The sequence below is a fragment of the Pelodiscus sinensis genome, chromosome 1, assembly GCF_049634645.1.
Source record: "Pelodiscus sinensis isolate JC-2024 chromosome 1, ASM4963464v1, whole genome shotgun sequence".
Taxonomy (NCBI): domain Eukaryota; kingdom Metazoa; phylum Chordata; order Testudines; family Trionychidae; genus Pelodiscus; species Pelodiscus sinensis.
The window spans coordinates 330,602,684-330,672,252 of record NC_134711.1 but is presented as its reverse complement, the minus strand read 5'-3'; the positions used below and the strand labels follow the sequence as shown (position 1 = coordinate 330,672,252).

The following is a 69,569-nucleotide window of genomic DNA, read 5'->3' as shown; positions in this document are numbered from 1 at the left end:
CGCAATAACTCTTCCACAAAAGAGTTATTGCGCAAGAAGCTGCCAGTGTAGACGTAGCCTTACTGCTCTGGAGTCACTCTGGGTTCAGAAAGTCATGAACACAACACACTTACATTGAGAGTCCTCCTTTAGGGTCTGAGGCAGGGGTGGGCGTGAGGCTGCCAGTGGGCCAGATGTGGCCAACCACGTCCCCGGAACCGTCCTGCAGCTGCCTGACTGGGACCCTGAAGCCCAGCGCAGCTGCAGCCACTTTGAATGGGGCTGCTCTATTCTGGGAGCGCGGAGGGAGGCTTTGTGCTCTGTCCCGCCCCCACAGCAAAACCTCTCAGCTCCCATTGGCTATTTTTTGGCCAATAGCAGCTGAGATATTTTGCTGGTGGCAGGGGCAGCCAATGACGTCTCCTCCCTTTCTTCCCCCCCCCCCCCCCCCGCTTTCTCCAGCCTGCCCAGAGCAGAGCCACATGGAGCAGCTTGTGACTGCAGCCTTCAGATTCCTGCAGGGCTGCTGGCTGGGGGCTGCCTAGGTAAGCGCCTCCCAGCCAGAGCCTGCCTCTGGCACCCCAACCCCTCCTCCCCCATCTACCAGCCCTAGATCACCACCCAAACTCTCTGTACCCCTAATCCTCAGGTCACAGCTCCCTCCCAGAACCTGCACCACCTCCTGCACCCTTCCCGCAGGCCAGAATCCTCTCTGGCAACCCATGCCCCCTCCCTGACCCTGCACCCCATCCCTCTGCCCCAAGCCATCACCCAAACACTCTTTACCCCCTTCACCCAGCTCACAACTCCCTCTCCGACCCTGCACCCCTGTCTAGAGCCCCTCCCTCGGGCTGGAATGCTCTCCTGCACCCATACTCCCCCCCTGGACTCTGCACTCCAAACCTCTGTCCCAGATCACAGCCCTCATCTTCACCCAAACTCACTCTAAAACTCCACACCCCCTGCTGCACCCCAGGTCCCTACCCCAAGCTCCCTTCTGCTCCAAACCTCATCCCAAGCCCCAAATCCCCTTGGTAGAATTGCAGCCTGTGACCACTTGCCAAAATCTTGGAGTGGCTCCCAATTAAACACAATTGCCCACCCCTGGTCTGAGATCTTGACCCGACACTAGTAAATTAGAGTAAATTAGATCCCAGTGAACTGTTGCAGGAATTGTTAAATAAACGTGGGCCAGTTGCAAGTGTGGTGTATTGTGCATTTCACCCCTCTCCTGTGAGAATTACCTTGCTCTCGCGGGTGAAATATTCATGCCCCTGAATGACACTGTGACTCCGATGTCCCGTCCCCCCCCCCGGTGCCTGGTCACAGCCAGCGCCCCTCAGAATTCCAGCTGCAGGGGTTGAATGTCGGCCACAAAGCAGCCCTGAAACCCGGCTGCTTCTGGGCATTTTGGAGCATCACAGGTCTGCTGCCGGAAAGCAGGTTATTGCTCCCCAACAGCCCTGAGCCCCAGTGACTGACGGGCCGTGTCCCTGCGTGGAGCAGCGGGAGGGGGTGAGGGGATGGCAGGGCCAGAGGGGATCCCAAAGGAGGTTCCCTCTGACCAGCCCCGTTAGCCGAGAATGGCCCAGCCCAGCGCCGCTGAGCCCCACAGCCAGCGCCCCCCTGACTCCTGTGGGTGAGGGTCAGCGTCACCCGCACCTGTGGCCTGACACTGCCCCTCGGCGCTGGGCCAGGGGCGTTTGCTCAGGGCCAGGAGCTGCCGTGCTGCCCTGCAGTGCGAGGGAGGCAGCCCCATTCCAGCCAACCCCCCTTCCCACATTTCCTAGGGGCCAGGGGTTTCCAGCCGCCCCGGGGCAGATCCCTGCCCTGCCCAGGACTCACCAGGCTCCTGCCCCGGCCGGGATGAGCGATCGCTGCCTGGACACAGGGAGCTGCAGGGATGGGGAAGCTGCACTGCGCAGGGTGGAGGGACAGGGGTGTTTATACAGCAGCCCTGGGAATCCCAGCGGGGGCTTGGAGCCAGCAGGGAGCCCCCGGGACCTGGCTTCTGAGACTGGCTCAGGTGGAAAACAGCAGCAGAGAATTAACCCTTTCCCCTCCCTGGCTGTGTCTGAACCTCTCTCGTGTTGTGTGTTATTCAGAAAGGCTGTGGTGACACTGAGGCCCCGGCAAACGATTCTTTGCAAACTGCTCTCAGCTGAGACCAGACACACTCAGCGCACCACACACGAGGCTGATGGAATACTTTCCCAGGCGATGTCTCATGTAAGATGTGTGCAGACAGCTCCTATTATGATAAGATTCATAGCAATGGTGAACACAGGTCCCGGGGGTCGGTAAGGATTTGGCCAGCCAGGGATGCTCTGCCCAGCTTAGCTGCCCAGCCTGGCTCCAGCCCAAAGGCATCAGTGTAGACCCTCAGGGACAGCGGCATCCAGCCGGCCCCACTGGGAGGTCCCTACAGGAGCCTGACAGCAGAGACCCTGCCCTGCCTGACGGCGCAGACAAGAGGCCATGCCAGGGGCACGCAGAGAGGGGAGGGAACTCTCCATTCTGCCCACACCAGCCAATGTGGGTGCTATTCCCAGCTCTCCCCAGCGCCGTGGGTAGCAAGTGAAGACAGGACTGGCCTCCTTCCGGTTAGCCCTCTGCCAGATCTTCTAGTTTGTTCTGAGCCACTGAGAACCTTTCTGAGCCCCGCAGAGGCGATGCGAGTAGCTTTCTCACCAACAGACATTTTTCCAATCTGAAATATGACCTCCCCCGCCCTGTCTGTCTAGATGCACACAGGAGGTGGTGCTGGGAAGGTACATCGGGAGCTGCTCTTCGTCTCCTCACACAAGAACAACAAACAGGGGTAGAATGTAAATGTGCAAAGAAACACGAACAAAGGAAACATTTCCCCACGCTGTGCAAGAACGTAAGAAAATGAGTAGTGCTGTAGCACCTTACAGTATGTCTACACTACCACCCTAGTTCGAAGTAGGGTGGTTAATGTAGTCGTACGAACTTGCAAATGAAGCCCGGGTTTTGAATTTCCTGGGCTTCATTTGCATGTTGCCGGGCGCCGCCATTTTTAAATGTCCGCTAGTGCGGACTCCGTGCCAGCGGCTACACACGGCACGGACTAAATAGTTCAGATTAGGCTTCCTATTCCGAACTACCGTTATTCCTCATGGAACAAGGTGTACAGATCCTCTGGAAAAGGGCTTTTTTTCCGGAGGATCGGAGCCAGTGCAGACGCTCTTTTCCGGCTTTTCTAAAAGCCGGAAAAAAGCGGCAGACATTTTTATTTAAATGCCGCGGGGGATATTTAAATCCCCTGCTGATTTCCCTATTACGACCTGTGAAATTAACATGCCCCTTTCGGAAAAGGGGCCAGTGTAGACGAGCCCAGAGAATTGTATCCCTGGAACCAATCCTCCATTAATTTACCTAGCTCTTTTTTGAACCCTGTAATAATTTTGGCCTTCGCAACAGCTTCTGGCGAAGGATCCCACAGGCTGCCTTTGCGTTGTGTGAAGAAAAACTTCCTTTTGATTATTTTAAACCTGCTGCCTATTAATATCATTGGCCACCCCTAGTCCTTGTCTTATGGGAATGAGTAAATTTCACTTCCTTATTCAATTTCTTCACATTAGTCCTGATTTTGTATATCTGGGTTGTAGATCTGCTCAGTCAATTCTTTTCCAAGATGAAAAATCCCGGACTTATGAATCTCTCCTCTTATGGCAGCTGTTCCAAAGCCCACAAGTGATGTCATGCCTTTCTGAACCAAACAGGCCACAAACCAGTCCCACAGAGCGCTTCAGCTGCCTGCCTGAAGCCTCGTGAACGAAACCCCTCCGGCACCCCAGCAATATCCGGGCCCCAGATGGCCCCAGGCCTCATACACAGGTGAGGGGTCTAGAACCCAATCCCAGCTACCCTGAACACGTTCTGTCCGGTTCCAAAAAACCAGCCACAGATCCTTGGTCAATTTACCCTCTGGACCTTACCCACAAATCACGCTGGGCCAATCCTTTAGCATCTGACATCTAAAGGTTTATTGCTACCAGAAAGAAAAGCCTGAGAGTAAGGTTATTAAAGGATAATACTTTACATGCATCGAATCTCCCAGTTCTCGACGCAGGCTCTAGCAGAGATGTTACAGCTGCTGGCTTAAAAGTCCTTGTTGCGCATCCTAGGATCAGGATGGGTCCACAGTTCTTTCCGGCTCTTTGATCCCTGCAATGCTGCCTCTGGGATGAAGTGCTGAGCTGAGTACAAAATGGAGATGGCCACATGGCCAGTTTCTCTCTCCTTCCTGGTCTCTTCTTGGCTGCAGCAGGTCACCTGGCCAGCGGCCTATCCCTGCTGGTAGCTCTTCGGTGTCAGGCCCCATTCCCGAGGAGGCCCATTGAGTGCCATTGTCCCACAGAGCCTCACTAATAGCATGTCCATAGGCTGAGCTCTGCCCATTGCTCAGCCACACACAGAGGAACATTTGGTATTCATACAAAGTACAATCTTATACTTTCACACTCAGATATTAAACACATGAGCAGCATATATAGAATCAGCAGACAGTGAGCTTCTAGTCGACATCTCACATGGCCCCCTTTCTACCACTTTTGGGGCAAACACCCTCCTCCCCCAGGGGTGCAGCAGTGATCTGGCTGTTCCCCTCAAAATCCAGCAACGTGACACCCCCCTCTCTCCCACCTGCACTGCCCCCTGGCTCATCGCATGCCCCTCCCCTCTGCGGCTGCACATTGCGGTTCCCCTGAAGAGCTCAGCTCATATACAGCTTGCCCCAGAGGAGCAGCCCACACCATGTTCTCCCTCAGGGTGACTTTGCTTTTGTTCTTCCTTCCTTTCTTGTTTCCCTTCACCTTAGCAGAAGACTCTCTAGGCATGGCTGCCTTTTGTGGAAGTGAGCCGTGTCATTCTAGGCACGTCAGGGCCATGAAATAAGCTGCACAAGGGGATGAAAAAAATATCTTTTATTGCCTCAGCTTCCATTGGCTTTCACAGTAAGTTAAAATTCACAGTTACAACATCACAACTATCAGACGAGTAGCCGTGTTAGTCTGAGTCTGCAGAATCGGCGAGGAGTCCTGTGGCACCTTATAGACTAACCGGAGTGTTGGAGCATAAGCTTTCATGGGCAAAGACCTTAATTTTCAAGCCCCACTGCCTCCGTTAGCTCAGCACCGATAAAACACCTTAATCACACGTTTCAGGATCTCTTTTGTGGCCACCCCATAAATGACGGGGTTTAACATGGGGGGAAGGAGCACGTAGAGGTAGGTGAGTAGATTGAGAATATAACCTGGGATGATGCGCTCAAATCGGTATGCAAAATATGAGAAAACGGATGATGTGTGGAACATCAGGATGACACTGATGTGGGAGTTGCAGGTGCGCAGAGCCTTGTATTGGGCGCCCTTGGACGGGAACCGGAAGACGGCCCTGAGGATCAGCACGTAAGACACAGCAATGAGCACAGTGTCCAAGCCAACTGCTAAAATAGCCTGGGCGACGCCGTACCAGATGTTGACTGTGATATCATCACAGGCCAGCCGGGATATGGTCATGTACTCGCAATAACTGTGAGGCAGGAGGTTGGCTCTGCAGAACTTCAGCCGCATCACGAGAAAGACAACGGGGAAAATGAGACAGAAACTCCTTGTGAGAACCGCCAGCCCGATCTTCCCGATCACAGGCTTGGTGAGCAGGGTGGTGTATCTCAGGGGGTTGCAGATGGCAACGTACCGATCAAACGCCATGGCCAGCAGGATGCCCGACTCGGCGATAATACTGACATGGTTGAAGAACATCTGGGTGAGGCAGGCAGCAAAAGAAATTTCCCCGGCCCTGAACCAGAACACGGCCAGCATCTTGGGCACTGTACTTGTCGACAACAGCAGATCAACAGCAGCCAGCATGGAGAGGAAAAGGTACATGGGCTCATGGAGGCTTCGCTCTGTCGCTATGATGTAGAGGAGGAGAGAGTTCCCCAAAAGCGCTGCAACGTACATCAGACAGAAGGGGGTGGCGAGCCAGAATTGAGACTCCTCAGTACCGGGGATGCCGCTCAGGATGAAGGTTTCAGGTATAAAAACGCTGTGATTGTCGGCTGGCATCATGCACCGTCCCCTGCAGCTTCTATTCCATTTCCAGGAGCTAACACAGAAGAGAAAATCAGTGAGACCTGGAGGGGCAGCCGGGACTGGACTGTGTTTGGGGACAGAATCACAGACCCCAGCAAACCTCCCTGGTGTGAGCAGCCTGTCGGGTGGGACCCTGGACCAGACTCACTCTCCTGCTACGGAACATCCCCCCCACACACACAGGGGAGGTGGTTTGCACGGCTCTGGCCCTGGGTTTCACTGGGCTCCCTTCTCCTATTATGACTTTCCACAGTGGAACCGCTTCTCTGCATTTTTCCTACTTGTGCTCTCAGGCCCATAAGGGTGAGTTAAAGGAGCCACAGGACTGGCTCCACTTGCTCCTACTCAGTCTTCACACTTACTGCTCTGGAGTCACTCCGGGTTCATAATGTTATGAACGCAACACACTTTCGTTGAGAATCCTTCTGCTGGCTCCTTTAGGGTCTGAGGCAGGGGTGGGCCCGAGGCTGCCTGCGGGCCAGATGTGGCCCACCACGTCCCCTCGCTGGGACTCCGAAGCCGAGCGCAGCTGCAGCCACTTTGAATGGGGCTGCTCTATTCTGGGAGTGAGGAGGGAGGCTTTGTGCTCTGTCCCGCCCCCACAGCAAAACCTCTCCGCTCCCATTGGCTATTTTTCGGCCAATAGCAGCTGAGATATTTTGTCGGTGGCAGGGGCAGCCAATGACGTCTCCTTCCTTTCTCCCCCCCCCCCTGCCGGGAGCAAAGCCACATGGAGCAGCTTGTGGCTGCAGACTTCAGCTTCCTGCAGGGCTGCTGGCTGGGGGCTGCCTAGGTAAGCGCCTCCCAGCTAGAGCCTGCCTCTGGCACCCCAACCCCTCCTCCCCCATCTACCTGCCCCAGGCCACCACCCAAACTCTCTGTACCCCTATCCCTCAGGTCACAGCTCCCTGCACCCCTTCCTACACCCTTCTGCCAGGCCAGAATCCTCTCCAGCACCCGCACCCCCTCTCTGATCCTGCGTCTGTGTGTCTCGACTCCGGGTGTTTCACCCACTCAAAGAAACAGGCAGAGAATCTAGATCCAATTCAGATTTCAACACCGTTTGCCCCTTGGTTCTCTGGTGCCCTGGCAACACCTTTGCTGGCTGCCTGAGTTTAACCCCTCGGTCACCGGGTGCTGGTCAGCACATCCCCTGTCCAGCCGAGCCCGCAGTGGGTCCAGCCGTGACTCCAGGGGGCATCAGGCAGCTCTGTCAATGCAGCATTGAACTGGTAGAGCTGCCCGCAGCCCTGCGATGGAGAATTGCCACGGCAGACAAGGGCACGTCGGGCTCACCCAGCCCTGGTCATCGGTGACTCCTGGGCCCCACAGTGGGACAGTCCCAGCTCTGCCCCTTGGCCCCGCTGCACCCGCACTGGGCCCAGCCCTGAGCCCCAGTGATTGACGGGCCGTGTCCCTGCGTGGAGCCGCGGGAGGGGGTGAGGGGATGGCAGGGCCGGAGGGGATCCCAAAGGAGGTTCCCTCTGACCAGCCCCGTTAGCCAAGAATGGCCCAGCCCAGCGCCGCTAAGCCCCACAGCCAGCGCCCCCCTGACTGCCGTGGGCGAGGGTCAGTGTCACCCAGCACCTGTGACCTGACACTGCCCCTCGGCGCCGGGCCAGGGGCGTTTGCTCAGGGCCAGGGGCTGCCGTGCTGCCCTGCAGTGCGAGGGAGGCAGCCCTGTTCCAGCCAACCCCCCTTCCCACATTTCCTAGGGGCCAGGGGTTTCCAGCTACCCCGGGGCAGATCCCTGCCCTGCCCAGGACTCACCAGGCTCCTGCCCCGGCCGGGATGAGCGATCGCTGCCTGGGCACAGGGAGCTGCAGTGATGAGGAAGCCGCACTGCGCAGGGCGGAGGGACAGGGGTGTTTATACAGCAGCCCTGGGAATCCCAGCGGGGGCTCGGAGCCAGCAGGGAGCCCCCAGGACCTGACCTCTGAGACTGACTCAGGTGGAAAACAGCAGCCGAGAATTAACCCTTTCCCCTCCCTGGCTGTGTCGGAGCCTCTCTCCTGTTGTACATTGTTCAGAAAGGCCCTGGTGACACTGAGGCCCCAGCAAAGGATTCTTTGCAAACAGCTCTCAGTTGAGACCAGACACACTCAGCGCACCACACACGAGGCTGATGGAATATTTTCCCAGGCGATGTCTCATGTAAGGTGTGTGCAGACTGCTCCTATCTGGTAAGGTCCATCCCAATCGCTAATGCAGGCCCAGGGGTCGGTAAGGACCTGGACAGCCGGGGTTGCTCTGCCCAGCTCGGCTGCCCAGCCTGGCTCGGGCCCAAGGGCATCAGTGCACACCATCAGGGACAGCAGCAACCAGCCGGCCCCGCCGGGAGGTCCCTGCCGGAGACTGACAGCAGAAGCCCTGCCCTGCCGGCCGGCACAGACAAGAGGCCGTGCTGGGGCACACACAGGGAGAGGGAATTCTCCATTCTGCTCAAACCCGTCGATGTGGGTGTTATTCCCAGCTCTCCCCAGCGCCGAGGGCAGCAAGTGAAGACAGGACTGGCCTCCTTCTGGTTAGCCCTCTGCCAGGTCTTCTATTTCATTATGACCCACTGAGAACCTTTCTGAGCCCCGCAGAGGCGATGCGAGTAGCTTTCTCACCAATAGAAATTTTTCCAATCTGAAATATGACTTCCCCCGCCCTGTCTGTCTAGATGCACACAGGAGGTGGTGCTGGGAAGGTACATCGGGAGCTGCTCTTTGTCTCCTCACACAAGAACAGCAAACAGGGGTAGAATGTAAATGTGCAAATAAACACGAACAAAGGAAACATTTCCCCACGCTGCGCAAGAACGTAAGAAAACGACTAGTCCTGTAGCACCTGAAGGTCTTGGAGCACGTGACCTATGAGGACAGGCTGAAGGATTTGGGCTTATTTAGTCTGCAGAAGAGCAGAGTGAGGGGGGATTTGAGAACAGCCTGCAACTTCCTGAAAGGGGTTCCAAAGAGGCTGGAGAGAGGCTGTTCTCAGTGGTGGAAGAACAAGTTGCAGTGGGGCAGGTCTAGGTTGGATATTAGGAAAAACTCTTTCCCTAGGCGGGTGGGAAGCACTGGGCTGGGTTCCCTAGGGAGGTGGTACACTCCATCCCTAGAGGTTTATAAATCCCGGCTTGACAAAGCCCAGGCTGGGTTGATTGATTTGAGCACGTTCTCTGCTTCTGAGACGTTTCCTCTCCGGGGGGGGGGGGGGGAGGAGTAAAAGGAAGTACACGGCCCCTGCAACATTATGTGACATTGAAGCAGCTGCAAAACCCGTCAGAACCTTATCCTGAGTGGCAAGACATTGATTACAAGACATACATACAAGATGGGAAGCAACTGTCTAGGAAGGAGCATGGCGGAAAGGGATCTAGGGGTCATAGTGGACCACAAGTTGAATATGAGTCAACAGTGTGATGCTGTTGCAAAAAAAGCAAATATGATTCTAGGTTGTATCAACAGGTGTGTTGTAAGCAAAACTCGTGAAGTCATTCTGCCGCTCTACTCTGCACTAGTTAGGCCTCAGCTGGAGTACTGTGTCCAGTTCTGGGCGCCACATTTCAAGAAAGATGTGGAGAAATTGGAAAGGGTACAGAGAAGAGCGACAAGAATGATTAAAGGTCTAGAGAACATGACCTATGAAGCCAGGCTTCATGAACTGGGCTTGTTTAGTTTGGAAAAAAGAAGATTAAGGGGGGACATGATAGCGGCTTTCAAATATCTAAAAGGGTGTCACAAGGAGGAAGGAGAAAATTTGTTCCTCTTGGTTTCTGAGGACAGGACAAGGAGTAATGGGCTTAAAGTGCAGCAGGGGAGGTTTAGATTGGACATTAGGAAAAAATTCCTAACTGTCAGGGTGGTCAAATATTGGAATAAATTGCCAAGGGAGGTGGTGGAATCTCCCTCTCTGGAGATATTTAAGAACAGGTTAGATAGACATCTGTCAGGGATGGTGTAGACGGAGCTTGGTCCTGCCTTGAGGGCGGGGGGCTGGACTCGATGACCTCTCGAGGTCCCTTCCAGTCCTATAATTCTATGATTCTATGATTAGCACAGGTGCAAACGGAGCCTCCTCACAGCTGCTGCTACAGCCCCTCTCCCACGGTCGGGGGGGCCCGTGAGCCCCTCCCCTGCCATCACAGGCCATGGCACCCCTGGCCGCTCCCCAATCCCATTATCCCCCAGGGAGCTACCTGTGTGGGGCAGAGAGCGAGAGCAGCCTGGCTCAGCCGGGCCCAGCCCTGTGACAGGAGCCCTAAGGCAGCCACTGGCAGTGTCCAAGAGCCACAGGCCAGGGCTACGGAGCAGGGGGCTGAGCCCGGCCAGGCACTGAAGGATTTAGGAGTTTCCACAGCTCGGTGGCAGGTGCTTTGGCCACACACAGGGACTGGGCTCAGCACAGGGGAGACATTGCAGGGCCTGTGTCATTCAGCTCAAACCGGGGTCCCATCTGGCCTTAAACTCAATGAATCTCTGAGTTCAGTGAATCCAGAAACAACTGGCCAATAGCAATTGACGCCAGCCAGCCTCTGAGCTCCTATTGGCTGGAAACAAGCAGCCAATAGGAGCTGAGAGATTGGCCTGGGGGATGGGGCCAGTGCAAGTCTCTCCCCCCTCCCGGAGCTGAGAGCCATGTGGAGGGAGACGCCTGTAGTTTTCAGTGGTCTGGGGCTGCAGCAGGCAGGGAGCCCAGCCTGCTTTGGGGGTGCTGCAGGGCTGCTGGTTGGGAGATGCTTAGGAAGCACCTGCCAGCCAGAGCCAGCCTCTGGCACCCCTGCCCCTCCTGCACCCCAACTCCCTCCTGCAGGTCACCTTCCAAACCCTCTGCATTCTCCAGCCCCAAGTCACAGCTCCCTCCCAGACCTTGCACCCCTTCCTATAGCCCTTCCTCAGGCCAGAGTCCTCTCCTGCACCCACAGTCCCTCCCAGACCCTGTACCCTTTCCTATAGCCCTTCCTCAGGCCAGAGTCCTCTCCTGCACCCACACTCCCTCCCAGACCCTGCACCCCTTCCTATAGCCCTTCCTCAGGCCAGAGTCCTCTCCTGCACCCACACTCCCTCCCAGACCCTGCACCCCTTCCTATAGCCCTTCCTCAGGCCAGAGTCCTCTCCTGCACCCACACTCCCTCCCAGACCCTGTACCCTTTCCTATAGCCCTTCCTCAGGCCAGAGTCCTCTCCTGCACCCACACTCCCTCCCAGACCCTGCACCCCTTCCTATAGCCCTTCCTCAGGCCAGAGTCCTCTCCTGCACCCACACTCCCTCCCAAACCCTGTACCCTTTCCTATAGCCCTTCCTCAGGCCAGAGTCCTCTCCTGCACCCACACTCCCTCCCAGACCCTGCACCCTTTCCTATAGCCCTTCCTCAGGCCAGAGTCCTCTCCTGCACCCACACTCCCTCCCAGACCCTGCACCCCTTCCTATAGCCCTTCCTCAGGCCAGAGTCCTCTCCTGCACCCACACTCCCTCCCAGACCCTGCACCCCATTCCCCTGCCCCAAGTCACCACCCACACCTTCTGTAATCTGCACCCCATTTTCCCCTTCTCCCAGGTCACAGCTCTCTTCCAGACTTGCACACCCTCCTAGTGCCCCTCTCCCAGGTCAGAATCCTCTCCTGCACTCATGCCCCCTCCTTGACCCTACACCCCTATTCCCTGACCCAGATACAACCCTCCCCTTTGCCTAAATGTCCTCTCAGGCCTCACACCATCTCCTGCACCTCAATCCCTTACCCTGTGCACCTTTCTGCACCCACCCTCCATCCTAGGCCCCGCACCTCCTCCATAGAAATATACGGCCCCTGACTACTTTCCAAAATCTTGGAGTGGCCCCTCGACAAAAATGATTGCCCATTGCTGTCTTAGAAGAAGACTTTCTAGGTGTGGCTGCCTTTTGTGGAAGTGAGCCGTGTCATTCTAGGCACGTCAGGGCCATGAAATAAGCTGCACAATGGGGCTGAAGAAATACCTTTTCTGGGACCAACTTCCATTGGCGGGTGCGACAAACTTTCATGCTCACACAGTGAAAATCCAAACCGTTGCAATGAACACCTGACCTTAATTTACAAGCCCCAAGACATCTCCCACTGCCTCCGTTAGCTCAGCACCAGGCTTCTGTTCGAGCACCAACAAAACATCTCGATTACACGTTTCAGGATCTCTTTTGTGGCCACCCCATGAATGACGGAGTTTAACATGGGGGGAAGGAGCACGTAGAGGTAGGTGAGTAGATTGAGAATATAACCTGGGATGATGCGCTCAAATCGGTATGCAAAATATGAGAAAAAACTGGCATGTAACACATCAGGATGACACCGATGTGGGAGTTGCAGGTGCCTTGAGCCAAGTGCTCTTAGTCGGGAGCGGGAAGACAGCCCTGAGGATCAGCACGTAAGACACAGCAATGAGCACAGTGTCCAAGCCAACTGCTAAAATAGCCATGGCGACGCCGTACCAGAGGTTGACTGCGATGTTGTCACAGGCCAGCCGGGATATGGCCATGTGCTCGCAATAGGTGTGAGGCAGGAGGCTGGTTCCGCAGAAATTCAGCCGCATCACGAGAAAGACGACGGGGAAAATGAGACAGAAACTCCTTGTGAGAACCGCCAGCCCGATCTTCCCGATCACAGGCTTGGTGAGCAGGGTGGTGTATCTCAGAGGGTTGCAGATGGCAACGTACCGATCACACACCTTGACCAGCAAGAAGCCCGACTTGGCAATAACACTGACATAGACGAAGAACATCTGGGTGAGGCAGGCAGCAAAAGAGATTTTCTCCATTCCAAACCAGAATAGATCCAGCATCTATAGATCCAGAATAGTTCCTGTCTAGGAAGGAGCATGGCGGAAAGGGATCTAGGGGTCATAGTGGACCACAAGTTGAATATGAGTCAACAGTGTGATGCTGTTGCAAAAAAAGCAAATATGATTCTAGGTTGTATCAACAGGTGTGTTGTAAGCAAAACTCGTGAAGTCATTCTGCCGCTCTATTCTGCACTAGTTAGGCCTCAGCTGGAGTACTGTGTCCAGTTCTGGGCGCCACATTTCAAGAAAGATGTGGAGAAATTGGAAAGGGTACAGAGAAGAGCGACAAGAATGATTAAAGGTTTAGAGAACATGACCTATGAAGCCAGGCTTCATGAACTGGGCTTGTTTAGTTTGGAAAAAAGAAGATTAAGGGGGGACATGATAGCGGTTTTCAAATATCTAAAAGGGTGTCACAAGGAGGAAAGAGAAAATTTGTTCCTCTTGGTTTCTGAGGACAGGACAAGGAGTAATGGGCTTAAAGTGCAGCAGGGGAGGTTTAGATTGCACATTAGGAAAAAATTCCTAACTGTCAGGGTGGTCAAATATTGGAATAAATTGCCAAGGGAGGTGGTGGAATCTCCCTCTCTGGAGATATTTAAGAACAGGTTAGATAGACATCTGTCAGGGATGGTGTAGACAGAGCTTGATCCTGCCTTGAGGGCGGGGGGCTGGACTTGATGACCTCTCGAGGTCCCTTCCAGTCCTATGATTCTATGATTCTATGATCTTGGGCACTGTGGTGGTGGATAACAGCAGATCAGCTGTGGCCAGCATGGAGAGGAAAAGGTACATGGGCTCATGGAGGCTTCGCTCCCTTAGTATGATATACAGGAGGAGAGAGTTCCCAAGAAGAGCTGCAAAGTACATGAGACGGAAGGGGATGGTGATCCAGACAGGAGACCCCTCTGTGCTAGGGATGCCGCTCAGGATGAAGGTGACAGAGCTAAAAACACTGTGATTGTTGGCTGGAATCCTGCACCGTCCCTTGGAGCTTCTCATTCCACTTCTAGGAGTTAAAAGCAAGAGAGAAAATCAGTGAGAACTGGAGGGGCAGCTAAGACTGGACTATGGGGACAGAACCAGAGACCCCAGCAAACCTTCCTGGTGTGACGGGCCAGAGGGGATCCCAAAGGAGGTTCCCTCCGAACAGGCCCGTTAGCCCCACAGCCAGCAGGGAGCCCCAGAGATCTGGACTCTAAGACTGACTCAGGAGGAAAGCAGCAGCCGAGAATTAACCCTTTCCCCTCCCTGGCTGTGCCTGAGCCTGTCTCCTGTTGTGTGTTATTTAGTCAGGTTGTTGCGATGCAGAGACCCCAGCAAAGAGTTCCCTGTTTTCTGACAGCAGCTACCATCTGAGACCTGACACACTCGCTGCACCACACACCTCTTCCAGAAAATGTGCCCGAAACGAGCAAGAAGCTTGGGATTAATTTCCAGGTGATAGTGAAACAAGAAAAGATGGACATTGACAATGGGATTATGGGACTGATGAAGTTAATCTCCAGGGCACAGTGTGTGGTGGAGACGGCCATTCCAGGAGTGCGTTCTCACCCTGCTTGGTTAGCCATCCTTCTCCCTGGGCCCTGATCTGCTGCTCTCCTTCCCTGAGAGCCTCCCTAGCTCCTTCTCCTGGACCTCCACTCCCAACCCATCCCTTTTCCCAACCGCCCCCCCCCCCCCCGCACCGCCTCGTCACCCCGTCTCCAGCTCACTCCTCTCTGCCCTTCTGTCATGTTACTGGATTTTGAGGGGAACAGCCAGATCACCGCTGCACCCACGGGTGGGTAGGGGTGTTGGCCCCAAAAGTGGCACAAAGGGGGCCATGTGAGGTGTCAAATAGAAGCCTATTTCCTTCTGATTCCATCTATGCTATTCATGTGATTGTATAATGTCGGTATGTGACGTTAGAAGCATGTATATGTGGTTGAACTATGGGCAAAGCAGCTCAGCCTATGAACATGCTAACGAGCAGACAGCAGCAGCGGCACAGGAGCCAGCAAACAGAGCTGTAAACAGGGGAGTTTGAGTGGGAGTTTGGATATTGGGACTTGTCTGGGGTTTGTTTTTGCTGTGGAGAGGGTGTTTCGGTCTGTTTTTGTGTTCACCGGACTAATAGGATTTTGGTGAGAAAGTAGATAAAACACAGAGGCATTAGTGGCCATGGCCCAAGTAGTGGAGAACACAAGCAGGGTGATTGGAAGTGGTAGCTGCCATGATTCTGGTACATGATTCTGGAGGGGGTACCTGAAAGGAGTTTTGTTTGCATGAAGTGCCACCTGATAGAGCTGATGGAAGAAAAGATCCGAGGACTGGAGATGCAGGTGGAAATTCTGGTCGAGTTTAGAAGGGGGTTTGAGCAGATGATGGAGCAAAGGCATGACGTGCCTGAAGGGGAAAGGTTAGATATGCAGATGGAAGCAGAATCAAGGGCCTCAGAGGGGGGACTGCTGGGCGAAGAAAATGGACAGTGGAAGCATGTGACTAAGAGAACCAGGCAGAGTTAAAAATGGGTCAGTGAAGGAAAAATAGAGCTCAAGAACAGGTATGTGGAGCTGAAGAATGAAGAAGGGGTACAGCAGGTAGATAATGAAGATGGAAGGGTGAGGAAGATGAGGAGAGTGCCTGGTCCCATAGACAAAGGGGAAGAGTTAATGAAGACAACACCAATAATGAGCATTAGGAGGATACAGGATGGGTTAAAGAGGATTACAAGGGAAAATAGGAATGGCAAGGACTTGCAGAAAGAGGAAGCAAGAGATAGCCCAGAGAATCGCACTGTCACCAGGAAAAGGCAGGTCTACATGATTGGGGACTCTTTATTGAGAAGAATAGATAGGCCTGTAACCAGACCTGATCCAGAGAATAGAAGGGTGTGCTGGCTGCCAGGTGCTAAGATACGGGATGTGGAACTGAGGTTGAAGAGCAGGAAGGAATCCATTGATCATCCTTCATGTAGGAACAAATGATAAGGCTAGATTCTTGCTGGAACGAATTAAGGGAGACTATGCTAGGCTGGGGAGGATGCTCAAGGAAATTGAGGACAGGTGATCTTTAGTGGGATTCTGCCTGTTCCTAGAGAAGGGCAAGTAAGATGGCTTAGGCAGTGGTGCTATAAGGAGGGCTTTGGGATATATGGTCACTGGGAGGCATTTATGGACAGAGGACTGTTCTCTCGGGATGGACTTCACCTAAGTAGGGAGGGAAATAGACTTCTAGGATGGAGGCTGGCTCAACTGATGAAGAGAGCTTTAAACTAGGAATTTGGGGGAGACAGTTGGGAGATGTCCAGGTAATCTCTATGCCAGATTTTAAAACTGAGAGGGAGGAAAACGAAGTAAGAAAGGATATAGCTGGGGGTAGGAGAATGAACATGAGGAAGGGTGGGGTGGATACTAGTCTAATAGGTCATATTGGAGGTACAACGTCTGTGCCAAATTGGGTAAAGAATGTGAGTGAGGCAAAACAGCAAAAATGAAGATGTTTGTACACCACTGTGAGGAGCTTAGGTAACAAAATGGAGGAACTACAGCGATTAGTCCAGGAAGTGAAAGCAGATATAGGAATAACAGAAACATGGTGGAATACTAGGCATGACTGGAGTACAGGTATTGAGGGGTATGTGCTGTTTAGGAAAAACAGAAATAAGGGTAAAGGTGGTGGAGTCACATTGTATATCAAAGATGAGGTAGATTGTAAAGAAATAAAAAGTGATAGAATGGAGAAGACAGAGTCCGTTTGGGCAAAAATCACATTGGGGAAGAAAACTATCAGATCCTCCCCTGGGATAGTGCTTGGGGTGTGTTATAGACCACCAGGATCCAATGTGGATCTGGATAGAGACCTCGTTAATGTTTTTAATGAAATAAATGCTCATGGAAACTGCATAATCATGGGAGATTTCAGCTTTCCAGATATAGACTGGAGAACAAGTGCTAGTAATAATAATAGGGCTCAGATTTTCCTAGATGTGGCAGTACAGAGCGATTGCACACCACAGTTCTGTTCTGTGTCTCCCATGGCTGGGACACCAGAGAGCATGTGCAAATGAACACAATAACAGCATCCCAGGACCTTTCTCCCAGCATTTCCCACCTTTGAAGACACCTGTGTAGGGAACAGAGTTAAATCAGCCTGGGTAAGCTGGGCTCATCCATGCAAATGGTATTGTTGGGCAGACAAATGAAATGTCTGGAAGATGCAAGCCATAGGCCTGGAATGAGGGTCTGACCTCTCAGTTTTAGCCATGCATACGTAGACCTCCTATTATCTTCCAGGACATAAGAACCAAGCCACAGCCTTAAAAAGGTGATTTTATTAACAAAACAAAGGATCTACTTGACAAAGCACACTAGGTTGCTAGCTGTTATAAAGCAACTGAGGAAAGAACAGATTAAAACACAGAGAATTGTATCCCTGGGATTCAGCTTTAAAGTTATAATGAGGCGAGGGGTCACATGAACGCAGCACAGAAGAGTTTAACCAAGCAACAAAACAAAGCATATAATCTGATCACATCTAAATAGACATTCCCTATGTACTCACATATCCACACTTCACGGTCCAGTCCGTTCCCATGCCCACTATGCTTTGCAGGCATGGTAGTCCTGCTTGGTTCAATTCATCTTCCTCCTCCAGCTCCTGGCTTAAACTCACACAAAGAAAATAGCAAGCGGGTTTCCTTTCAATTAAAATCTCAACACTTTCTTCTCATTGGCTCTCCTGGCTGCTTGCTAGCATATCCTAGCTACCGGAGTGTAACCCTTTAGTTCCTGAGGGCTGGGATGTTCAGAAAAGGCAGCACCCCTCCAATCCATCACACTGTATCCCGCTGCCTTTTGTGGAAGAGTGCAGTGTTCTCGTAGCCATATCTGTTCCCCATAGTTACAGCACCACTACATTTCAGATGAAAATCTGGCTTTAATTTCCAAGTCCCAAGGCGTTTCTGTTGCTTGCTTTACTTCAGCAGGAAGCCTCTGCTGCAGCATCTATAAAACACCTTCATCACCTGCTTGGGGATCTCTTTCATTGTCACCCCATAAATGATGGGGTTTAACATGGGGGGAATGAACACATAAAGGTTGGCTACCAGGTTGACAATGTAACCGGGGATGATGTGCTTTATCCGGTGGGCAAAAGAGGACAAAAAAGATGGCATGTAGAACATCAGGATGACACAGACGTGGGAGCCGCAGGTGCGCAGGGCCTTGAGCTGGGCTCCCTTGGACGGGAGCCGGAAAACGGCCCTGAGGATCAGCACGTAAGACACAGCAATGAGCACAGCGTCCAAGCCAATTGCTAAAATAGCCATGGCGACCCCATACCATAAGTTGGCTGTGATGTCGTCACAGGCCAGCCGGGATATGGTCATGTACTCGCAATAGGTGTGAGGCAGGACGTTGGTTCCGCAGAACTTCAGCCGCATCACGAGAAAGACGACAGGGAAAATGAGACAGAAACTCCTTGTGAGAACCGCCAGCCCGATCTTCCCAACCACAGGCTTGGTGAGCAGGGTGGTGTATCTCAGGGGGTTGCAGATGGCAACGTACCGATCAAACGCCATGGCCAGCAGGATGCCCGACTCAGCAATAAAACTGATGTGGATGAAAAGCATCTGGGTGAGGCAGGCAGCAAAAGAAATTTCCCCTGCTCTGAACCAGAACACGGCCAGCATCTTGGGCACTGTGGTGGTGGATAACAGCAGATCAACAGCAGCCAGCATGGAGAGGAAAAGGTACATGGGCTCATGGAGGTTTTGTTCTGTCGCTATGATGAAGAGGAGGAGAGAGTTCCCCAAAAGGGCTGAAATGTACATCAGACAGAAGGGGGTGGCGAGCCAGACTTGAGAATCCTCCGTACCCGGGAAGCCAGTCAGGATGTATGTTACAGGGGCATAAGAGGTGTGATTGTCGGCTGGCATCATGCACCATCCCTTGGAGCTTCTATTCAAATCCCAGAAACTACCAAAAAAAGGGAAAACGGTGAGAAATTGGTTCTCAACTAAAACTAAAATGCGTTTCCTGTCAGAGCCGCGTACGCCTTCCAAAAATTCCTTGTGTGACCTGTGGGACGGGAGCATAAACTCAGAAACTCTCCTGCTACGGAACATCTCCATTCCCACAGAACGAAGGTGATTTGGTTGGCACCGGCTCCCGGGTGAGCAAGGAGAACGCTCCCGGCATGCCTGTTTGCAAGAGAATCTCTGCTCCACGTGTGTGTTACAGTCACACTCAGAACATAAGAACGGCCGTACTGGTCAGACCAACAGTCCATCTAGCCCAGTGTCCTGTGGACTGACCGCGCCAAGGCCAGGTGCCCCAGAGAGGATGAACAGAACAGAGAATCAGCAAGTGGTCCCTCCCCTATAGCCCAAGTCCCAGCAACTAGCCAACAAGCCCAGGACACGATCCCTGACAATCCTTGCAAATAGCCATGGAGGGACCAATCCTCCATGAATGTACCTAGCTCTTTTTTGAACCCTGTAATAATTTTGGCCTTCGCAACAGCTTCTGGCGAAGGATCCCACAGGCTGCCTTTGCGTTGTGTGAAGAAAAACTTCCTTTTGATTATTTTAAACCTGCTGCCTATTAATATCATTGGCCACCCCTAGTCCTTGTCTTATGGGAATGAGTAAATTTCACTTCCTTATTCAATTTCTTCACATTAGTCCTGATTTTGTATATCTGGGTCTTCGATCTGCTCAGTCAATTCTTTTCCAAGATGAAAAATCCCGGACTTATGAATCTCTCCTCTTATGGCAGCTGTTCCAAAGCCCACAACTGTTGTCATGCCTTTCTGAACCTTTTCCAGTTCCAACATGTCTTTTTTTGAGTCTGATGACCACATCGGCAAGCAGCATTCATGATGAGCGGCGTATCCTGCATTTATATAGGGGTAACCTTGTGTTATTACCGATCCCTTTCTTAATCATTTTCCCAAATTGTCCTCGCTTGTTTCACTGCTGCTGCACAGTGAGGGTACGTCTAAACTACATGCCTCCGTCGACGGAGGCATGTAGATTAGCCAGATCGGCAGAGGGAAATGAAGCCACGATTAAAATAATCGCGGCTTCATTTAAATTTAAATGGCTGCCCCGCTCTGCCGATCAGCTGTTTGTCGGCAGATCGGGGCAGTCTGGACGCGCCGCGTTGACAAAGAAGCCTTTCTTGATCGGCACAGGTATGCCTCGTGAAACCAGGTTTACCTGTGCCGATCAAGAAAGGCTTCTTTGTCAACGTGGCGCATCCAGACTGCCCCGATCTGCTGACAAACAGCTGATCGGCAGATCGGGGCAGCCATTTAAATTTAAATGAAGCCGCGATTATTTTAATCGTGGCTTCATTTCCCTCTGCCGATCTGGCTAATCTACATGCCTCCGTTGACGGAGGCATGTAGTCTAGACACACCCTGAGTGAATGTTTCCAGACAACTCTTGACAGTGATTCTAAAGTCACTCCTCTGAGTGGTAACAGCTAATTTAGACCTCATCCACATGAGCCACTCTGGTCTTCAAAGCCCAGACATGTTCCCTGAGGCTATGTCTAGACAACAGGCTTCTTATAGAATCATAGAATAATAGGACTGGAAGGGACCTCAAGAGGTCATCGAGTCCAGCCACCCGCCCTCAAGGCAGGACCAAGCTCCGTCTACACCATCCCTGACAGATGTCTATCTAACCTGTTCTTAAATATCTCCAGAGAGGGAGATTCCACCACCTCCCTTGGCAATTTATTCCAATATTTGACCACCCTGACAGTTAGGAATTTTTTCCTAATGTGCAATCTAAACCTCCCCTGCTGCACTTTAAGCCCATTACTCCTTGTCCTGTCCTCAGAAACCAAGAGGAACAAATTTTCTCCTTCCTCCTTGTGACACCCTTTTAGATATTGGAAAACCGCTCTCATGTCCCCCCTTAATCTTCTTTTTTCCAAACTAAACAAGCCCAGTTCATGAAGCCTGGCTTCATAGCTCATGTTCTCTAGACCTTTAATCATTCTTGTCGCTCTTCTCTGTACCCTTTCCAATTTCTGCACATCTTTCTTGAAATGTGGCGCCCAGAACTGGACACAGTACTCCAGCTGAGGCCTAACTAGTGCAGAGTAGAGCGGCAGAATGACTTCACGAGTTTTGCTTACAACACACCTGTTGATACAACCTAGAATCATATTTGCTTTTTTTGCAACAGCATCACACTGTTGACTCATATTCAACTTGTGGTCCACTATGACCCCTAGATCCCTTTCCGCCATGATCCTTCCTAGACAGTCGCTTCCCATCTTGTATGCATGGAACTGATTGTTTCTTCCTAAGTGGAGCACTTTGCATTTCTCTTTATTAAACCTCTTTCCGAAGAAGCTTTTGTTGGAAGAGATCTTCCGAAAAAACTTCTTCCGAAAGAGAGCGTCCACACTGCAAATGCACATCGAAAAAGTGATCTGCTTAAGAACATAAGAATGGCCGTATTGAGTCAGACTAAAAGTCCATTTAGCCCAGTAGCCTGTCTGCCGACAGTGGTCAGCAGTGAGCATCGAGACTGAATGGACGCCGTCTCGAATATAAGCTGTGATTAATATGGCCACCATGAGAAAGAACTCCTTCTTCCCTGTCCACACAGACTTTTTTGCAAAAGAGCTCTTTTACAAAAAGGCTTCTACCTCATAGAATGAGGATTACCAATGCTGGAAAAACCCCTCTGTTCTTTCGATTTTCTTGTGGAAGAACGTGATTTCAGTATGGATGTGCCTCAAGTTTGTTGGAAAAACGGCCGTTTTTCTGACAAAACTCTGTAGTGTCGACATACCTTAAGGGACAGGGCTCCTTGCATCCAAAACAGCCACACACCACCTGCCCACAGGGCAGCTACTCTGACATGCTGCACTGGGTGCAAGAACATGGATAGACCCCCACTTCCCACCCCACTGCTGAGCCGATGCTGTATCATCTGCCCTCTGGGAGCTCCTGCCTTAGTGTTAGGATTGAAAGCCTTATTCTTATTAGGTTTAGTAATATAGTAATATAGCAATAATATAGCAATATAAGGTATATATATTAACATGCACATTATGTTAGTAAAGTTTAGTAAATGTTCTAAAGTAGTAAAACAGTTCTGGGTATTGTGTCTGTGTTAATAAGATTAGAGGAATTCTGCTAATGTTGAAGGACAAGCCTTGATTGTTTGATTGCTTGATCTACAATTGCAGATCTGTAACCTCAAGCGTTCTTGTAACATGGCTCCTGTGTGTGTGAGGAGTGTGAATGTGTTGCAAAGTTATATGGCTTAGAACCAATGGCCAAAGAAGGGGGGTGAGCGAGCGTGGGCAAGTCCAGAGGACGGGACAACCTGACTGCGGAGGAGCCATCTATAACCGTCCTACTCACAAGAAGATTGGATCATTGGCAGATTAACAACCTTAAAGTGGAGCAAGCACCCCGGAAGGACAACTGATCACAGGGGGTACGTCTAAACTACATGGCTCCGTCGACGGAGCCATGTAGATTTGTTGTTTTGGCAAAGGCAAATGAAGCCACGATTTAAATGATCGCGGCTTCGTTTAAATTTATATGGCTGCTGCGCTGAGCCGACAAACAGCTGATCAGCTGTTTGTCCGCTCAGCGTGCTAGTCTGGACGCTCCCCTGCCGACATCAAAGCCCTTTGTCGGCAGCCCCGGTAAACTTCATCCCACGAGGAATAATGGAGCTGCCGACAAAGGGCTTTGATTTCGGCAGGGGAGCGTCCAGACTAGCGCGCTGAGCGGACAAACAGTTGATCAGCTGTTTGTCGGCTCAGCACAGCAGCCATGTAAACGTAAATGAAGCCGCGATCATTTAAATCGCGGCTTCATTTGCCTTTGCCTATGTGTCTAATCTACATGCCTCTGACGACAGAGGCATGTAGTCTAGACACAGCCAGGATGAGCCTTGGAGAGCTGTTTTGGGAACACTCACATCAAAAAGATAACGTTCCGGTCACAAGCAGACAAAGCAGAATCCATGGATTTCAGCAAGAGAAACGGATTATAAAAAGCAGGATGCTTTGCTATAGAACTTGAGTTCGTCTGCCATCAAGGAGCATCGGATCGTGACCGACAAAGGTCCCGCTCTCCCCTGTGCTCGATCTAACTGGCCACTAGATTGACACAGACTCTGGACCGGTAACTATATCATCTGGCAGAACTGTGTGTGCATGATGTTTTGTGCGTGTGTGTGACTGAAAAGCAGATGCAACCGTTGTATTCTCAATAGAAGTGGCGTCCTGCCTTTTCCCCTATAAAAGATCTCGTGTGCTTCGTTCAAGCGTAACACTTGCTGTGTTTTTGCTGAGCTCACAGTGGGGCGTTAATACGACATCTAAAAATGTGTACAGACAGTGAAGTGCATCTAGCCCCCCCACTCCCAGTCTGAAACCCCTGAAAACTTCTGTTAGCCGCCTGCTCTTTGCGCTGGCAGGAGGGGAACATCGGGCACAGGGCAGCCCTGGCTCCGAGGTGACTGGGACAGACCCAGCTCTGCCCCTTGGCCCAGCTAATTTCTGCACCCGCACTGGGCCCAGCCCTGAGCCCCAGTGACTGACGGGCCGTGTCCCTGCGTGGAGCAGCGGGAGGGGGTGAGGGGATGGCAGGGCCGGAGGGGATCCCAAAGGAGGTTCCCTCTGACCAGCCCCGTTAGCCGAGAATGGCTCAGCCCAGCGCCGCTGAGCCCCACAGCCAGCGCCCCCCTGACTCCTGTGGGCGAGGGTCAGTGTCACCCGCACCCGCGGCCTGACACTGCCCCTCCGCGCCGGGCCAGGGGCATTTGCTCAGGGCCAGGGGCTGCCGTGCTGCCCTGCAGTGTGAGGGAGGCAGCCCCGTTCCAGCCAACCCCCCTTCCCACATTTCCTAGGGGCCAGGGGTTTCCAGCCGCCCCGGGGCAGATCCCTGCCCTGCCCAGGACTCACCAGGCTCCTGCCCCGGCCGGGATGAGCGATCGCTGCCTGGACACAGGGCGCTGCAGGGATGGGGAAGCCGCACTGCGCAGGGCTGAGGAACAGGGGTGTTTATACAGCAGCCCTGGGAATCCCAGCGGGGGCTCGGAGCCAGCAGGGAGCCCCCGGGACCTGGCCTCTGAGACTAATTTAGGTGGAAAACAACAGCCGAGAATTAACCCTTTCCCCTCCCTGGCTGTGTCTGAGCCTGTTTCCTGTTGTACGCTATTTAGAAAGGCCGTTCTAGGCTAAGTCCCGAGCAGATAGTACCTTGGTTTTTGGCCACCACTGCCATCTCCAAGCGGACAGCCTGACTACCACACACGCAGGTCTTATAGAATATTTGCCCACAAAGTGTAACATGTAAGTGTGACAGGTTTGGATCAGAGAAATCCCCTTGGGACTGTCACTTAATGTGCCAGCCATGCCACTAAAACCACCAACCTGCCCTCTAAAACTCCCCACTACCCGGTCCAGCTGTGCCAAGAGCTCTGGTCTCCCCCAGTGAAGTCAAAGATTTGTGGGAACAGCCCCCAGTAAAGTAAGAGACGCTGATCACTCAGCCCTGAGACAGCTCAGTTGCAGGGACTTCACTGCACCTAGGAGCATGGACCCAGTGGGATCAAAATCCCACGTGAATCCATCCTACTTAGGGCCAACGAAAGCTCATAGAATTCGCCCACTTTATCAGTGAAAGAGAGATATGCAAAGCTGTTGCCTCCTCCTTCCACCAGGTGTCAATTGTTTACACTGGGTTTGATTAGAATCCACACTTTTTAAATACAAAAATAGGATTTACATCTTGTCAATTGAAAACTGACAGATCCAATCAAGTTACTCATCTAAAATACACAAGACATGCCAGCTAAGCCTAAGACACTCAGAGAAATTGTTTCAAGTCGCATTTCTCACCCTGGTGCTTATTTCATGCAAAATCTGTCAAGTCAAATCTGATCTTGTCTCTGGCATAAGGATATAAGAATATAAGAACGGCCATATTAGGTCTGACTAAAGGACCCAGCCTTACGTCTTCTGACAGTGGCCAATGTCAGGTGTCCCAGAGAACAGGGAACCATCAGGTGATCCCTCCCCGTCACTGATTCCCGGCTTCTAGTAAACAGAACCTAGGGACACCATTCCTACCCATCTTGGCTAATAAGCATTGATGGACCTAAGCTCCATGAATTTATCCAGTTCTTTTTTGAACCCTGTTAAAATCCGGATCTTCACAACATCCTCTGGCAAGGAGTTCCACAGGTTGACTGTGCGCTGCATGAAGAAAAACTTCCTTTTGTTTGATTTATATCTGCTGTCTTTTAATTTAATTTGGGGTATGTCTAGACTACATGGCTCCGTCGACTAGTTTACCCGACATAGTCAGTCCCTGCTTCATTAAAATAAAAATGGCCGCTGCGCTGTGCTGACAATCAGCTGATCCGGCACAGCGTGGCAGTCTAGGCGCAGAACGGTCGACAAGGGAAGCCTTTATCGACAACTCCTGGAAACAGCACGGTGGCCATTTTTATTTTAATGAAGCGGGGATTATTTAAATCCCCGCTCCATTGACTAGTTTACATGGCTCTGTCAACGGAGCCGTGTAGTCTAGACATACCCTTGGTGACCCCTAGTTCTCATGTTATGGGAATAAGTAAAAAACTTTTCCTTATTCACTTTCTCCATACCAGGCATAATTTTATAGACCTCTATCATATCCCCCCTTAATCTCCCCTTTTCCATACTGTAAATTTCCAGTCTTTTGAATCTGTCTTCATATGGGAGCGGTTCCAAACCCCTAATCATTTTGTTACCCTTTTCTGAACTTTTTCCAATGCCAAGATACCTTTTTAAGATGAGGTGTTCACATCTGTACACAGTATGAAAGATTTATACTGAGTCAATAAATTATTCTCTGTCTTATTTTCTCTCTCTTAAAATGATTCCTCGCATTCTTTTTCCTTTTTTGACTGCCACTGCACATTGAGTGGATGTTTTCAGGGAACTATTCATAACGACTCCAAGATCTCTCTCTTTAGTGGTAATAGCCAGTTTAGTCCTCATCATTTTGTATGTATAATTGGGATTATGTTTTCCAATGAGCATTACTTTGCATTTATCAACATTAAAATTCATTTGCCAATTTGTTGCTCAGTCACCTAGTTTAGTGAGATACTTTTGAAGCTCTTCACAATCTGTTTTGGACTTAACTATCTTGAGCAGTTTAGTAGCAAATTTTAGTGCAAATTTTGCCACCTCACTGTTTACCCCTTTCTCCAAACCGTATATCAATATGTTGAATAGGATTGATCCTAGTACAGACTCCTATGGGACACTACTAGTTACCTGACTCCATTCTGAAAACTAACCATGTATTCCTACCTTTTGTATCTTATCTTTTAACCAGTTCTCAATCCAAGAAAGGACCTTCCCTCTTATCCAATGGCCATGTAAATTACACAAGAGCCTTTGGTGAGGGACCTTGTCAAAGACTTTCTGAAAATCTAAGTATACTCTACCCACTGGATCCCCCTTGTCCACATGTTTGTTGACCCCTCAAAGAACTCTAGCAGATTAGTAAGGCAGGATTTCCCTTTACAGAAACCATGTTGACTTTTCCCCAACAAATTATGTTCATTTGTGGCCTGGGTGTACAAGCTTCTCCCCTCGTAAGGGTTCTTTTTTCCCAGGTTTATTCATACGTACCCTTGTAGGGTGGGGAAGGAGTTACAAAAGCCAGTCAATGACATTCATAATTTGCTCCTTCTCCCTTAAATAGCATTTCCCCTTGATGAGACTCCTTTGTTCCATTCTCCCCATCCCCATGGAAAAATATCAAAATCAAGATGGATTCCAGCACCAGGTGTCTTGGTCACGTATCTTTGTAGAACCAACCATAATCAAGGCTTGCAGACAAAACAGCACCATTTTTGAGATCATCGTCTTGAGCTTGGGGCCATTAAGTTCCTTAACAATCGCTAATGGCTTTCACTAGGAGGCCTAGATTAATAAAAGAGGTTTCCGCTTAATATTTCTAAGTTCACATACAAGAATGACACATGCGCATAAATTGAATATACACTTTCAGTGTGGCACAGGCTGCTGAATGCTAGGTTACTTGCTTTGTTTTGCATAAAGCATATTTGAGTTATGCATATTCAAATTCAAAAGCATATTTCCACAAATACACGGGACCATATCTGAGAGCTTGTAATGCCTCAGGATTCCAGTCACTGCAGAAGACACATGCGGGTTAAGCATTACCATAGGGTTACTAACTGTGAGCTTCATGGACCTGGAGTAGAGATTAGTTACCAGGGCCCTGTGTGTTGTGGTGATGGTCACTCCAGGAGGGTGTTCTCACCCTGCTCTGGTTACCTGGGGATGTAACGCCAGGCTCAGCTGAGCAGCCTGACTCCATCACTGAACCGATCAATGGAAACCCCACAGTGAGAACAACCAGTCCACCCCGCTTGGAGATTAAGGTGGGAACCTGACAACAGAGAGAAACGCCAATTGTAGGGTAACACAAGGAAAGGACAGGCCCTGTGGAGGCACTGAGGATGCACCGCGGGATGTGAGGTGCGTTCATGTAAAATTGGAGCCTGGTTCCTTTGACTCCTCCAGACTGAACTTTGTGGGTGGGGAACTTGGGGTATGTCTACACTACAAAGTTAATTCGAACTAACAGCTGTTAGTTCGAATGAACTTTGATAGGTGCTACACAGGCAAACCGCTAGTTCGAACTTAATTGGAACTAGCCGAGCGCTTAATTCGAACTAGGTAAACCTCATTCCACGAGGACTAATGCCGAGTTCCAATTAAGTAGTTCGAATTAAGGTCTGTGTAGCCCCTTAATTCGAACTAGTGGGAGGCTAGCCCTCCCCAGCTTGCCCTGGTGGCCACTCTGGGCACCACCAGGGAAACTCTTCTGCCCCCCTGCCCACCGTGCCAGGTGCAAGCCTGCCAGCACCCAGCCAGCAGACCCTGCACCTGGCTCGGCACGAGCCAGCCACCCGCTGCCACCCAGCCCTCCCCCTCTTCCCAGGACCAGGCTGGCGGCTCCCAAGAGCCTGCCCGCGGCCGCAAGAGGCGGGCGCCCGCCTGGTCTAGTGCGGAGATCATGGACCTCATCGAGATTTGGGGGGAGGCCTCCAACGTCCACGACCTCCGCACTAGGCACAGGAAAGAGGCCGTCTAGGTCAGGAGAGCTGCCAGCCTGGCCACCCAGGAGCAGGTTTGCATGAAAATCAAGGTGGTCCACTGAGACCCCCGACCCTGAGCCCTGAGCTTAGAACATAAGAATGGCCATAGTGGGTCAGACCAAAGGTCCATCTAGCCAAGTAGCCTGTCTGCCGACAGCAGCCAACACTAGGTACCCTGGAGGGGATGGACCGAAGACAATGACCAAGCCATTTGTCTCGTGCCATCCATCTCCAGCCTTCTACAAACAGAGGCCAGGGACACCATTTCTACCCCCTGGCTAATACCACTCCATACACCCAACCTCCATGACTTTATCTAACTTCTCTTTAAACTCTGTTCTAGTTCTAGCCTTCACAGCCTCCTGCAGCAAGGAGTTCCACAGGTTGACTCTTTGCTTTGTGAAGAAGAACTTTCTGTTATTAGTTTGAAACCTGCTACCCATTCATTTCATTTGGTGTCCTCTAGTCCTTCTGTTATGGGAACTAATGAAGAACTTTTCTTTATGCTCCCTCTCCACACCACTCATGCTTGTATAGACCTCTATCATATCCCCCCTCAGTCTCCTCTTTTCTAAGCTGAAAAGTCCCAGTCTCTTTAGCCTCTCTTCATATGGGACCTGTTCCAAACCCCATAAAACTCCATTTTAGTTGCCCTTTTCTGAACCTTTTCCAAGGCCAAAATATCTTTTCTGGGGTGAGGAGATCACATCTGTACACAGTACTGAAGATATGGCGTACCATAGTTTGATACTTCCCTTCCTCCTTCTTCCCCTGGCTTCCCCTTTCCAGCTCCCTCCTCCCAGGTTTCCTCCTCCCCTCTCCCGCCCTCTCTCTTCCCCTCTCCCACCTCCTTTTCCCAGTCTCCCCAGAGGCTAATCCCCCCCCCCCAGTTTTGTTAAATAAAGAGAGTTTCTATTTTTGAACACACGTGTCCTTTATTTTGTACATGAGGAAGGGGGACTAGGGAGGGGTAAGTGGAAGGAGGTGAGGGAGGACTGGGGCACGAACCCCCGGTGGGGAGGACTGGGGTGGCTCTGCAGGCTCCTCGGGGTGGAAGCTCTCCTGCAGCCCCCCGATTGACCCCCCCAGATGACAGCCTGCGGCAAGTGCAGCCAGGCTGACGGCTGAGTGCTGTGATGTGCCCAGTGTGGGTACTCCGGGCACTCCAAGCCAGGACTGCTTTGCAAGCGGGGAACCCCTGAGAACTGTCTGTCCGGGGTGGGGGTCGGGTCCCTTTAAGCGCAGCCCTCGGCTAGCCTGAGACAGCAGCTCCACGCTCTAAGTCCTCCTCTGATGCCCTGTGCCCTCCCTGCCCTACCCATCCCCCTTCTCTCCCACCTCCGGCTGGGGGAATAGCAGTGCAACAAAGCATTGCTTGGAGGCCTTTCCCCCACGCTCCGATTGGCTGTAATTACAGCCTATGGGAGCAGTGAGGGGTCCCGGGGGGGGCAGGGGACACGGAGCCATGTACGTCCTTGGAGAGCTGTGCCAGCTAGTGACCCTCCCCCACTGCCCAGGTCCCAGACCCCCCTGTGCTCCTGCACACCCCCACCCAGTCCCCCACAGCCCCCCACTCTTGTACCCATGTCCTGCCCAGACCCCCCTCACTCTGTTCTGAACCATACCTCCTGTCCAGCCCTCCCCGCCCCCGCCACTCCTTCACACGACCTCCCGCCCAGCTCCCAGACATCTTGCCACTTCCCGGCAGTCTCTTCCCACACGCCCCACATTTTGGCCCCACCCCAGAGCAGCGGGCTCCCCAAAATCTACTAGCCTGGACCTCCCCTAGGATCTGGTGTGTGAGGGGAATGCGAGGAGTGTCTTTCTGCTTCTCAGTTGGGGTCTACATCAGTGAGGTGGGGTTCTCTGGGGCGAGCGGTGGTTGTTTCTCATTTTTTGCAGCCTCCAGTAGATTTTTCCATGGGTCAGCAACCTCCAGTTAAACAGAGGTCTCCCACCCTTGGCCCATTTCAAAGCATTAACAGGAGTATTGTGTCCAGTTCTGGGTACCAAATTTCAAGAAAGATGTGGAGAAATTGAAGAGGGTCCAGAGAAGAGCAAGAAAAATGATGAAAGGTCTAGAGATCATGACCTGTAAAGGAAGCCTGAAAGAATTGGGCTTGTTTAGTTTAGAAAAGAGAAGACTGAGAGGGGACATGAGAGCAGTTTTTAAGTATCTAAAAGGGTGTTACAAAGAGGCAGGAGAAACATTGTTCTCCTTGGCCTCTGATATCAAGAAGCAATGGGCTTAAACTGCAGCAAGGGAGGTTTAGGTTGGACATTAGGACAAATTTCCTACCTGTCAGGGTGGTTAAACACTGGAATAAATTGCCTAGGAAGATTGTGGAATCTCCATCACTGGCGATATTTCAGAGCAGGTTGGACAGACACCTGTCAGGGATGATCTAGACAGCGCTGGGTCCTGCCGTGAGGGCAGGGGACTGGACTTGATGACCTCTCAAGGTCCCTTCCAGTTCTAGTGCTCTGTGATTCTATGATTAACCTGGGTGGGTTCAGAGAAGGGCAGAAAGATGATTAAGGGAATAGAATGGTTCCATATGAGGAGAGACCTAAAAGACTCCGACAGTTCAGCTTAGAAATGAGACAGGTATGACAGAGGTCATGCAATCATGAAGGATGTGGAGAAACTGAAGGGAGAAATTTTGTCTGCTTTTTGACACACTACAAAACCAGGCGTTACATTACGTAATTAATAGGTAGCAGATTTAATACAAACAAGAGGATTTTTTTTAATGCAACACAGAGTTAATCTGTGGAACTCATTGCTAGGGGACATTCTGATGTCCAAAACCACAACAGGGTTCAATGAAGAACCAGATACATGTATAACTGGAATCCAAAGGAATTAGGAAGCTTGATGGAGGTCAGGTTCATAATTAATGTTCCCTCTAATTTTTTCAACCATGTAGAGAATAAATTTTGTCATATGCACCTGGGCATGTGCAGAGGTAAACCACCAATAGTAACACAGGCTGTTTGCTCTGGAGGCTGTGGGAGCTCAGCTAATCATCTGGGCGTAATTTGAATCTCTTCCGGTTAGCCACCCAAATGCTCATCTTACAGGGAACACAGTTAAGTGGATATTAACCAGCGTGGTTGGGATGCAACCCCATGTCCCAGATCTCTGAATGTGAGAAGCTGGGAGTGGGATCACACCATAACTGCCCTACTCTCTCCACCCCGCTGAAGCTGTGGCACAGGCCACTGCAGGAGACAGGCGACAGCACGAGATGGACCATTGGTCTGACCCACAACAGGCCATACTGTGTTCTTCTGAGGAGTTTCTTCTCCACAGCTGCACGACTGGGCAGAGGGGAGAAAAGAAAAAACCCCTCGGCATGTTTAGGACATTAGCAGGAAGATAAACAAGCCTCCAACCCCCAGCAGGAAACAGCACGTTTCACTGCGCAGCAAAACATCCCTCTCGCAAGGAATGAAACACAGCGGTCACCCCCCCCCCCATTCTGTTCTCCCTCTCCCAGAGTTGGGGAGACCAGGGAGCATATGCACTAGGCAACAGCACCCCATCACCCTTATCAAATGTGCCATCAGGCAGCCAAACACAAGGCCCGTGGGATGCAGGCTGCAGAAGGGAGGCTGAGGCTGGCCAGGCGGTGGCCTTGAGAATCATATATATAGTAGCCCAATGTCTGTGAGTCTGTAATGCTGACGTACACGGCCCCGCCCCCTGGCTGTGTGCGTCACCGCCCCATCCCTCCTCCCCCGCAGGGGACCGGCTGAGCGGGCAGCCCTCAGTTGAGCTGCCACGGAGGGAGGGGAAGGGGGCGGGGCGGTGACATACACGGTCGGGGCGGGGCCATATAAGTCACCGCCCCCCTTCCCCTCCTGCCGTGGCGCTTGGCTGAGTGCTGTGCTCCTGAGCGGGCATCACTCAGCCGAGCGCCACAGCGGGAGGGGAAGGGGAAGTTATGTGAATAACGTAGCAGTAGAATAACGTAGAATAACTTCCAGTTATGTGAATAACGTAGCAGAAGTCAACTTACTTTAAGGCAAGTTCAGCAGCATCTTCACAGTCAGAGGCTGATGGGAGCAAACACTCCCGTCGGCTTACCTTACTCCTCGTCACTGCAAGGAGTATCAGTGCGGACCAGAGCTGACCTAAGTGTTTGATTTAGCGGATCTTAACTAGACATGCTAAATTGAATGCCAGAAGATAGATCTCCAGTGTAGCAAGTGGAGAAGTAGCCTGAGCACATGTTGAAAGTGTCTGAACCCAGATGAGTCTGAAAATTAGGATGCACCTGGAACAGGATTGCTTGTCAATAAATCTGACAGAAAAGAGATAAGATGGAGTAGTGCTCTGTTTTGGCTCAGCTAAATCAAAGCCTAAGGTATGAAAACGAGAAGAAAATGTTTTTGGAAACAAAATTAACTATAGCCCCTTTTTGGTTAAAACACAGTGAATGAGACGAGGTTGTAAGGATGAAGGAAATCCCAATAATACAACATTTACTAAAAAAAAAAGTTAAACAGCCAAAAATTAACAATCCCCAATTTTTTTAGAGAAAAAACACGTAAATTGATCATGTGCATTTTCCTTTTATTTAAAGAAAAAAACCACCCCCTTAATTGAGTTAAGAAACTGAACAATGCTGGGGGTAAGTGAGCTAGTGGTTCATAATGATATAGGAGCAAAACCTCTTTCATTCATAACTCTGGCTCCTGCAGGCTCTGAAACCTTGACCTGACCAGTAAACTCATCCATGGGGAAATCCAGGGGTGCTGTGAAAACACTGATGTTCGTAAAGATGACAACGTTCTCAGGATTTTGCTAATCTCAGGTAAGGGCTGATCTATACTGTAGGTTTACGACAGAGCCTCGGTGGCAAACCCAGATGATGAATACGTGGCATAACATTGATATGATGTGGAGTGTAAATGGGAACGGGTTCATAGCATGTAGGGGTGTGTCTAGACTACATCCCTCTGTCGCCAGAGGTATGTAAATTAGACATACCAAAATTGCTAATGAAGCGGGGATTTAAATATCCCGCGCTTCAATAGAATAAAAATGGCCACCGCTTTTTGCCGACGCGGAGATTTGCCAGCAAAAAGAGGCAGTCTAGATGGGGATCGGTCGACAAGGAAAGCCTTTTCCGACCGATCCCGTATGCATCATGAATGATGTTTACAGGATCTGTCAGAAAAGGCTTTCATTGTCGACCGATCCCCGTCTAGACTGTCGCAGCAATGTCGGTATGTCTAATTTACATCCCTCTGGAGACAGAGGGATGTAGTCTAGACATACCCTAGTGGTGCGTCTAGACTGGCAAGATTTTGTGCAAAAGCGCCAAATGTCTACACTGGCTGCTTGAATTTGCGCAAGAGCACTGACTTTGTAATGTACAAAATCAGTGCATCTTGCGCAAATACATACACGCTCCCGCTCGGGAAGAATACTTGTGCAAGAGGGCCAGTGTAGACAGGGAAGAACTGTTTTGCGCAAAAAAGCCCCGATGGCTAAAATGGCGATCGGGGCTTTCTTGTGCGAAATCGCGTCTAGACTGGCTACGGATGCTTTTGCACAAAAGCACTTTTTGCGCAAAAGCATCCGTGCCAATCTAGACGCGCTTTTGCGGAAATACTTTTAACGGGAAACTTTGTCAACCGCTCCCTTATGCCTCATGAAATGAGGTTTACAGGAGCGGTCTACAAAGGCATTCCCTGTTGACCGACCCGCGTCTTGACTCGCATGCTGTGCCAATGATCAGCTGAGCCGGCACAGTGCAGCGGCCATTTTTATTTTAATGAAGCCGGGGATATTTAAATCCCTGCTTCATTGACTATGTCGGGTAGCCTATTTTATATGCCTCTGTCGGCAGACGCATGTAGTCTAGACATACCCTAAGAGATTGATTATCTATGCTCTAAAAATCAAAAAGGGGTCCTACAAAAAGTGGAAACTAGCCAGAGACATAAGGCATAACAAGAAAAGACTCCCCCAAATATATTAGAAGCAAGAGGAAGTCCAAGGGCAGGGTAGGACCGTTACTTAATACAGAGGGGAAACCAATAACAGAAAATGTGGAAATGGCAGAGGTGCTTAATGATTTCTTAGTTCTGGTTCTCACCAAGAAGTTTGGTGGTAAATGGATGCCTAGGATAGTGAGTGCTGGATGAGGTCTGAGCCATTAGCTGTTATTTTAAAAAATCATTGAAGACGAGAGAGATTCTAAAAGACCGGGAAAGGGCAAATATAGCGCCCAGCTATAAAAAGGGAAATTAAAGGAGCACGGCAGAAAGGGCTGTAGGAGTCATAGTGGACCACAAGCTAAATATGAGTCAATCGTGAGACACTCTTGAAAAATAAGCAAACATGATTCTGGGCTGCATTAACAGGAGTGTCGTGAGTAAGACACGAGAAGTCATTCTTCCGCTCTACCCTGCGCTGATTAGATCTGTTAGAGTACTGGGTACAATTCTGGGTACCACGTTTCAGAAAGATGTGGTGACACTGGGGAAAGTCCAGAAAAATGCAACAAAAATTGTTAAAGGGCCAGAAACTGTGACCTATGAGGGGAGATTGAAAGAACTGATTTTTTTTAGTTTGGAAAGCAGAAGACTGAGAGGGGACGTAATGGCAGCTTGCAAGTACAAAAAAAGGTTTTCTGCAAGGAGGACAGCGTAAAAAACGATACCCATTAACCTCTGATGACAGACAAGAAGTAATGGTCTTAAATTGCAGTTATGGAGGTTTAGGATGGATGTTAGGAAAAACTTCCTAACGGTCAGGGTGGTTAAACACTGGAATAAATTGCCTAGGGAGGTTGTGAAATCTCCATCACTGAAGATATTTAAGAGCAAATTGGATAGACATCTATCAGGGATGATATGGATGGTGCTTGGTCCTGCCATAAGGGCAGGGGACAGGACTTGATGACTTCTCATGGTCCATTCCAGTTCTAGTGTTCTATTATTCTACATACTTTTCAAGCTGACAAAGGCAAAGTCGATAGTTACTACACCTCTGGAGTTCAAATGAGTATCTCTCTTTAACTACCATATGTATTTTCTGCTGTCTCCTTCAGCTCAACGGGAAGCTTCTTCCATAGCTCCGAAAGAATACTTTGATCAAACATTTCAGGATCTCTTTTGTTGACACCCCATAAATGATGGGGTTTAACATGGGCGGAAGCAGCACATGGAGATTGGCCAGTAGGTTGAGAATATAACCAGGGATGGCATGCCCATATTGGTATGCGGAAGGGGAGAAAAAGGATGGTATGTAGAACAACAGTATGACACAGACGTGGGAGCCGCAGGTACGCAGAGCTTTCAGCTGGGCGTCCTTCGATGGCAGCCGGAAGACGGCCCGGAGGATCACCACATAAGATACAGCGATGAGCACAGCGTCCAAGCCGATTACTAAAAAAGCCACAGCGACGCCGTACCAGAAGTTGACTGTGACGTTGTCGCAGGCCAGCCGAGCGATGGTCATTTGCTGACAATAGGTTTGTGGCAGGAGGTTGGTTCTGCAAAACCTCAGCCGCATCACAAGAAATATGAAAGGGAAAACGAGACAGAAACTCCTTGTGAGAACCGCCAGCCCGATCTTCCCGATCACAGGCTTGGTGAGCAGGGTGGTGTATCTCAGGGGGTTGCAGATGGCAACGTACCGATCAAACGCCATGGCCAGCAGGATGCCCGACTCGGCGATAAAACTGACATGGATGAAGAACATCTGGGTGAGGCAGGCAGCAAAAGAAATTTCCCCTGCACCGAACCAGAACACGGCCAGCATCTTGGGCACTATGGTAGTTGACAACAGCAGATCTACAGCGGCCAGCATGGAGAGGAAAAGGTACATGGGCTCATGGAGGCTTCGCTCTGTCACTATGATGAAGAGGAGGAGAGAGTTCCCCAAAAGAGCAGTAACGTACATCAGACAGAAGGGGATGGCGAGCCAGAAGTGAGACTCCTCCGTACCAGGGATGCCAGTTAGGATGAAGGTGAGAGGCACGAAAAAGGTGTGATTGTCGGCTGACATCACGCACCATCCCTTGGAGCTTCTATTCCACTTTTAGGACCTAAAAGCAAGAGAGAAAATCAGTGAGACCTGGAGGGGCAGCCGGGACTGGACTGTGTTTGGGGACAGAATCAGAGACCCCAGCAAACCTCCCTGGTGTGAGCAGCCTGTTCGGCGGGACCATGACCGCAGGTATACTCTCCTGCTACAGAACATCCCCATAATCACAGAGGGAAGGTGGTTTGGACGGCTCTGTCTTTGGGGTAAGCAAGCCCCCACCCCTCCTCCGCTGTTGGTGTCCAAAGTGTTTTCACACTGAGGGCTCAAGCAGTTACAGAACCACGTGGCTGGTTCCTCTTGCTTGGCTTTTGGAACACAACGTTGAAAGGTTGAGAGTTCAAATCTTACCAGAGTCACACAATTGGCCCTTCCATGCCCTTGGGTGGGGGGAGCTGCACACGGTGGCCATATAAACCTTATTTAGGGGTTGGATGCGATGACCTCCTGAGGTCTCTTCCATCCTAGGATTGTGTGACTGCCCGGTGTCACACTCACTGCTGCAGTCACCCCCCGGTGAAACCGGTGTGAGAGCAAAACCCCTTTGACTGGCAGCGCCCTGCTGGCTCCCTCGGGCATTGAGACCCTGAGCAGGCCAGCCCTCCTGCGCTGGTGTAAACTCATCCATCTTCTACCCCCACTGATTTTATGAAAATACGTGAAAAAGGGATATTTTCATTTTCAGGATTTGGCCCTAAATATGTGGGTCAATCTCACGACTCGGCTGTTCTACATGACTCACCTGTGCTAGGATATCTACACTGATCAGGGGTCTGAATGTTCCTTATCCCACACATGAACCCACCCCCTGTGAGATACAGCTGCCGCCTCTCAGCGGGCCCGGAGAGCTGCGCTGATGGGGGAGCTCTCTCCTGTGGCCATGGAGCTTCATGATGCAGCATTTTACTGGTAGAGCTGCCTGCATCCCTGCGACGGAGAATTGCCGCGACAGGAGGGGGCACGTCGGGCTCACCCAGCCCTTGTCATCAGTGGCTCCTGGGCCCCACAGTGGGACAGTCCCAGCTCTGCCCCTTGGCCCAGCTAATTCCTGCACCCGCACTGGGCCCAGCCCTGAGCCCCCACTGACTGACGGGCCGTGTCCCTGCATGGAGCCATGGGAGGGGGTGAGGGGATGGCAGGGCCGGAGGGGATCCCAAAGGAGGTTCCCTCTGACCAGCCCCATTAGCCGAGAATGGCCCAGCCCAGCGCCGCTGAGCCCCACAGCCAGCACCCCCCCGACTCCTGTGGGCGAGGGTCAGTGTCACCCAACACCCGCGGCCTGACACTTCCCCTCCGCGCCGGGCCAGGGGCGTTTGCTCAGGGCCAGGGGCTGCCGTGCTGCCCTGCAGTGCGAGGGAGGCAGCCCCCTTCCAGCCAACCCCCCTTCTCACATTTCCTAGGGGCCAGGGGTTTCCAGCCACCCCGGGGCAGATCCCTGCCCTTCCCAGGACTCACCAGGCTCCTGCCTCGGCTGGAATGAGCGATCGCTGCCTGGACACAGGGAGCTGCAGGGATGGGGACGCCGCACTGCGCAGGGCGGAGGGACAGGGGTGTTTATACAGCAGCCCTGGGAATCCCAGCGGGGGCTCGGAGCCAGCAGGGAGCCCCCGGGACCTGGCCTCTGAGACTGATGCTGGTGGGAAACAGCAGCCGAGAATTAACCCTTTCCTCTCCCTGGCTGTGTCTGAGCCTGTCTCCTGTTGTGTGTTATTCAGAAAGGCCCTTGTGACACTGAGGCCTCAGCAAGCAGGTAGTTCGGAATAGGAAGCCTAGTCTGAACTACCTAGTTCGTGCCGCGGGGCATGGAGTCTGAACTAGCGGACGTTTAAAAATGGCGGCGCCTGGCAACATGCAAATGAAGCCTGGGAAATTCAAATCCCGGGTTTCATTTGCAACTCCGGTTGACTACATTACCACCCTAGTTCGAACTAGGGTGGTAGTGCAGACATACCCTCGGAGACTATGGGTCTGTCTCCCAGAGCTTCTTGGAGTTTAGTATCCTGTTCCAGTATAGGCTGTAGTTTATTGATAATGTGTTGGACAGGTTTAAGTTGGGGGCTGTAGGTGATGACAAGTCGTGTTTTATTGTTGGTTTTTTTGGGTCTGTCTTGAAGTAGATGGTTTCTAGGTATTCGTCTGGCTCTTTTAATTTGCTTTTTTATTCCTCCAGGTGGGTAGTTGAGGTTTATAAATGCTTGGTAGAGATCCTGAAGTTTCTGGTCTCTGTCAGTGGGATTAGAGCAGATGGGTTGTATCGAAGGACACGGTCTCAACGACTTAATTACCTTCATCCTGCTCCAGAAGCCTTTTAAATCTGCACTTGAAAGGGAATCCTCTGAACTGTCATTCATGCTAAAATTCAACACTCTACGTGTCGGTCTCAACAAAGACACTAACTATCTTACCCATTACAAAGATAGCTTCCCCAATTATCACCTCTAATATCATTAACTCACAGACATTTACCTTCCCCCCTCCCCCGCATTCCCCTTCTGTTCTAAAATGTGATTTGTCCTTTTCATATGTGTTCACTTTTTTTTTAATTGTATCCTTTGTATATATGGTCATGCCTATTTTCTTCCACTATTTGATCTGAGGAAGTGGGTCTGGCCCACGAAAGCTCATCACCTAGGCTATGTCTAGACTGCAAGCCTCTTTCGAAAGAGAGCGTCTAGACTGCATGCGGAACTTTCGAAAGAGCAAGCCGCTTTTTCGAAAGAAAGCACCCAGTGAGTCTGGATGCTCTCTTTCGAAGAAGCCCTATTTACATTCAAGAACGCCTTCTTTCGAAAGAAGCACTTTCGAAAGAAGGCGTTCTTCCTCGTGAAATGAGGTTTACCGCCGTCGAAAGAAAAGCCGCGTTCTTTCGATTTAATTTCAAAAGAACGCGGCTGCAGTCTAGACGCAGGTGAAGTTTTTTCGGAAAAAGGCTACTTTTCCCGAAAAAACCCCTGAGTCTGGACACAGCCCTAATGAACCATCTTGTTAGCCTTTAAAGTGCTACATAGTCCTGTTTTTTGTTTCAGCATCCTGGGCACTATGGTGGTCGACAACAGCAGATCAGCAGTGGCCAGCATGGAGAGGAAAAGGTACATGGGCTCATGGAGGCTTCGCTCTGTCAGTATGATGAATAGGAGGAGAAAGTTCCCCAAAAGCACCACAATGTACAGCAGACAGAAGGGGATGACGAGCCACACTTGAGACTCTTCAGTACCAGGAAACCTGGTCAGGATGAAGATTTCAGGGGTAAAAACACTGTGATTGTCACCTGGCATCATGCACCGTCCCCTGTAGCTTCTATTCTGTGTCCAGCAACTAAGAGCAGAATAGAAAATCAGTGAGACTCGGAGGGGCAGCCAGGACTGGATTGTGTTTGGGGTCAGAATCACAGACCCCAGCAAACCTCCCTGGTGTGAGCAGCGTGTCGGGTGGGACCCTGGACCAGACTCACTCTCCTGCTATGGAACATCCCCATCCAACAGAGAAGATGGAGGAATAGCTCTGTCCCTAGGTTAAGCAAGCCCCTTTCCCCTGCTTTTGGTATCCTGAGTATTTTCTCACTTAGAGCTCAAGGAGTGACTCTGAAAATCAGTTACAACAGCCACTCGGCTGGTCCCTCTTGCCCACCTTCTTGTGGTGCTTTTGGGGCACAATGTGCGGTATTCAAAGGTTGAGAGTTCAGATCCTACCAGAGTCACACTATTGGCCTTTCCATGCCCCTGGGCGGGGGGAGCTGCAAAGGTGGCCTTATAAACCTTATTTGGGGATTGGACATGATAAGCCCTGAGGTCTATTCCGCCCTAGGGTTGTGTGATCTCCCGGTATCACACACACGGCTGCGGAGTCACCCCAGGTGAAACCGGTGTGAGATTAAAACTCCTTTCACTGGGGCTTTGGCTAGACTGCATCCCTCTGTCGACAGAGGGACGCAAATCAAACACATCGAAATTGCTAATGAAGCCGAGATTTAAATATCCCGTGCCTCATTAGCATAAACATGGATGCTGCTTTTTTTTTAAACTGGGCTTTTTTCGGAAAAAGAACGGCAGTCTAGGCGCAGATTTGTCGAAAATAAAGCCTTTTTCGACAGATCCCGTATTCCTCAAAAATGAGGATCTTCCGAGTATTCTCTCGGGATGGAATGTGAATGGGGAGATGTGTCAGTTATGGTGCTGTTGGGTGAGTTTTGAGTGGCTTGTTGGACGGACATTGCATCTTCCCACACACCTGAACAACTCACATTTGTGTAGCCAGTGGCCTGGAAGAGATTCTGTTAACTCCTCTGCTATCTTTCAATTATAGTCTCACACATTTAAGGAATTCTAAGTCAATCAGTGTTTCAGGGCTGCGACTGGCTTCCAGTGGCTTCGAGTTGGGGCCGACACTTCATGGCTGGGCCCTGCATGCCAAAGGGAAATAGGAAGAAGGAAAAACACCTGGAAAATAGAGAACTCGCTGGTTGAGCCTCACGTCCCTTCTGCAGCACAGAGGTTTTGGTACCCCCATGTCCTCAGTGCCTAGCATGGGGCAGGGAGTAGCACTCTCTCCATAGCCATAAATCACCAATCGCTGAGGCCTCACACTTTGTCGCATCTTCAGTTTGTGCCCCCTGTACACAGTAGGGGCTGCAGGCATCCTTCTGCCCTACCCCACACGCTCGTTGTGTGTCTCCCCCTCCGAGGGAAGTCAGGGAACACCCATTTCTTCCCCCTTCTCTCTTCTCTTCTTCCTTTTTCTGGCAGAGGAATCATCCCAGGGGGTGACCTTTGCTTTGGAGGCCAAAGCTGAGACGGGGGCGTTGCCAGGACATTGACTTGGCGTCCTCCTCCACCGCGGTGCTTTGTGGCGACCTCCAGCCCGGTGTCGGGGGTGGGTGGCAGGAGAGCTCCCCCCACCCGCCCTTCCAGCCAGTGAGTGGGGTGCTGGTGGCTTCTCTCTCTGCCCTTGATCTCTCCACCACAGCTCCCTGTGTCCGGGAGAACTGGCCAGGGCTGAGTGGGACCGAGCCCGACAGGACGTCTCCAGCGGCTTTCTCTGCAGGGCGCCGGGCGCAATCAGCTTGTTCTGTCCGTTCTCTGGCCCGTAAGCCTGTGACGGACCGGGCCGTGTCTGGGCACAGCTGAGGGCATCCGCTCAGGGCGAATTGCTCAAATTGGGGCTCCTTACAGCCCCCAGACTGGTGACCTTTCCAAACAGGCCACAAACCAGTCCCACAGAGCGCTTCAGCTGCCTGCCTAAGCCTCACGAGCAAAACCCCTCCGACACCCCAGCAATATCCGTGCCCCAGATGGCCCCGGGCCTCATACACAGGTGGGGGGGTCTTAGCACCCAATCCCACCTACCCCGAACAAGTTCTGTCCGGTCCCAAGAAACCAGCCACAGATCCCTGGTCAATTTACCCTCTGGACCTTACCCACAAATCACGCTGAGCCAATCCTTTAGCATCTAACATCTAAAGGTTTATTACCACGAGAAAGAAAAGCATGAGAGTAAGGTTGTTAAAGGATAGTACATTACATGCACCGAATCTCCCAGTTCTCGATGCAGGCTCTAGCAGAGATGTTACAGCTGCTGGTTTAAAAGTCCTTCTTCTACATCCTAGGATCAGGATGGGTCCACAGTTCTTTCTGGCTCTTCGATCCCTGCAATGCTGCCTCTGGGATGAAGTGCTGAGCTGAAGACCAAGATGGAGTCGACCACATGGCCTCTTTATCCCTCCTTCCTGGTCTCTTCTTGGCTACAGCAGGTCACCTGGTCCACCTTATTCCTGTGTTCCCTGCTGGTAGCCCTTAGGTATGAGTCACCCTCATTCTTTAGGTGTGTCCTTGGCCCATTGAGAGCCATTGTCCCACAGGGCCTCACTGATTAGCATGTCCATAGGCCGGGCTCTGCCCAATGCTCAACCACATGCAGAGAAATATTCAGTATCCACACTGATTACAGATTCCTAACTACACATGCAGACATTATACACTCACATGACTAGCGTACATAGGATCAGCAGACAGTGAGCTTCTATTCAACACCCCACATGACCCCCCTTTTATACCATTTTTGGGGCAAACACCCCCACCTATGGGTGCATCAGTGATCTGGCTGCTCCCCTCAAAATCCAGTAACGTGACAGAGCCCACCCCGGGGATCACAGACGGGTCCCAGAGGTGGGCTTTGGAGTTAGACTCATAGACTAATAGACTAGAGTCCCTCTCCCCCAACTTCCCACTGCCATTCACACTCCAGCTCAGATGCAGCGTGTCACAGGCGAGATGCCCACACGGTGCTCTCTCATGGTGACCTTGTCTTTGTTCTTTCTTGGTTTCTTTTTTCCTTGCAAGTTCGAACACCTTTTTCATGGTCTGGCTGCCTTGTGTGGACATGTGCAGCATTGTTGGAGCCCCATAGTTCTCAGGAGATTAGCGAGACAAGGTGAGGGAGGAAATGTATTTTATTAGAGCAACTTTGAATAGCAACAGAGAACAGGATTGAAGCCGAAACAGTGGAAGTCCATAGCTACAAGACCCCTGCTCCTCACATGGAAACCTGACTTCAGCTTCCAACTGGCAAAGCATTTTCTGTTGCCTGCGTTAGCTCAGCAAGAAGTTTCTCCTACAGCTTCGATCGAACAGGTTGATCAAACTTTTCAGGATCTCTTTTGTTGTCACCCCATAAATAATGGGGTTTAACATGGGGGGAATGAGCACGTGGCTGTTGGCCAGGAGGTTGAGAATATAACCAGGGATGACATCCCCATATTGGTGTGCGGAAGGGGAGAAAAAGGAAGGTGGGTAGAACATCAGGATGACACAGACGTGGGAACTGCAGGTGCGCAGGGCCTTGAGCCGGGCACCCTTAGAGGGGAGCAGGAAGACGGCCCTGAGGATCAGCAGGTAAGACACAGCAATGAGCACAGCATCCAAGCCAAACGCTAAAACACCCACAGCGACGCCGTACCAGAGGTTGACCATGATGTCGTCACAGGCCAGCCGGGCCACGGTTATGTATTGACAATAGGTTTGTGGCAGGAAGTTGGTTCTGCAAAACCTCAGCCGCATCACGAGAAATATGAAAGGGAAAACGAGACAGAAACTCCTTGTGAGAACCGCCAGCCCGATCTTCCCGATCACAGGCTTGGAGAGCAGGGTGGTGTATCTCAGGGGGTTGCAGATGGCAACGTACCGATCAAACGCCATGGCCAGCAGGATGCTCGACTCAGAGGTAAAACTGACATGGACGAAGAACATCTGGGTGAGGCAGGCAGCAAAAGAAATTTCCCCTGCTCTGAACCAGAACACGGCCAGCATCTTGGGCACTGTGGTAGTCGACACCAGCAGATCAGCAGCGGCCAGCATGGAGAGGAAAAGGTACATGGGCTCATGGAGGCTTCGCTCTGTCGCTATGATGTAGAGGAGGAGAGAGTTCCCCAGAAGCGCCGCAACGTACATCAGACAGAAGGGGCTGGCGAGCGAGACCTGAGACTCTTTGGTACCAGGGATGCCGGTCAGGATGAATGTAGCGGGGGGAAAAACGCTGTGATTGTCGGCTGGCATCCTACACCGTCCCCTGGAGCTTCTCTTCCGTTTCTAGGAGCTAAGAGCAAAATCGAAAATCAGTGAGACCTGGAGAGGCAGGTGGGATCAGAGTGCAACTGGGGACAGAAACAGAGACATCATCAAAGCTTCCTGGTGTGACTGCAGCCTCTTGGCTGGTACCGTGGAGCAGACACACTCTCCTGCTACAGAACGTCTCCATTTCAGGAATGGGAAGATGATTAGGTCATGCAGGAGGCACCCTACTGGGGTTGCTGTCCTCAACACTATCTCTCCTCTTCCTCTTTGCTACTGATGCTCTCAGAGTATAAATATGTAAGAACGGCCAGACTGGGTCAGACCAAAGGTCAATCTGGCCCAGTTCCCTGTCTTCCAACAGTGGCCAATGCCAGATCCCCAGCTGGCCGTTCCTACCCATCCTGTCTAGTAAGTATTGATGGACTTATCATCCATGAATGTCTCTAGATATTTTTTGAATCCTATTAAAGTCCTGGTCTTCACCACATCCTCCGGCAAGGAGTTCCACAGGTTCACTATATACTGCATGAAGAAAAATTTCCTTTTCTTTGATTTAAACCTGTTATTTCTTAATTTCATTTGGTGACACCCTAGTTCTTTTTATATGGAAATAAGTAAATAATTGTTCCTTAGGCACTTTTTCCATGTCAGTCATTATTTTATATTTCATAACCGTTTCCCCCCTTAGTCTCCTCTTTTCAAAGATGAAAAGTCCAAATCTTTTTAATCTCTCTCCATTTGGGACCCGTTCCAAGCCCCTAATCATTTTTGTTGCCCTGTTCAGAACCTTTTCCCATTCCAACATGTGTTTTTTGAGATGAGGCGAACGCACCTGTTCACAGTATTCAAGATGTGGGTGTCCCATGGTTTTATAGAGAGGCAATAAGATATTCTCTGTCTTATTCTCTATCCATTTTTAATGACTCCTAACATTCTATTTGCTTTTTTGACTGCCGCTGCACATTGAGTGGGTGTTTTCAGAGAACTATTCACATGCCTCCAAGTTCTCTCTCTCGAATAGTTGTAGCTAAATGAGTGCCCATTATACTGTACGTATACGAACACAATGTATAGTTGGGATTATTTTTTTCAATGTGCATCACATTACATTTCATTTGCCATTTTGTTACCTAATCACTTAGTTTGGAGAGTTCTTTTTGAAGCGCTTCACAGTCTGCTTTGGTCTAAACTATCTTGAGCAGTTCAGTATCGTCTGGAAATTTTTCCAATTTGCTGTTTAGCCCTTTATTAATTAGTTATTAATTAACTAATTCTCCAGATGATTAATAAATAAGTTGAATAGAAGTCGCAGTACGATCCCTTGCGAGGCACCACTTGAGAGGCAGAGACCTCTCTCCATTCTGAAAACGGACCATTTATTCCTACCCTTTTTTTCCTGTCTTTTAACCAGTTATCAATCCATGAAAGGACCTTCCCTCTTATCCCATAACAACTTACTTTGCTTAAGATCCTTTCGTGAGTAACTTTGTCAAAGGCTTTCTGGAAATCTAAGAATGCTATCTCCATTGGATTCCCCTTGTCCGCATGTTTGTTGACCCCCTCAAAGAACTCAAGTCGATTAATGAGACGTGATTTCCCTTTACCGAAATCATTTTGACTTTCCCTCAACAAATTCTGTTCATCTATGTGTCTGACAGTTTTATTCTTTTCTATAGTTTCTATTAATTTTCCCAGCCCTGGCATTAGACTCACTGCTCTGTCATTGCCAGGATCACCTCTAGAGCCCTTTTTAAATATTGGCATCACATTAGCTATCTTCCAGTCATTAGGTATGGAAGCTGATTTAAAGAGGACAAGTTACAAACCATAGTTAATAGTTCCACAATTTGAAATTCGAGTTCTTTTCGAAATTTCAAAACTCTTGAGTGAATGCCATCTGGTCCCAGTAACTGGTTACAGTTACTTTTACGAATTTGAGCCCAAACCTCATCCAATGACAGCTCGATCTGGGACAATTCCTCAGATTTAACAATGAGGAGTCCTGTGGCACCGTATAGACTAACAGGTTTATTGGAGCATAAGCTTTTGTGGGCAAAGACCCACTTCCTCAGATGCATCAGAAATGGCAGAGAGATCAATAGTGACACATTTTTAAAGTGCTTGTGCACAAACGGTTGATCTATGGTGCCTGTTCTAACCACCTTCCTCTCCTCTGCGTGGCACAGAATGGGTCCCTTGTTTTTTCCGGGGATGGAGGGGAAGCTGCCGGGTCTGTAGCTCTGTGGTTTCTTCTATCCTTTTTAAAACTTGGACACAATATTTGCTTTTGTGCAGCCTCCCCAAGCACTAGGAGTTCTCAAATATAGTAGCCAAAGACTCTGCAATTACCTCAGCCACCTCCCCCAGCCCCCTCAAAGGCATCAGATCTGACCCCAGGGACGTGGGCCTGCCTAGCTTTCTAAACAGTCCTGAACCTGTTCGCTCTCCGCTGAGGGCTGCCCGCCATCCGGAAGCTTCCCTGGTCTGGGAAGCACCTTCATTAACGCCACAAAGCTCAGCTGCGTGAGGCAGCACGTGCAGCCCAGCCGCCCCCGACACCGGCTACAGAGAGATGCCATGACAGAAGGGGGCACGTCAGGCTCACCCAGCCCTGGTCATCGGTGACTCCTGGGCTCCACGGTGGAACAGTCCCAGCTCTGCCCTTTGCCCAGCCACAGTGACTGACGGGCCGTGTCCCTGCGTGAAGACGCGGGAGGGGGTGAGGGGATGGCAAGGCTGGAGGGGATCCCAAAGGAGGTTCCCTCTGACCAGTCCCGTTAGCCGAGAATAGCCCAGCCCAGCACCGCTGAGCCCCACAGCCAGTGCCCCCCTGACTCCTGTGGGAGAGGGTCAGTGTCACCCAAACCCGCAGCCTGACACTGACCCTCCGCGCCAGGCCAGGGGCGTGTGCTCAGGGCCAGGGGCTGCCGTGCTGCCCTGCAGTACGAGGGAGGCAGCCCCGTTCCAGCCAACCCCCCTTCCCACATTTCCTAGGGGCCAGGGGTTTCCAGCCGCCCCGGGGCAGATCCCTGCCCTGCCCAGGACTCACCAGGCTCCTGCCCCGGCCGGGATGAGCGGTCGCTGCCTGGACACAGGGAGCTGCAGGGATGGGGAAGCCGCACTGAGCAGGGCTGAGGGACAGGGGTGTTTATACAGCAGCCCTGGGAATCCCAGCGGGGGCTCGGAGCCAGCAGGGAGCCCCGGGGACCTGGCCACTTAGACTGACTCAGGTGGGAAACAGCAGCCGAGAATTAACCCTTTCCCCTCCCTGGCTGTGTCTGAGCCTGTCTCTTGTTGTATGTTATTCAGAAAGGTTGTGGTGTTGCTGAGGCCCCCAGCAAAGGCTGCCCTGTTCTTTGACACCAGCTGCCAGCTCACACCTGACACACTCACCACACCACACTTATGGAAAATGTGCATGTAACATGTGCGTGTGGCATGTAAGTTGTGGGCAGACAGCTTGTACCTGGCCAAGCCTCATGCGCAAGCCACAGTTACGCCAGAAGGTCCCACCTGTGACCCAGTGATTTATGGACAGGGAGTAGCAGTTAGTCACCAGGGCACAGTGTGAAGGTGACGGCCCTTCCAGGAGGTGTTGTCAACCCACCATGGCTGGCAGGGGAAGTAACTCCCGCCTCTGTGGTCCAGCCCGGCTCCTTCACAACATGGATGGTGGAAACCCCTCAGACAACTGGAACCAATCGACCAGGCTTGGAAGTAGATGCAGGCACTTGACCACCGAGGGGATTGTCCTGCCCACAGACAGGGGCAAAAGTTTGCTTCGGTAAAACACAATTTCTTGCAATGTCTTTCAGGTCCTGTACTATCCCAGCCCCCTCCTGCAGGGCAGAGGACCCGTAAGAAATGTCCGTGTGCGATTGAGTGCTGGAGGGGTTCGGGGCAGACGGTTGGGTGTGTGGAGGGTGCAGACGGGGCAGATGAGGATTTTGCAGGGTCCAGGGCAGCACAATTTCACGGGCTCCCCCTTTGACACGGTGCATGCACGGGGCTTCTTGAAGTGCGGGGCTCGGGGCGGCCGCCCCGCTCGCCCTGCCCTGTATCCGCCCCGGGGTGCAGACATGATGGCAGGGTGCTGAGGGTGCACGGGGGTGCGGGAGTCAGGGTTGGAGAATATGAGGGGCTCAGGGCAGGGGGTTCAGATATGTGGGGGGCAGGGTTCAGGGAAGGGGGCTGGGGATATTGGGGTGTAGGATTCAGAGTCGGGATGTTGGAGGGACTTGGGGCAGAGGGTTGGATGTATGAGGGGCTCAAGCCAGGAGGTGCAGGTGGCAGGGGGTTGGGATGTGGGGGAGAAGCATGTGGGGGGGGTGTGACGGACCGGCCCAAACCGGGCCACTGCAGCCAATTCCACCTCCCCTCCTGCCCCCACCGTGCCCAGGGGGCTGCCACAAACCCCCCCAAAGCAGATGGGCAGCAGACCTTGGGGCCTACACAGGGCCAGGGCTGGAGCCAGGCTGCTGTAACCACGGCCGGACAGGAGCCAATTCCATGCACTGCCCCCCAGCAGGAGGAAGTCTGGGGTCAGGCCACCAGGGCAGGAATGGGGCCATGGCCAGATGGGGGCCAGACCACAGGGCCTGCCCCCTGTTCGGGGCTAGGGCTGGGCTGCCGCAGCCGCAGCCACAGCCTGGCAGGACAGGATCGATTCCCAGCAGAAGCAGGACTGGGCACCCTGGCCAATGGGAGCTGCCGCCAGCCCCTCCCAGTAGCCCAGCTGGGAGCCTGCACATATCCCCTACAGTGCACCCCAGCCGGCCCCTTACACTTCCTGCCTGCCACCGAGCGGCGCGCCCAGCCTGCTCTTCCCACAGCTGCACTGCGGGGCACACGGCTCGCCTACACCTCTGGAGACGCCTGGGAAGCCGGGAGGTTGCCATAAAGCCCGTATCCCGGTTCTTGTGCGTGTGGCCAGCTCAGGCCGGGCCAGTGGCTGGGAGGGAGGGACCGACTTTATGAGCTTGGATCGGAAGCCAGTGACACGAATTCTCATTCCACGATTTTGGGTTGCAACCGTTTGGCCCCCCCACTCCCTCGTTTCTAGGGAACGCTCCGTTCTGCTCCCATCATCCAATGTGGGTGTCATTCCCAGCTCTCCACAGCGCCACGGGCAGCACCGGGGAGGGGACTGGCACCCTCCTGGGAAAGTGGGGCACGCTGCTCGTTGTGGGGCAGGGACCTGGCCCTGTAAGAAGCCAGTGCTGGGGGCAGGATCGCTCAGGACACCGAGTCACGGGGGCTGAGAGACTGGGGTGCCCCGGTGTTTCCATGCCAGGCGAAGACAGAGGTCTGGTAGCTCAGAGGGGAGGAACCCGGCACAGAATAAGGGGGTAGCTATGGTAACTGGTTTCACTCTCCCACACAAAGAAAGCAGGCAGGGAACCTACATCCGATTCAAATTTCAACCCTCCCTCTCCCTTGGTTCTCCCGGTCCCCTGGCCATCACCTTTGCTGGCTATCTGAGATTAACCCCTTAGTCACTGGGTGCTGTTCAGCACGTCTCCGGGCCATTACAACAGGGTTCAAAAAAGAGCTAGATCAGTGTTTCTTAAACTTTTTAAGACCGAGGAACACCAAGCAATATTTTTTTTATGAGGAACACCAAGGGGGGGGGGGGAGTTGGCGGAAAGTTATTGAGTTAAAAAAAAAAAAGTTTTCCTGCCTCTTTACGGGCGGCCATTTTTAACTCTGTTGTTCCCTGCGGCACACCTGCGACTGCCTGGCGGCACACCACTGTGCTGTGTTGCACAGTATAAGACCCACTGAGCTAGATAGATGCATGGCGGTTCAGTCCGTCAATGGCTGTTAGCCAGGATGGCAGGGAGGGGGTCCCTAGCCTCTGTGTGTCAGACGCTGGGAATGGGCGACAGAGGAGGGATCACTGGATGGTTCCCTGTTTCTGTTCCCTCCCTCGGGGCACCTGGCATAGGGCGCGGTGGGCAAACAGGACACTGGGCAGGACGGGCCTTTGCTCTGAGCCAGTCTGGCCGCTCCGATGGTCTCTGCTCCCTGCAGGCCCTGCCCTGCGCTGCTTCTATCTTTCCTCCGGGGGCGGTTGTAGCTTCTGTCGCTGCGGGGAGTGGAAGGAGCGGAGAGGATCCCTCTGCCGGATCCCTCTGTCCGGCCGCTGGCCCCTGCACCACTCCCCCTGCCAGTGGGACAAGCCCCTCACCCCTTCCCTCAGCCGTTTGCCTCCATCTTTTCCCACCACCTGGACCAGTGGTTTTCCGGTTGTCAGGACCTGGGTCTGGTGGCTGCCGGGGGATCGTGCGAGCGGGTGCAGTGGGGGGGGAGGCAGCTCCCTGCCTCTCCTGGCGCCACAGGCTGTGCTGCGCACTGGAAGGGGCCGGCAGCGGGCCCGGCTCCTGGGTGTGTGGGGCGAGCGCACAGAGCTGCACGCGCTGCCCCTGCCCTGGGCACTGGCTCCGCACTCCCACTGGCTGGGAACCCACCGCTGGCGGCGCCTGGGGGCAGCCTGGTCTGCAGGGCCAGGGGAGGCAGGAAACTGCCTTCGCCCCCCCCCTCCGCCCGCTGCATCGCTGACTCAGGGTCAGCCCCTCCTAACCCCAGCCCTGACTCCCCCTAAAGCCGGAGCCCCCCACGCCCCAAAGCTCCCCCCCAACCCCACCCCGGAGCCCACTCCCAGTCACATGATGCTGGGTGGTGGCACCGACCAGCGTCAACCGGGGACAGAGGGAAGAAGTTGGAAACCCGCTGCCTCAGGAGTGGGGCAAAGCGCAGGCGGGGACTCAGGCGGGGGCTCAGGCGGGGGCTCTCAGGTGGGGCTCTCAGGCGGGGGCTCAGGCGGGGGCTCTCAGGCGGGGCTCTCAGGCGGGGCTCTCAGGCAGGGCTCTCAGGCGGGGGCTCTCAGGCGGAGGCTCTCAGGTGGGGGCTCTCAGGCGAGGGGCTCTCAGGCGGGGGCTCTCAGGCGGGGCTCTCAGGCGAGGGGCTCTCAGGCAGGGGCTCTCAGGTGGGGGCTCTCAGGTGGGGCTCTCAGGCGGGGGGCTCTCAGGCGAGGGGCTCTCAGGCGGGGGGCTCTCAGGCGAGGGGCTCTCAGGCGGGGCTCTCAGGCGGGGGGCTCTCAGGCGAGGGGCTCTCAGGCGGGGGGCTCTCAGGCAGGGGGCTCTCAGGCGGGGCTCTCAGGCGGGGCTCTCAGGTGGGGGCTCTCAGGCGGGGCTCTCAGGTGGGGGCTCTCAGGTGGGGGCGCTCAGGCGGGGGCTCTCAGGCGGAGGCTCTCAGGCGGGGCTCTCAGGCGGGGGCTCTCAGGTGGGGGCTCTCAGGTGGGGCTCTCAGGCGGGGGGCTCTCAGGCGAGGGGCTCTCAGGCGGGGGGCTCTCAGGCGAGGGGCTCTCAGGCGGGGCTCTCAGGCGGGGCTCTCAGGCGGGGGCTCTCAGGTGGGGGCTCTCAGGTGGGGCTCTCAGGCGGGGGGCTCTCAGGCAGGGGCTCTCAGGTGGGGGCTCTCAGGTGGGGCTCTCAGGCAGGGGGCTCTCAGGCAGGGGCTCTCAGGCGGGGGCTCTCAGGTGGGGCTCTCAGGCGGGGGGCTCTCAGGCGAGGGGCTCTCAGGCGGGGGGCTCTCAGGCGGGGCTCTCAGGCGGGGGCTCTCAGGCGGGGCTCTCAGGTGGGGGCTCTCAGGTGGGGGCTCTCAGGCGGGGCTCTCAGGTGGGGGCTCTCAGGCGGTGCTCTCAGGTGGGGGCGCTCAGGCGGGGGCTCTCAGGCGGAGGCTCTCAGGCGGGGGCTCTCAGGCGGGGCTCTCAGGCGGGGGCTCTCAGGTGGGGGCTCTCAGGTGGGGCTCTCAGGCGGGGGGCTCTCAGGCGAGGGGCTCTCAGGCGGGGGGCTCTCAGGCGAGGGGCTCTCAGGCGGGGCTCTCAGGTGGGGGCTCTCAGGTGGGGCTCTCAGGCGGGGGGCTCTCAGGCAGGGGCTCTCAGGCGGGGGCTCTCAGGTGGGGCTCTCAGGCAGGGGGCTCTCAGGCAGGGGCTCTCAGGCGGGGGCTCTCAGGTGGGGGCTCTCAGGCGGTGCTCTCAGGTGGGGGCGCTCAGGCGGGGGCTCTCAGGCGGGGGCTCTCAGGCGGGGGCTCTCAGGCGAGGGGCTCTCAGGCGGGGCTCTCAGGTGGGGGCTCTCAGGTGGGGCTCTCAGGCAGGGGCTCTCAGGCGGGGCTCTCAGGTGGGGGCTCTCAGGCGGTGCTCTCAGGTGGGGGCGCTCAGGCGGGGGCTCTCAGGCGGAGGCTCTCAGGCGGGGGCTCTCAGGTGGGGGCTCTCAGGCGGTGCTCTCAGGTGGGGGCTCTCAGGCGGGGGCTCTCAGGCGGGGGCTCTCAGGCGAGGGGCTCTCAGGCGGGGCTCTCAGGCGGGGCTCTCAGGCGGGGCTCTCAGGTGGGGGCTCTCAGGTGGGGCTCTCAGGCGGGGGGCTCTCAGGCAGGGGCTCTCAGGTGGGGGCTCTCAGGTGGGGCTCTCAGGCAGGGGGCTCTCAGGCAGGGGCTCTCAGGTGGGGGCTCTCAGGTGGGGCTCTCAGGCGGGGGGCTCTCAGGCGAGGGGCTCTCAGGCGGGGGGCTCTCAGGCGAGGGGCTCTCAGGTGGGGGCTCTCAGGCGGGGGCTCTCAGGTGGGGGCTCTCAGGCGGGGCTCTCAGGCGGGGGGCTCTCAGGTGGGGCTCTCAGGCGGGGCTCTCAGGCGGGGGGCTCTCAGGCGGGGCTCTCAGGCAGGGGCTCTCAGGCAGGGGCTCTCAGGCGGGGGGCTCTCAGGCGGGGCTCTCAGGCGGGGGGCTCTCAGGTGGGGGCTCTCAGGTGGGGCTCTCAGGCAGGGGCTCTCAGGTGGGGGCTCTCAGGCAGGGGCTCTCAGGTGGGGCTCTCAGGCAGGGGCTCTCAGGCAGGGGCTCTCAGGCGGGGGCTCTCAGGTGGGGCTCTCAGGCGGGGCTCTCAGGCAGGGGCTCTCAGGCGGGGGCTCTCAGGTGGGGCTCTCAGGCGGGGCTCTCAGGCGGGGGGCTCTCAGGTGGGGGCTCTCAGGTGGGGCTCTCAGGCAGGGGCTCTCAGGTGGGGGCTCTCAGGCAGGGGCTCTCAGGTGGGGCTCTCAGGCAGGGGCTCTCAGGCAGGGGCTCTCAGGCGGGGGCTCTCAGGTGGGGCTCTCAGGCGGGGCTCTCAGGCGGGGGCTCTCAGGCAGGGGCTCTCAGGTGGGGGCTCTCAGGCAGGGGCTCTCAGGTGGGGGCTCTCAGGTGGGGCTCTCAGGCGGGGGCTCTCAGGCGGGGCTCTCAGGCGAGGGGCTCTCAGGCGAGGGGCTCTCAGGCGGGGGCTCTCAGGCGGGGCTCTCAGGCGGGGCTCTCAGGCGGGGCTCTCAGGTGGGGGCTCTCAGGCGGTGCTCTCAGGTGGGGGCTCTCAGGCGGGGGCTCTCAGGCGGGGCTCTCAGGTGGGGGCTCTCAGGCGGTGCTCTCAGGTGGGGGCTCTCAGGCGGGGCTCTCAGGCGGGGCTCTCAGGCGGGGGCTCTCAGGCGGGGGCTCTCAGGCGGGGGCTCTCAGGTGGGGGCTCTCAGGCGGGGCTCTCAGGCGGGGCTCTCAGGCGGGGGCTCTCAGGCGGGGGCTCTCAGGTGGGGGCTCTCAGGTGGGGCTCTCAGGCGGGGCTCTCAGGCGGGGGCTCTCAGGCGGGGGCTCTCAGGCGGGGCTCTCAGGCGGGGGGCTCTCAGGCGGGGCTCTCAGGCGGGGCTCTCAGGCGGGGGCTCTCAGGCGGGGCTCTCAGGTGGGGGCTCTCAGGCGGGGCTCTCAGGCGGGGGCTCTCAGGCGGGGGCTCTCAGGTGGGGCTCTCAGGCGGGGGCTCTCAGGCGGGGGCTCTCAGGTGGGGGCTCTCAGGCGGGGGCTCTCAGGGGGGGCTCTCAGGCGGGGGCTCTCAGGCGGGGCTCTCAGGCAGGGCTCTCAGGTGGGGGCTCTCAGGTGGGGCTCTGAGGTGGGGGGCTCTCAGGCGGGGGCTCAGGCAGGGGCTCAGGCGGGGGCTCAGGTGGGGGCTCAGGTGGGGGCTCTCAGGCGGGGGTGCTTAAGCGGGGGCACTCAGGCGGGGCTCTCAGGTGGGGGGCTCTCAGGCGGGGGTGCTTAAGCGGGGGCACTCAGGCGGGGCTCTGAGGTGGGGGGCTCTCAGGCGGGGGCTCAGGCAGGGGCTCTCAGGCGGGGGCTCTCAGGTGGGGCTCTCAGGCGGGGGGCTCTCAGGCGAGGGGCTCTCAGGCGGGGGGCTCTCAGGCGGGGCTCTCAGGCGGGGGCTCTCAGGCGGGGCTCTCAGGTGGGGGCTCTCAGGTGGGGGCTCTCAGGCGGGGCTCTCAGGTGGGGGCTCTCAGGCGGTGCTCTCAGGTGGGGGCGCTCAGGCGGGGGCTCTCAGGCGGAGGCTCTCAGGCGGGGGCTCTCAGGCGGGGCTCTCAGGCGGGGGCTCTCAGGTGGGGGCTCTCAGGTGGGGCTCTCAGGCGGGGGGCTCTCAGGCGAGGGGCTCTCAGGCGGGGGGCTCTCAGGCGAGGGGCTCTCAGGCGGGGCTCTCAGGTGGGGGCTCTCAGGTGGGGCTCTCAGGCGGGGGGCTCTCAGGCAGGGGCTCTCAGGCGGGGGCTCTCAGGTGGGGCTCTCAGGCAGGGGGCTCTCAGGCAGGGGCTCTCAGGCGGGGGCTCTCAGGTGGGGGCTCTCAGGCGGTGCTCTCAGGTGGGGGCGCTCAGGCGGGGGCTCTCAGGCGGGGGCTCTCAGGCGGGGGCTCTCAGGCGAGGGGCTCTCAGGCGGGGCTCTCAGGTGGGGGCTCTCAGGTGGGGCTCTCAGGCAGGGGCTCTCAGGCGGGGCTCTCAGGTGGGGGCTCTCAGGCGGTGCTCTCAGGTGGGGGCGCTCAGGCGGGGGCTCTCAGGCGGAGGCTCTCAGGCGGGGGCTCTCAGGTGGGGGCTCTCAGGCGGTGCTCTCAGGTGGGGGCTCTCAGGCGGGGGCTCTCAGGCGGGGGCTCTCAGGCGAGGGGCTCTCAGGCGGGGCTCTCAGGCGGGGCTCTCAGGCGGGGCTCTCAGGTGGGGGCTCTCAGGTGGGGCTCTCAGGCGGGGGGCTCTCAGGCAGGGGCTCTCAGGTGGGGGCTCTCAGGTGGGGCTCTCAGGCAGGGGGCTCTCAGGCAGGGGCTCTCAGGTGGGGGCTCTCAGGTGGGGCTCTCAGGCGGGGGGCTCTCAGGCGAGGGGCTCTCAGGCGGGGGGCTCTCAGGCGAGGGGCTCTCAGGTGGGGGCTCTCAGGCGGGGGCTCTCAGGTGGGGGCTCTCAGGCGGGGCTCTCAGGCGGGGGGCTCTCAGGTGGGGCTCTCAGGCGGGGCTCTCAGGCGGGGGGCTCTCAGGCGGGGCTCTCAGGCAGGGGCTCTCAGGCAGGGGCTCTCAGGCGGGGGGCTCTCAGGCGGGGCTCTCAGGCGGGGGGCTCTCAGGTGGGGGCTCTCAGGTGGGGCTCTCAGGCAGGGGCTCTCAGGTGGGGGCTCTCAGGCAGGGGCTCTCAGGTGGGGCTCTCAGGCAGGGGCTCTCAGGCAGGGGCTCTCAGGCGGGGGCTCTCAGGTGGGGCTCTCAGGCGGGGCTCTCAGGCAGGGGCTCTCAGGCGGGGGCTCTCAGGTGGGGCTCTCAGGCGGGGCTCTCAGGCGGGGGGCTCTCAGGTGGGGGCTCTCAGGTGGGGCTCTCAGGCAGGGGCTCTCAGGTGGGGGCTCTCAGGCAGGGGCTCTCAGGTGGGGCTCTCAGGCAGGGGCTCTCAGGCAGGGGCTCTCAGGCGGGGGCTCTCAGGTGGGGCTCTCAGGCGGGGCTCTCAGGCGGGGGCTCTCAGGCAGGGGCTCTCAGGTGGGGGCTCTCAGGCAGGGGCTCTCAGGTGGGGGCTCTCAGGTGGGGCTCTCAGGCGGGGGCTCTCAGGCGGGGCTCTCAGGCGAGGGGCTCTCAGGCGAGGGGCTCTCAGGCGGGGGCTCTCAGGCGGGGCTCTCAGGCGGGGCTCTCAGGCGGGGCTCTCAGGTGGGGGCTCTCAGGCGGTGCTCTCAGGTGGGGGCTCTCAGGCGGGGGCTCTCAGGCGGGGCTCTCAGGTGGGGGCTCTCAGGCGGTGCTCTCAGGTGGGGGCTCTCAGGCGGGGCTCTCAGGCGGGGCTCTCAGGCGGAGGCTCTCAGGCGGGGCTCTCAGGCGGGGGCTCTCAGGCGGGGGCTCTCAGGTGGGGGCTCTCAGGTGGGGCTCTCAGGCGGGGCTCTCAGGCGGGGGCTCTCAGGCGGGGGCTCTCAGGCGGGGCTCTCAGGCGGGGGGCTCTCAGGCGGGGCTCTCAGGCGGGGCTCTCAGGCGGGGGCTCTCAGGCGGGGCTCTCAGGCGGGGCTCTCAGGTGGGGGCTCTCAGGCGGGGCTCTCAGGCGGGGGCTCTCAGGCGGGGGCTCTCAGGTGGGGCTCTCAGGCGGGGGCTCTCAGGCGGGGGCTCTCAGGTGGGGGCTCTCAGGCGGGGGCTCTCAGGGGGGGCTCTCAGGCGGGGGCTCTCAGGCGGGGCTCTCAGGCAGGGCTCTCAGGTGGGGGCTCTCAGGTGGGGCTCTGAGGTGGGGGGCTCTCAGGCGGGGGCTCAGGCAGGGGCTCAGGCGGGGGCTCAGGTGGGGGCTCAGGTGGGGGCTCTCAGGCGGGGGTGCTTAAGCGGGGGCACTCAGGCGGGGCTCTCAGGTGGGGGGCTCTCAGGCGGGGGTGCTTAAGCGGGGGCACTCAGGCGGGGCTCTGAGGTGGGGGGCTCTCAGGCGGGGGCTCAGGCAGGGGCTCAGGCGGGGGCTCAGGTGGGGGCTCAGGTGGGGGCTCTCAGGCGGGGGTGCTTAAGCGGGGGCACTCAGGCGGGGCTCTCAGGTGGGGCTCTCAGGCGGGGGCTCAGGCGGGGGTGCTTAAGCGGGGGCACTCAGGCGGGAGCTCTCAGGTGGGGCTCTCAGGCGGGGGCTCAGGCGGGGGGCTCTCAGGCGGGAGCTCTCAGGCGGGGCTCTCAGGCGGGGGGCTCTCAGGCGGGGGCTCTCGGGCGGGGGCTCTCAGGTGGGGTGCTCAGGCGGGGGCTCTCAGGCGGGGGGCTCTCAGGCGGGGGCTCAGGCGGGGGCTCTCAGGTGGGGGCTCTCAGGCGGGAGCTCTCAGGTGGGGCTCTCAGGCGGGGGCTCAGGCGGGGGCTCTCAGGTGGGGGCTCTCAGGCGGGGGCTCTCAGGCGGGGCTCTCAGGCGGGGCTCTCAGGTGGGGGGCTCTCAGGCGGGGCTCTCAGGCGGGGGCTCTCAGGCGGAGGCTCTCGGGCAGGGCTCTCAGGCGGGGCTCTCAGGTGGGGGCTCTCAGGTGGGGCTCTCAGGTGACGGCTCTCAGGTGGGGCTCTCAGGTGGGGGCTCTCAGGCGGGGGCTCTCAGGTGGGGGCTCTCAGGTGGGGGCTCTCTGGTGGGGCTCTCAGGTGGGGGCTCTCAGGCGGGGGCTCTCAGGTGGGGGCTCTCAGGTGGGGCTCTCAGGTGGGGGCTCTCAGGCGGGGGCTCTCAGGTGGGGGCTCTCAGGTGGGGCTCTCAGGTGGGGGCTCTCAGGCGGGGGCTCTCAGGCATGCGTGCGTGAAGCCTTGCCAGGACATTGACTCGGTGGGCTCCTCCACCGCGGTGCTTTGTGGTGACCTCCGACCATTGCGTGGGGCGCTGGTGGGCTTCTCTCTCTGCCCTTGACCTCTCTGTGTCCGGGAGAACTGGCCAGGGCTGAGTGGGACCGAGCCCGACAGGACGTCTCCAGCGGCTTTCTTTGCAGGGCGCCGGGCACAATCAGCTAGTTCTGTCCGTTTTCTGGCTCCGTGAGCCCACCCCGGGGATCCCAGCCTGGTCCCGGAATTTGGAAGTTCCTCTGTCCAGGGCTGTTTGGGAGTTGGAAGAGGAGAGACACTCACCTAAAGTGACCTGAGATCAGCAGCAGGACAGACTAGAGCCCCTCTCCCTCAACTTCCCACTGCCATACACACTCCAGCTCAGACGCAACGTGTCACAGGCGAGATGCCCACACGGTGCTCTCTCATGGTGACCTTACCTTTGTTCTTTCTTGTTTTCCTTTTTCCTTGCAAGTTGGAGCACCTCTTTCATGGTCTGGCTGCCTTGTGTGGACATGAACAGCACTGTTGGAGCCCCACAGATCTCAGGAGATTAGCGAGACAAGGTGAGGGAGGAAATAACTTTTTATTGGATCAACCTGAATACCAACAGAGAACAGGATTCGTGCCTAGACAGTGGAAGTCCATAGCTACAACACCCTTGTCATTCAAATGGAAACCTGACTTCAGTTTCCAACTGGCAAAGCATTTTCTGTTGCCTGCGTTAGCTCAGCAAGAAGTTTCTCCTACAGCTTCGATCGAACAGGTTGATCAAACTTTTCAGGATCTCTTTTGTTGTCACCCCATAAATAATGGGGTTTAACATGGGGGGAATGAGCACGTGACTGTTGGCCAGGAGGTTGAGAATATAACCAGGGATGACACCCCCATATTGGTGTGCGGAAGGGGAGAAAAAGGAAGGTGGGTAGAACATCAGGATGACACAGACGTGGGAACTGCAGGTGCGCAGGGCTTTGAGCCGGGCACCCTTAGAGGGGAGCAGGAAGACGGCCCTGAGGATCAGCAGGTAAGACACAGCAATGAGCACAGCGTCCAAGCCAAACGCTGAAATACCCATAGCGACGCCGTACCAGAGGTTGACCGTGATGTCGTCACAGGCCAGCCGGGCCACAGTCATGTGCTGACAATAGGTTTGTGGCAGGCGGTTGGTTCTGCAATACTTCAGGTGCTTCACAAGAAAGATGACAGGGAAAAGGAGACAGAAACTCCTTGTGAGAACCGCCAGCCCGATCTTCCCGATCACAGGCTTGGAGAGCAGGGTGGTGTATCTCAGGGGGTTGCAGATGGCAACGTACCGATCAAACGCCATGGCCAGCAGGATGCTCGACTCAGAGGTAAAAGTGGCATGGACGAAGAACATCTGGGTGAGGCAGGCAGCAAAAGAAATTTCCCCTGCCCTGAACCAGAACACGGCCAGCATCTTGGGTACTATGGTGGTCGACAACAGCAGATCAGCAGCAGCCAGCATGGAGAGGAAAAGGTACATGGGCTCATGGAGGCTTCGTTCTGTCACTAGGATGAATAGGAGCAGAGAGTTTCCCAGAAGTGTTACAGTGTACATCAGACAGAAGGGGATGGCGAGCCAGAATTGAGACGCCTCCGTACCCGGGATGCCAATCAGGAAGAAAGTAGCAGGAGTAAAAACGCTGTGATTGTCAGCTGGCATCATGCACCGGCCCTTGGAGCGTCTATTCCGTTTCTAGGAGCTAACTGCCAAAGAGAAAATCAGTGAGATCTGGAGGGGCAGCCAGGACTGGAATGTGTTTGGGGACAGAATTGGAGACACCATGAAACCTGGCTGGTGTGACAGCAGCCTGTCGGGTGGGACCCTGGACCAGACACATTGTCCTGCTGTAGAACGTCTCCATCCCAGTAATGGGAAGATGATTAGGGTGGTTCTGACCACAGGATCCACGAGGCACTCTCCTGGTGTGTCAGTCCTCAACAGAATCTCTCTTCTGCCCATTCGCTATTGATGCTCTCAGAGTATAGATATGGGCTTGTCTAGACTACACTGAAGTTTCAAACGAGGATATGCAAATTCCACGGGAATCCGATCTCACTTTCGAAAACTACTCTTCCTAAAAAAATGAGGTTTACGTGGCTTTTCAAAAAACGGGGGGGACTCCGAAAAAACATGACCCGACTACTTTCACTTTCGAAAGTTCCGCTTTTGAAAGTGAGATCAGAATAAGATATGCAAATTCCTGTATAATTTGCATATCCTCTTTTGAAACATCAGCATAGTCTATACAAGGCCTACGTGAGAACGGTCGTACTCGGTCCGATCAAAGGTCCATCTAACCCAGTGTCCTGTCAGCCAACAGTGGCCAATGCCAGAAGCACCAGAGGGAGTGAACAAAAGAGGGAATCATCACGTGATCCCTCTACTGTCATCCATTTCCAGCTTCTGATAAACAGAGTCTAGGGACACCATTCCTACCTCTACTGGCTAATAAATATTGATGGATCTCTCCTCCATGAATGCATTGAGTTATTTTTTTGAATCCTGTTAAAGTCCTGCTCTTCATCACATCCTCTGGCAAGGAGTTCCAGAGGTTGACTGTGCACTGCACGAAGAAAAACTTCTTTTTGTTTGTTTTAAACTTGCTACCTATTAATTTCATTTGGTGACCCCTACTTCATATATTATGGGAACAAGTAAATCATTTTTCCTTACACACTTTTTCCAGTCATAATATAACTATACCTCGGTCTTATCCCCCCTTTGTCTTCTCTTTTCTAAGTTGAAAACTCCTGTGCAACGCCTATACTTCAGCCTTCTTCCACAAAAGCTTATGCAAATGAAGCGCGGAGTACAATATCATTTGCAGAATTAATAAGCAGCCGTTTTTGCGCAAGAGGCTTTTGCGGAAAAAGGAGCTGTGTAGATGGCTCCTTTTTGTGCAAAAAAACCTTCTTGCGCAAGAGCCGTTCTTCATGGAAAAATGCAGAAGAATAGTTCTTGTGCAAGAGAGGGCAGTCTGTATGCCAATATCTAAATTGCTCATAAAGCTATTGAACAGAGCTGGTCCCAAAACAGACCCCTGTGGAACCCCACTTGTTATGCCCTTCCAGTAGGATTGTGAACCATTAATAACTACTGTCTGAGAATGCTTATCCAGCCAGTTATAAAGCCACCTTACAGAACCCCCATATGGGTTGTATTTCCCTAGTTTATTGACAAGCTAAAGTCTAGGTATACCACATCCACTGCTTCTCCCTTTTTCACAAGACTCGTTATCCTATCAAAGAAAGCTATCTGATGGATTTGACATGATTTGTTCTTTACAAATCCATGTTGGCTCTAGCTTATTACCTTATTATATTCGAAGGGTGCGTCTAGACTGGCAAGATTTTTTTTGCGCAAAATCTTGCCCGCTGTCTAAACTGGCCGTGAGAATTTGCACAAGAACACTGACGATCTAATGTAAGATCGTCAGTGTTCTTGTGCATGACCTCTGACACTCTCGCTCGGGAAAAAGCCCGCCTGCACAAGTGTTCTTGCTCAAGAGGGCCAGTGTAGACAGGGACAGGAATTTTTTGCGTAAGAAAGCCCCGATGGCAAAAATGTCCGCCGGAGCTTTCTTGCGCAAAACCGCGCCTATACTGGGCACAGATGCTTTTGCGCAAAAGCAAATCTTTTGCGCTTGCGCAAAGGCAGTTGCCAATGTAGATGCTCTTTTGTGGAAATACTTTTAACGGAAAAACTTGTCTGTTAAAAATATTTCCGCAAAATCATGCCAGTCTAGACGCAGCCTAGGTGTTTGCAGATGAATTCCTTAATTACTTGCTCCATTATCTTTCCTGGCTCAAAAGTTAAATATTGACTGGGTGTTTTCAGAGAATTATCCACAATGACTCCAAAATCTCTCTCTTGACTGGTTATGGCTAAATTAGTCTCCATCGTATTGTACCTATAGTTGGGATTATTTTTTCCAAGGGGCATTACTTTACATTTATCAACATTAACTTTCATTTGCCATTTTGTCACCCAATCACTTAGCTTGGTGAGATATTTATGAAGCTCTTCACAGTCTGCTTTGGTCTTAACTGTCTTGAGCTGTTTGGTATCCTCTGTAAATCTTGCCATCTCACTGTTTACCCCTTTCTCTAGATCATTTATAAATAAGTTGAATAGGATTGGTCCCAGGACACACCTTTGATTACCTCTATCTGACCATTTATTCCTATCCTTTGTTTCCTGTCTTTTAACCAGTTGTCAATCCATGAAAGGACCTTCCCCCTTATCCCATGACAACTTACTTTACTTAAGAGCCTTTGGTGAGGGACTTTGTCAAAGGCTTTCTGGAAATCCATCTCGTTCTGCAAATCATTCTTGGTATAGAAGAGTACAGCTTGCTCAGAAAGGATAGGCAAGGAAAAATGGAGGAGGTATTGCCTCAGTCCAAGTGCATACATTTTTAATAGATAAGGCTAAACCTCCTTCCTTTTTTCCTTGCCTATGCTTTCTGAGCAAGCTGTACCCTTCTATACCAATATCTTCCAAAGCACTACGTGTCTGTAGATAGCATGTGTTGGGAATTGCTATTAATAATTCTAATGACTGCTATTAACAGCCAGTTGTTTACCTCATTTGTAGTCAATATGTAACTTAATTTTTTTAACCAATTTGTGGTGGGTTTTTTTGCTTTCTACCATTTGTCCATGTGTTGGTAAAAGTATTTAGCAACATTATGCACATTGTAAGTGGTGTTCAACAATAATACGACAGTATTCGCAGTAAAACAGTGATACAGCAATTTAAAAAAATATTTTACTCTGTAGCCAAGTTTAAATCAACTGACAGTGATTTCTAGCTGATTGCTAACTTCATTGTCCATAAGTGGTGGATTGAGGGGTATTTGACAAGTCTCTTGGGGTATGTCTATGCTACAAAATTAATTTGTACTAACAGCTGTTAGTTCAAATTAACTTTGATAGGGGCGACACATACAAACCGCTAGTTCGAACTTAATTTGAACTAGCAGAGCGCTTAATTCGAACTAGGTAAACCTCATTCTACGAGGACTAACGCCTAGTTCGAATAAAGCAGTTCGAATTAAGGGCTGTGTAGCCACTTAATTCGAACTAGTGGGAGGCTAGCCCTCCCCAGCTTGCCCTAGTGGCCACTCTGGGCCAAACCAGGGAAACTCTTCTGCCCCCCTCCCGGCCCCGGAGCCCTTCAAGGGGCACGGTCTGGCTACGGTGCTTGTGCAAGTTGCATGACTGCTAACACCCAGCCAGCAGACTCTGCACCTGGCATGGCACGAGCCAGCCACCCACTGCCGCACAGCCCTCCACTTCTTCCCAGGACCAGGCTGGCGGTTACCAGGAGCCTGCCCGGGGCCGCAAGAGGCGGGCGCCCGCCTGGTCTAGTGCGGAGATCATGGACCTCATCGAGGTTTGGGGAGAGGCCTCCAACGTCCACGACCTCCACACTAGGCACAGGAAAGTGGCCGTCTAGGGCACATGCGAACTCAGGGGCCGGTTTCCATGAAAATCAAGTTGTTCCAGTGAGACCCCCGACCCTGAGCCCTGAGCTCAGAACATGAGAACGTAAGAACGGCCGTACTGGGTCAGAGCAAACATCCATCTAGCCCAGTAGCCTGTCTGCCGACAGTGGCCAGCACCAGCTACTCCGGAGGGGATGGACTGAAGACAATGACCAAGCCATTTGTCTCGTGCCATCCATCGCTCGCTTTCCACAAACAGAGGCCAGGGACACCGTTTCTACCCCCTGGCTAATAGCCTCTCTTCATATGGGACCTGTTCCAAACCCCTGATCATTTTAGTTGCCCTTTTCTGAACCCTTTCCAAGGCCAAAATATCTTTTTTGACATGAGGAGACCACATCTGTACACAGTACTGAAGACATGGTGTACCATAGTGTTATACTTCCTCTCCTCCTTCTTCCCCTGGCTTCCCCCTTCCAGCTCCCTCCTCCCAGGTTTCCTCCTCTCCTCTCCCACCCTCTCTTCCCCTCTCCCACCTCCTTTTCCCAGTCTCCCCAGAGGTTAATCCCCCCCCCCCAGTTTTGTTAAATAAAGAGAGTTTCTATTTTTGAACACGTGTCCTTTATTTTTTACATCGGGAAAGGGGGCTAGGGAGGGGTAAGTGGAAGGAGGTGAGGGGGGAATGGGACACGAGCCTCCGATGGGGAGCACTGGGGTGGCTCTGCAGGTTCCTCGGGGTGGAAGCTCTCCTGCAGGGCCTCCTGGATCCTGACAGCCCCCCGATTGACCCCGCCCCCCCCCCCCCGGATGGCAGCCTGCAGCAAATGCTGCCGGGCTGATGGCCAAGTGCTGTGATGTGCCGAGTGTGGGCACTCCAAGACAGGACTGCTTTGCTGTCCCTCATCGAGGTAGACAAGCGGGGAACCTTGAGAACTGTCTGTCCGGGGTGGCGGTCGGGTCCCTTTAAGCACAGCCTGAGGCAGAAGCTCCATACTCTTAAGTCCTAACCTGATGCCCTGCTGGCACTGCTTCCGGCCAGCCTTAACTTCGGTTCAGGGTCCACTCTGTGTGGACATGCTAGTTCAAATTAGCAAAACGCTCATTCAAATTAGTTTTTAGGTCTAGATGCACTAGTTCAAATTAGCGTATTTCTAATTAACTAATTCGAATTCAGTTAGTTCGAATTAGAGCTGTAGTGTAGACATACCCTAGTTTATAATGCACTTTATTTTTCTTTAATTTTTTATGCCTGGAGAGTCCCTTTGCTGTATACTGTTATTTTCTGGTAGGGTTGTGATGTGGGACGTGTTAACGCATGGAGTACCATCATTTTTGGAATTGAATTCGTATCTAAGCACTAAGCAACAGGAGGTGGCAACCTCATATGTCAGGAGTGATGTGTAACTTGTATGTACCTGTGTATAAAAAGGTACCCAAAAAGTTCTCTGTGTCCGAATGAGGAGCCAGTGGCTGATTCCATGTACCTGGCAATGCCATGTCCATTATAACAAGTGTACGTGTGTTACCTCTGATCCGAGGTAGCGAGGACTGTGCGTCATGTACAGTACACCTGGCCTGCTGCTTTCAATCTGTTTATTAAATAAACATGAGGGGTGGTAAAAGAACACCTCATGAGGAAACATCTTGGTGCCAACATACTCTCCACAAGTAGCATCTATGTGTGAGCCGAATTGTGCATGTTTGATCCGGGGAAGCGAGTACTGTGCTTCATCTAAAATAAACCTAGCCTGGAGCCTTCCAACCTTATTTAATTGTGTGGTCTTTGGGCGGACAAAAGGGGTCATTAGGTAATAGATCATGGACCGCCTTTACGACCACTCCATGGAAGCTTTGGTCATAAATGCGAATGGTCGTAACTCGACGGTTCGCAATTTGGGGACCGGCTGTATAAAGCAAAGTTCAGCCGTGAGCAAGAAGGAGGCTTTGCCAATAGAATCTGGCACACGTAGAGATAATGGTGTAAAACACACAGTGGTGCCAGGCACCGGCAATAAACAGTCTCGAGGGGTTATAACAGAATGCCTCACGAGGAAACAGCTCGGTACCAACACACCGCAAGTAACAGACATACGGACCGAGGTTTGGGACAGGGTCTAAACTGATGATGGAGGGGAGGCTGACGGGTCTGTAATTTTGTGGTTTCTTCTTTCCTTTTTAAAACTTGGATGCTATATTTGCTTTTGTCCAGCCACTCCCCCAAGCACTAGGAGTACTCAAAGATAATGGCCAAACGCCCTGCAGTCACCTTAGCCACCTCCCTCAGCCCCCTCAAAAGCATCAGATCTGAGCCCAGGGACGTGGGCCTGCCCAGCTTTTCTAAACAGTCCCGAACCTGTTCTCCTGCACCGAGGGCTGCCACTCCCTCCCCGTACTGTTCTCCCTCCGCGCCAGGCCAGGGGCGTTTGCTCAGGGCCAGGGGCTGCCATGCTGCCCTGCAGTGCGAGGGAGGCAGCCCCGTTCCAGCCAACCCCCCTTCCCACATTTCCTAGGGGCCAGGGGTGTCCAGCCGCCCCGAGGCAGATCCCTGCCCAGGACTCACCAGGCTCCTGCCCCGGCCGGGATGAGCGATCGCTGCCTGGACACAGGGAGCTGCAGGGATGGGGAAGCCGCACTGCACAGGGCTGAGGGACAGGGGTGTTTATACAGGAGCCCTGGCAATCCCAGCGGGGGCTCGGAGCCAGCAGGGAGCCCCCGGGACCTGGCCTCTGAGACTGACTCAGGTGGGAAACAGCAGTCGAGAATTAACCCTTTCTCCTCCCTGGCTGTGCCTGAGCCTCTCTCCTGTTGTACATTGTTCAGAAAGGTTGTGGTGTTGCTGAGGCCCCCAGCAAAGGCTGCCCTGTTCTTTGACACCAGCTGCCAGCTCACACCTGACACACTCACCACCCCACACTTATGGAAAATGTGCCTGTAACATGTGCGTGTGGCATGTAAGTTGTGGGCAGACAGCTTGTACCTGGCCAAGCCTCATGCGCAAGCCACAGTTACGCCAGAAGATCCCAACTGTGACCCTGTGATTTATGGACGGGGAGTAGCAGTTAGTCACCAGGGCACAGTGTGGAGGTGACGGCCCTTCCAGGAGGTGTTGTCAACCCACCATGGCTGGCAGGGGAAGTAACTCCCGCCTCTGTGGTCCAGCCCGGCTCCTTCACAACATGGATGGTGGAAACCCCTTAGACAACTGAAACCAATTGACCACACTTGGAAGTAGATGCAGAAAGTTGAAAACAAAGGGGATTGTCCTGCCAACAGACAGAGGCAAAAGTTTGCTTCAGTAAAACACAATTTCTTGCAATTTCCTGTACTATCCCAGCCCCCTCCCGCAGGGCAGAGGACCCGTAAGAAATGTCCGTGTGAGGTTGAGTGCTGGAGGGGTCTAGGCCAGAGGGTTGGGGTGTGTGGAGGTACAGACATCATGGCAGGGTGCTGAGGGTGCATGGGGGTGCAGGAGTTGGAGAATAGGAAGGGCTTGGGACAGGGGGTTCAGATGTGGGGGGGGCAGGGTTCTGGGCAGGGGCTGGGGATATTGCAGTGTAGGATTCAGAGTTGCGATGTCGGAGGGTGTTAGGGCAGGGGGTTTGGGAAGTGGGGGGTGCAGGGGTCAGGGTTGCGATGTTTGAGGGGTTCAGGGCAGAGGGCCAGGTGAGGGGGCAGGTGGTAGGGGCTTGGGATGTGGGGGAGAAGAGCGTGTGGGGGGGTTAATTTACGCAGCCTACACTGGGCCACTGCAGCCAATTCCACCTCCCTTCCTGCCCCCACCGTGCCCATGGGGTTGCCGCAAATCCCTGCCACTGTAAGTGGGGAGCAGACCAGGGCCAGGGCCGGAGCCAGGCTGTCGCAACCATACCCACCCCACCCCCTCCCCTGCCCCAGCAGGAGGAATGCTGGGGTCAGGCCACCAGGGCAGGAATGGGGCCATGGCCAGATGGGGGCCAGACCACAGGGCCTGCCCCATGCTCGGGGCCAGGGCTGGGCTGCCACAGCTGCAGCCACAGCCCGGCTGGACAGGGGCCGATTCCTAGCATAAGCGGCACTGGGCACCCCATCCAATGGGAGCTGCCGCCAGCCCCTCCCAGTAGCCCAGCTGGGAGCATGCGCGTGTCCCCTACAGCCTCTTTAAATCAACACCCGCTTTGGAAAATCCCAGAAACCTAGACCTGGAGGGGACCGCGAGACATCATCAGGCCCGGACCCCCACCCTCACGGCAGGACCACCTAGATCATCCCCGACACGTATCTGTCCAACCTGCTCTTAAACATCCCCAGGGATGGGGATTCCACGACCTCCCTGAGCAACTTATCCCCGAGATTAACCACCCTGGCAGGTAGGAAGTTTTCCCTAATGTCCAACCTAAACCTCCCTTGCTGCAGTTTAAGCCCGTTGCTGCTTGTCCTGTCCTTAGAGGTCAAGGAGAACAATTTGTCTTCCTCCTCCTTGTCACACCCTTTTGTATACTTGAAAACCACTAGTGTGTCCCCTCTCGGTCTTCTCTTTTCCAAACTAAACAAGCCCAATTCTCTCCGTCTTCCCTCACAGACCACGTGTTCTAGACCTTTCACCATTTCACTGGTAACATCCTCAAGGTATCCCGGGGGGTCTGATTGCTTGTGTCAGTGAGGGGGACGTGTTTGTCTTCTCATCACAGAGTTGATTGGCCACCCTTGCGATGGGCGCCAGGTCAGATAGCTGTTGTCTGGGTGCCTCTACCCCAGCACGAGATGCTTGATTAACAGGAAGAGTTGGGAGTCTTGGCATAGGCAAGGAACTCTGGCACAACTGGAACAAGAGCGTCTCTGTGTGGTGATTGGCATGATGGGAACATTGTTGCGACGTTGTGGGGGTACCTTGCTGGTTGCTATTCTGGGTGGTGGGCTGTGTGTGACCCTCACTGGCTGCTGTCTGAAGCACGGCCCAGCAGGGCAGGGGATGAGTCATTATGCAAAGGGGGCCCCGAACATGTCTGACCAGTTACCTCCCAGGAAGTGGAACAAAAAAAGGAAGGCGAGTGGAGCCTTGGCTGGTGGGCAGGTCTGGAGGAGAGTGGGTTAGTGTCTGTCTGGTTTTATGGAGGATGCAGCCTAGGCAAGGGGCTGGGATTTAGGGGCCCAGTCTCCCCCATCTCTAGGGGGGCTGAGGCATCCTAGGCCAGCTCTGTGACCAGATTCCATCTGTGCTGTGTCCTGGAGAAGCAATAAACTCCCTCTATTCTACTGGCTGGTGAAGCCTGTTCGTGCCACTACGGGGATGCAGGAGATGGGAAAACCCAATGCACCGTCATAAGTGTCATGTGTGGGTATAAAGAGCTCAGTACAGACAGGCGGGGGAGAACTGGTGCAGGAGTTACACTGTAGGCAGGAGATTGGTGTAATTCCACAGAGCACCAATAGGAAACCAGGAACAAGCCTGCTGATGAAACCACGCACCTACTGGGTGTGGTACTGTCCTAGGGAGTAGCAAATTGCATCCACACTTGTGGTTTTTTGCCCAAATCTGCAATGCAAAAAGAGTGATGCCTCGCAGAAGGAGGTCTACCTGCACCGCAAAGAGCCCTCTGTTCTGCCATGTTACTGTCGATTTACTTGCGCAAATGCGCACTTGAAGTGTGGATGCTCCGCCGGTTTTTGCACAAAATCTTGGCAGTGTAGACATAGCCTGGGTGCTGCTCAGCGCTCCCGCCCATTCCAGCAGGGCTCAAAAAAGAATGAGATAGATTCACGGGGTTCAGTCCACCAACGGCTGTTCGCCAGGATGGGCAGGGAGGGCGTCCCCAGCCACTGAGAGTCAGAAGCTGGGAATGGATGACGGGAGGGATTACGGGATGGTTCCCTGTTTCTGTTCCCTCCCTCGGGGGCTCCCGGCACTGGCCACAGTGGGCAGACAGGACACTGGGCTGGACGGGCCTTTGCTCTGACCCCGTCTGGCCGCTCCGACGGTCTCTGCTCCTTGCAGACCCTGCCCTGGGCTGCTTCCACATTTCCTCTGGGGGCGGTTGTAGCTTCTGTCGCTGCGGGAAGGAGGGAGCAGCGTGGATCCCTCTGCCTGATCCCCCGGGTCCCCCTCTCGCTGGCCCCTCCAGCACTGCCCCCTGCCCTTGGGAACATGCCCCTCACTCCTTCCCTCAGCCATTTGCCTCCGTCTGTTCCCACAGCCTAGACCAGTGGTTTTCGGGCTGTCAGGCCCTGGGTCTCCTGGCTGTTGGGGAAAGTGGGGGAGCAGTGGAGGGAGCGGTTCAGGCAGCTCCTTACCTGTCCTTGTGTGGGGGGCGAGCGCACAGAGCTCCACGCACTGCCCCTGCCCTGGGCACTGGCTCCGCACTCCCACTGGCTGGGAACCCGCCGCTGGCGGCTGCTGGGGGCAGCCAGGCCTGCGGGACCAGGAGAGGCAGGAAGCTGCCTTCGCCCCCCCCCCCCACTCCGCACTGCGTTGCTGACTCAGGGTCAGCCCCTCCTGCCCCAGCCCTGACCCCCCCAAATTTGGAGCCCCCCCACACCACAAAGCTCCCCCCCAACCCCACCCTGGAGCCCACACTCCAGTCGCATGATGCTGGGTGGTGGCTCCGACCATCTTCAACTGGGTCGCAGGGGAAGAAGTTGGAAACCCGCTGCCTCGGGAGTGGGGCAAAGTGCAGGCAGGGTGCTCAGGCGGGGGCTCAGGCGGGGGGCACACAGGCGGGGGGCGCACAGGCGGTCTCACAGAGCCTTGCCAGGACATTGACTTAGCATCCTCCTCCACCTCGGTGCTTTGTGGTGGCCTCCAGCCTGGTGTCGGGGATGGGTGGCAGGAGAGCTCCCCCCACGTGCACTTCCAGCCAGTGGGTGGGGTGCTGTTGGCTT

General features: G+C 54.1%; 5 protein-coding genes and 1 pseudogene across 5 annotated transcripts; all 6 read right to left on the bottom strand.

Moving 5' to 3' along the window:
* Positions 1–5,120: 5,120 nt before the first annotated feature.
* Positions 5,121–6,074, bottom strand: LOC112546965 (olfactory receptor 52B2-like). The gene has a single exon (XM_075922593.1). It carries the CDS (start codon positions 6,072–6,074, stop codon positions 5,133–5,135), a length of 942 nt encoding a protein of 313 aa, XP_075778708.1. The 3' UTR covers positions 5,121–5,132.
* A 6,109-nt stretch (positions 6,075–12,183) lies between these two features.
* LOC102444239 (olfactory receptor 52B2-like) lies at positions 12,184–13,894 on the bottom strand (annotated as a pseudogene).
* A 3,955-nt stretch (positions 13,895–17,849) lies between these two features.
* Positions 17,850–18,815, bottom strand: LOC102444000 (olfactory receptor 52B2-like). Its single transcript, XM_006130331.2, has one exon. It carries the CDS (start codon positions 18,813–18,815, stop codon positions 17,850–17,852), a length of 966 nt encoding a protein of 321 aa, XP_006130393.2.
* Positions 18,816–35,118: 16,303 nt separating this feature from the next.
* Positions 35,119–36,081, bottom strand: LOC102443760 (olfactory receptor 52B2-like). Its single transcript, XM_006130330.2, has one exon. The coding sequence runs from the start codon at positions 36,079–36,081 to the stop codon at positions 35,119–35,121; it is 963 nt and encodes a 320-aa protein (XP_006130392.2).
* A 6,620-nt stretch (positions 36,082–42,701) lies between these two features.
* LOC102443516 (olfactory receptor 52B2-like) lies at positions 42,702–43,664 on the bottom strand. The gene has a single exon (XM_075922577.1). It carries the CDS (start codon positions 43,662–43,664, stop codon positions 42,702–42,704), a length of 963 nt encoding a protein of 320 aa, XP_075778692.1.
* A 14,297-nt stretch (positions 43,665–57,961) lies between these two features.
* On the bottom strand, positions 57,962–58,927 carry LOC102459712 (olfactory receptor 52B2-like). The gene has a single exon (XM_006123366.3). It carries the CDS (start codon positions 58,925–58,927, stop codon positions 57,962–57,964), a length of 966 nt encoding a protein of 321 aa, XP_006123428.3.
* Between the last annotated feature and the right edge of the window lie 10,642 nt (positions 58,928–69,569).

Bases quoted from the DNA above. Each gene is read 5' to 3' on its own strand.
- LOC102459712 (XM_006123366.3), bottom strand. From the start codon at position 58,927: ATGATGCCAGCTGACAATCACAGCGTTTTTACTCCTGCTACTTTCTTC.
- LOC112546965 (XM_075922593.1), bottom strand. From the start codon at position 6,074: ATGATGCCAGCCGACAATCACAGCGTTTTTATACCTGAAACCTTCATC.
- LOC102443516 (XM_075922577.1), bottom strand. From the start codon at position 43,664: ATGCCAGCCGACAATCACAGCGTTTTTCCCCCCGCTACATTCATCCTG.
- LOC102444000 (XM_006130331.2), bottom strand. From the start codon at position 18,815: ATGATGCCAGCCGACAATCACACCTCTTATGCCCCTGTAACATACATC.
- LOC102443760 (XM_006130330.2), bottom strand. From the start codon at position 36,081: ATGTCAGCCGACAATCACACCTTTTTCGTGCCTCTCACCTTCATCCTA.